Source organism: Lotus japonicus, chromosome 5 (assembly GCF_012489685.1).
Source record: "Lotus japonicus ecotype B-129 chromosome 5, LjGifu_v1.2".
NCBI lineage: Eukaryota > Viridiplantae > Streptophyta > Magnoliopsida > Fabales > Fabaceae > Lotus > Lotus japonicus.
Window position 1 is genome coordinate 35333109 of NC_080045.1, and position 71138 is coordinate 35404246.

The 71138-nt window shown below is 37.7% G+C and overlaps 6 protein-coding genes across 7 annotated transcripts; 4 read left to right on the forward strand and 2 right to left on the reverse strand.

Annotated features, from left to right (window-relative positions):
• The first annotated feature begins 13652 nt into the window (after nucleotides 1-13652).
• On the forward strand, nucleotides 13653-14252 carry LOC130718295 (uncharacterized). The gene is made up of 2 exons (XM_057568846.1): nucleotides 13653-13941; nucleotides 14062-14252. The coding sequence occupies exons 1-2, from the start codon at nucleotides 13830-13832 to the stop codon at nucleotides 14136-14138; spliced, it is 189 nt and encodes a 62-aa protein (XP_057424829.1). The 5' UTR covers nucleotides 13653-13829; the 3' UTR covers nucleotides 14139-14252.
• Nucleotides 14253-16230: 1978 nt separating this feature from the next.
• Nucleotides 16231-20049, forward strand: LOC130719479 (NAC transcription factor 32-like). Its single transcript, XM_057570105.1, has 4 exons — nucleotides 16231-16665; nucleotides 17395-17532; nucleotides 18655-18747; nucleotides 19768-20049. The coding sequence occupies exons 1-4, from the start codon at nucleotides 16231-16233 to the stop codon at nucleotides 20047-20049; spliced, it is 948 nt and encodes a 315-aa protein (XP_057426088.1).
• A 6501-nt stretch (nucleotides 20050-26550) lies between these two features.
• On the forward strand, nucleotides 26551-28687 carry LOC130719480 (NAC domain-containing protein 41-like). The gene is made up of 4 exons (XM_057570106.1): nucleotides 26551-26994; nucleotides 27137-27313; nucleotides 28114-28203; nucleotides 28475-28687. The coding sequence occupies exons 1-4, from the start codon at nucleotides 26551-26553 to the stop codon at nucleotides 28685-28687; spliced, it is 924 nt and encodes a 307-aa protein (XP_057426089.1).
• Nucleotides 28688-28983: 296 nt separating this feature from the next.
• LOC130720921 (uncharacterized) lies at nucleotides 28984-31492 on the reverse strand. Of its 2 annotated transcripts, none has more exons than XM_057571629.1 (4): nucleotides 31317-31492; nucleotides 30089-30619; nucleotides 29776-29841; nucleotides 28984-29613 (listed from the first exon to the last, which is right to left on the reverse strand). In XM_057571629.1, the coding sequence occupies exons 1-4, from the start codon at nucleotides 31467-31469 to the stop codon at nucleotides 29554-29556; spliced, it is 810 nt and encodes a 269-aa protein (XP_057427612.1). In that variant the 5' UTR covers nucleotides 31470-31492; the 3' UTR covers nucleotides 28984-29553. The 2 variants fall into 2 exon arrangements, 1 of the variants encoding a protein (XP_057427612.1); XR_009013290.1 differs by having other exon boundaries at nucleotides 29559-29613; nucleotides 30053-30619.
• Nucleotides 31493-32791: 1299 nt separating this feature from the next.
• On the forward strand, nucleotides 32792-38082 carry LOC130718648 (protein STRUBBELIG-RECEPTOR FAMILY 2). The gene is made up of 17 exons (XM_057569269.1): nucleotides 32792-32907; nucleotides 33030-33230; nucleotides 33443-33569; nucleotides 33689-33760; nucleotides 33840-33905; nucleotides 34015-34086; nucleotides 34199-34270; nucleotides 34780-34851; nucleotides 34977-35042; nucleotides 35110-35175; nucleotides 35274-35596; nucleotides 35912-36183; nucleotides 36265-36530; nucleotides 36622-36769; nucleotides 37090-37229; nucleotides 37331-37487; nucleotides 37630-38082. Exons 2-17 carry the CDS (start codon nucleotides 33134-33136, stop codon nucleotides 37792-37794), a joined length of 2181 nt encoding a protein of 726 aa, XP_057425252.1. The 5' UTR covers nucleotides 32792-32907; nucleotides 33030-33133; the 3' UTR covers nucleotides 37795-38082.
• Nucleotides 38083-38684: 602 nt separating this feature from the next.
• On the reverse strand, nucleotides 38685-43055 carry LOC130720149 (CDK5RAP3-like protein). The gene is made up of 10 exons (XM_057570763.1): nucleotides 42815-43055; nucleotides 42597-42731; nucleotides 42334-42428; nucleotides 41988-42082; nucleotides 41722-41857; nucleotides 41484-41633; nucleotides 40796-41344; nucleotides 40352-40560; nucleotides 39290-39422; nucleotides 38685-39034 (listed from the first exon to the last, which is right to left on the reverse strand). Exons 1-10 carry the CDS (start codon nucleotides 42873-42875, stop codon nucleotides 38903-38905), a joined length of 1695 nt encoding a protein of 564 aa, XP_057426746.1. The 5' UTR covers nucleotides 42876-43055; the 3' UTR covers nucleotides 38685-38902.
• Between the last annotated feature and the right edge of the window lie 28083 nt (nucleotides 43056-71138).

The following is a 71138-nucleotide window of genomic DNA, read 5'->3' on the forward strand; positions in this document are numbered from 1 at the left end:
TCATCCGAATCCTCAACATTCGGAGGTTTAACTACAATCATTAATGCCAACACCACTAAATCTCTGATTCGAACATGATTTTCACCTCCCAAGGTCAATCTTAACCCTTAAATCCTCACTTAACTTAGTGAAATTCACTTTGCTAACCCCAGCATGCAATATCGGACTCCATAACAAAGTTCCATTCACTCTTAGACTCTAAGAAATTTGTCCACATATAACAACCTCAAGTATTAATCTTAATACTAACTCTTTATTTCCGTAACTAGATCGTCCTCCCATCAATCCGATACTTAGTCTCTCGATCAAAACCTGACAAACCTTGAGTCCTACGCACTTAAGACAAGAATTCATAGACTTAAAACCTAAACTTTCACCACGTTTGGACCTCAAATGTCCTTTAATTCTTCAATACTTCTTAAATGAATATCCATTTCTTAAACTATAACTCCTCCCCAAAGGAAATCAATTACTTAACAAAAACTTTACTTCCCAACTCAACTAATCCTCGATCCAATCAAATTAATCTTACCAATCCATCTATCAAAGTCCATTGCCAGTTCTGATTCCGAATATCACCCCCTCAATATTAAGTTGATCAGGCCTAATACATCGAAGGTGAAGATTTAGAAAAACCCACTGGAACAGTCAATGAGTTCCTAACATCCAGCAGTCACAAAGATCTTGATATTAAATCCTCAATGATGCCGCTACGGAACTACACGCTCTCGACATCATACATATACTATCCATACGGAATCTCCCTGAGATTCATCCTTCAGCTTCTAGCTTCTTGTTAAACGCACCGGTGCAAAACTACTTTCTAGGCTTAACGTGTTATTCTAAAACCTCGTGTAACTTCTATAGTTTAAACACGAGCAACGGTCAAATAAAGTATTATTAGGCGTAATAACTATAAAGTCAAAGCTCGACAGTAAGGGCAAGTTAGGTGTGTTGCACGTTCTACGAGAGTAATGAAGCGTATTATACTAGAATGAGAAAGAATAGTTAGAAGGTTACCATCGTTTGTGCGCTCTCCTCTGACTAGTCGACCAGCTCCCTCGCCGCATGAGATATAGACTCCTCCCCGTGCAGCAGGATGTCTTCCTCTTACCGTAGGCACAGATGGCTCAACCCTGGTTACATTGCAATCCTTGGCTTGATGCCCCGGGCGATTGCAGTTGAAACATAGAGGTCTCCCGTCTGGACACTTGTTAGAGTGGTGCCCCACCTTCTTGCACCTGTAACACGTTACTTGCTTCCTCGCCCCTTTAGATATGGCAGGAAGTTTACCCTTCATCTTGTTGTCAGACGGTCACGCTTGGAACGTCCTACAGTTCACGGCCAAATGTCCACGTTGTTTGCACTTGAAGCATTGTGGTCCAGTCACTGAGCACTGAAAGGCGTAGTGTCCAAGCTTTCCACAACGGAAACATGACACAGCCTCCTGGCCAATAGTTGTGGTCGTCGACTTGCGTGATCCTGGAATAGGGTCCCTTCCCTCAGGATGCTGGTATGGCTTCCACCGTCGGTGCTCCTGAGAACCTGATCTCACTGGTCCTCCAGTTCCAGCTCGGTCCAATCCACTATGCTGGTACTTGGACGCCTGGATTAGCGGTTGAGGTTGCTCACGTGCCGCCTCCTCAGCGCGTCTGTAAGCGTCCTCAGCAGCCTGATTCATCATTGCCTCAATCATGGTAGCTATTGCCTTCGCCATACGGTCAGGGCTTACCATCCTATGTTTAGTCAAACAAACAATTAGTACTCATCATAAGATAGCATCTAACATACTATACAATATGATTAAGCAATAACTTCAATCAATTCTAAGCGACAAATCGCTTGCAGACAATCAATTTTTACTCTTTACAGAGTCACACAACCTAGCACAGAAGACCTATTCCCCAAAGACTCCCGAAAGACTCGACAAGCTCTGATACCACAAATGTAACACCCGATTTCGGTGGCGTCACTTTAGTAACCAAAGAAATAACTTAAGCGGAAAAACGTGAATTATTTTTTTTTTGATAATGTAAGTTAAGACAGAAAGAGATGAAACTCTAAAACGAAGATAACAGAACTAATATACAATATGATTACAGCCCCCACTGTAAGTTGTAAACCACGTCACGAGTAAACCTCCAGTGACGGAAAGTAAAAGAGAGTAACGCCCGTAGGCAAAAGTACAAACCAAGGTAAAAATACTGTGTCCGCAACACTAAACCTCAAAATCTGAGAACAAGTTGGCCCAGCGGCCTAAGAAAAGACCCCCTAAATCCAACCAGCTCTCTGTGATCTCCATAGGAAACCACACAAAAAGCTACCGGTAGGAAACTACCCTGTCCCCAAAACTGAAGCATGACGGTCAGAGCATCGACACTACTCCTACACTAATCCCATCTCGAGTAAGTCGCTCGGTGGCCAGCGGGGTCGACCACCCCTGAACCGTAGTCCTCCTGATCAAGCTTCTTCAACCTAGTTTCCCCTGAAGGGTGAACCATCGTGAACCGGTCCGCCATACTCAACTGACAATGGCGTAGTCCGCCCAAACACACACAGAAGACGCGAGGGTCAACTCCAAAGAATTATATAAATAATAAAACCAGATATATAGGGTAATAATTATTTAGCCTCTCAGGCTTATACGTTTAGGGATAACATCCTAGGGTTGCATATATCACAATGAATATAAAGATCATAATAACAATTAGCATGCCTCAAGTAGGATAAACAGGTACCAATCACACTCAGCAACTAAGTCAGCATGTATGTTGCATGAAATGCAATGCTGGGTAACAAAATGCATTCCGGAAGAAGGATGGACACCATCGAGTCAGCCCTAACACCGGCCAAAGTGGGACCATTCCGCTCGGGCGTCTCTTACACCACACAAAAGTAGTCAGATCAGCAGTGAACCCGTAGGTCTGCCATTCCGTCTGCTACTGAGGACCACCGTAGTGTCCTAAATATGGAAATCCGGGTCTTATGACCATTTTGGAATCCACCGAGGTCCGGTAATCCGCCGTGTATTAACCTCAAAATGAGTGCATGAATGCAAGTGGTTAGCCAAACAACGTCTCCGACCTCACTCGACACGTCGTCACGTGTTCTAGCTAACTTATTGTCTCTAAAAAGCCTACCCTAAGGCAAACGTCGATTCTGCGACAAAATGAATTAATCAAAAGAAGAAGAATGTACTTGGGAACTCATGGTTCCCGGCTAAACTTTAGATAGCCAATCAATAAACTGCTCATCGAGCGAAAAGGTACCGAAGTACTTGGAAACTTATAGTCTCCGGCTAAACTTTAGATAGCCAAACAATAACCTGCTCAACGAGCGAAAAGGTACCGAAGTACTTGGAAACTTATAGTCTCCGGCTAAACTTTAGATAGCCAAACAATAAACTGCTCATCGAGCGAAAGAGTATAAGCATACTCGGAAACTTGTAAGTTTCCTCAAGACTTGGACTCGACGACACTTCTCATATCTTCAAGACTAATATTCAGGCTCTAAGCTCTTATCTAAATGTTGTTATCATTTGTTCAAGGGGTTTAGAGATTGATTAATGTCTTATGAATTTTCTTTGAGAAAATAGATTTCGTTTAGTCTTATGATACTTCCTATGAGTTTCAGGGATCCCATAATCCCAATTAATTTCTGAGAAGGTCTCGATCCATTAAAATATAACAAGGTCCGAACTTCGTTCGTCCTTTCAAAACTCTCTCAAAATCTCATAAAAATTCGGCATGACTTGCCCGTAATCCTCACTTTCCAGAAACATAGGCACGAGTGGAATAACATCAATGAAACAGCTCAACCAATAGGCATAAACAGCATATTCCAACACATCCTAAGTTAACCATGTAGCACATAGCATGTGAATCATTTAGCACACAATATCATGGCATCAAGTACTCAACAAGTTCGGCCGAAGCCTCAGAAATCATTTCAGACATTTAGCAATTAGGTGCATAACACATAAATCAAGTCGAATTTCATCGACACCTAAAGCATTATCTAGTAATTCAGAGAGTAGCCCTCACCTGTAACTCCTCCAGCGTTTTCCTCACAACCTCCTTCACGTTCCTCGCCTTGATCTCCAGGAAACTCCTCAAAAGAACCTTAAGCCAAAATCACATAAATCAACACATTGAGTCAGGAACTCAGCAAGCAATAAGTCCTAGGGTTACACGGTACATTACAAACTCTGTGGTACGACAATCTAACGCGTTAAGACAAGTTTTCGAAAAAGTCGGATTTCCTCCCCCTTGGTATAGCTCTCGGCCACTTTCCTTAATTGGGAGGGTCGATTTTTCTTCGATCAAACTTGGTTCCTAGGTTAACATAAGCCGTAACTAAGACGGTTCTAAGCTCGGAAAAATTTTCGGATCGAAAACTGATATAGGGGTAGTTTGGTCATTATTTTTAGCTCAAAATTTCAAAATTGGATTTTTGAAAAACAGATTGGATGGAGACGTCCACAACGACGTTTATGACGACAAATCCTACTAGCACTAAGCCAAGTCGATAGATTAGAGCTTAAAGGTTGCGACTTTACCGAAAAATGGGTATTTAAGGTAGAAATTGATCCCGGCGGCATTTCGTCGACATTTGACAAAATCTAATCCGCAGAACACGCTCAGGAGCATGCAGGGAAGAAGTTTAGACACTGAAATCAGCGTATTTGAACAGTTTTACAAAAAGCTCCAAACTTTGAGCTCAGAAAAACATAGAAAAAGTCGACAGATCTGACGATCAGAAGCGAGATATAGTTTACCTACCTCAAGGTCTTCGATTAGCAACGATCGGTGAAGAAAACGGGCAAAGATTCGCGAAAATCCGGATCCTCTCTTTCTCTCTAGCTGCTCACGGTTTTGGGGGAGGGAAATGGGTATTTTTTTGCAAAAATCTAATTTTCAAGCTATTTATAGGTTTTGGAAAAAGCGGAAAAAAGATTTTTTTGCGATTCCGATTTTTCCTGCGCGTTCCTCTGCGCATTCTAAGATAGGTTATGGCGACAGAATTCCAGAACTCAAAACAGGATTCTTGGAATTAAACCAAAAGATTCCAAAATCGGCATAAGTCGGTGTAAGTCGGATTATCCCGAAAAACTACTTTTTGCAGTGATCGTCGGATGAGAAAACTTCCTTCTGAAGAAAGATTAGGAATGTTGAGAGAAATAGGAGAACGCGGGTGGAATCTTCATTTGCAGCTCCGAATAGAAAAAGTCTTCATCGTCTGTCGATCTTAGGTTTCTCGAACTATCAGGGATTCCGTTTCGGCAAACTTCCGAGAATTGGAATTTGACGTTCGTACTTTCCAGAATTTCGCATCGAAATGATTGTTTAAGGACGGAAAAGAGAAGTTCTAACATTTCTCTGAGGATTTTTGGAATTAGTTTCCATCGTGTCCTAAAGCGTAAATTAACTATTCACTAATACCTTTGACCTAGGATTAAGCGTATGTTAGTCGTGCTATAACTCTTTCGGTTTTTCGATAAATTCTTGGACTTTTCCTGAACCTTTTTCTTTCCCAAATTTATCTTAATCAAATAACTCTTTTATTTTATTCACTTATCTAAAACGTTAAAACTTGGGCCTTACATTGCAAGTGCTGGTGGGCACCAAGAAGAAGAATTGGAAGTCAGATCAGAGTACATAGAAAATGAACCAAGACCATTTTTATCTCATGTATCTATAATTTTTTTTTCTACCTATTTATTTAATACCCCACATTTATGAATTAAAAATATTGTGCATTAGATTGAGATTTATTTAGATTTTTTTAACTGCTTATGTTTTAAATGTGGAGTGTGTGTTCAGATAGCATGGGAATCTATGGTTGCCTTAAAGAGACCATATATAACATTGACTATGATTAAAATTGAAGGACTCTCAATTAAGGGTTTGAAACTATAATCTAGGGTGCCGGTGGAAGATCTATCGCCAATCATCATTGCACAATCCATTGGGGATATGTCAACTTTCAAGGGGAAGGAGCTTGATACTACCGCACCCATATCCTAGAAGGAGTTGTTGGTTTGCAGTCGTTGGATGTTGACATCACTGATGTTGTAGATGACAGCATGAGGTTGAGTTCTTTAGATTGATGGACGTAGATAATATCAATGAGCTTGACACCAAAATTCTTGCATCCCATCATGCATATTCTTTTAACTTTATACATAGGATTTTAAAGGGAGAAATGAGACGAGGCAAAGGTTTGGACAAAATCTATGAGCCTTTTGAACCCTAGAGCCTTTTGAGTCTATGAGCCTTATACAAGTCAAGAGGGTGATTGTCTTACCAAATTAAAAGAATTACACTATGAATCTGATGTAAGAAACAACAATGATAATGAATATGATGAGCGCATTATTGAAATATTTTTAAGTTCGAATTTAAGTATTTCATGCCAAATTGATGGATTATGGTTGGATCACATGACGTTATCTTTTTTCATTGTTGGTTGAAGTAGTTAAATAAATTTATAGTTAGTTATTTTATTAGTAAAGTAATTTAGAAGTTGTATGTAGCGGTCTCCTCTTTCTCTTCTCCACGATCAGTTGTACATAGCACTATATAGAGTACAATCAAAGAGGGGTCTTAAAATTTGTATATTATATGATGCAAGAAACATAAAGACTTCTACCTCGAATGTAGTGTATAAGGACGTTTTTTGTAATGTTTATTGTATGTTTTTTTATGCATTGGAAAATTAACGTTTGCTCTATTGAACGGACATGTATTTACTTATTATTTTTTACTAAGTAAATTATTCAGTTTGCGTATTGTAAATTTTTAATATTAAATAACATGACTAACATGTAAGATACATACTATCACATTTTTTGAACAACAAAAAAAAATATATAGTATCACAATTTTTTTTTATGCATCGAAGAATCATATTATCACAATTTAAATGAATTTATTCATATATATAAAAAAAATGAACAACCTAAAATTTCCGTGCAACGCACGGGTCATCACACTAGTAATATATATAAAGCTAATCCACCAAAGTGGGTCATATTGTGTTTTCAATGACATATGTATTTTTTTAATTGGCTCTTCCTTACTATTTTCCACATGTGCCTTTTTTATTGGTCCAAATTATGTACATAAATAAATTAATATCTATTTAATTATAAACTTCCTCTCCTAAAATCACTTTTATTAAATTCCTCCCATTTAGCAACTCAGAAATCAAACAAGAACATAACAGCTAACACCAACCCAACTTTGGCACAAACACCACAATTTGCCTACCCCACTTATGAGAAATGAATTGGAGCGACTAACACAACAGCAGGGAGCCAGGGAGCACCCAATTCTCTTAATGATATTAATAGTTAATACAAATACCCCCCACGTTATATCATTATCCAACGTGCCTATACACGCAATGAATTACCCCAGCCAAAAATCAGACTTGCCTCCATAACACACGAAAACGCAGAACAACAAAGATAATCAACAAACAACAAGGATTATAAACTTTTCCGACATAGCAGAGGTTGAGTTGTCCATTCATAAAGTAAACAAATAAACCCGCGGACCATATTTATTTTTATCATTCTATCAATGATTTTAAAGCTAATTTTAATTCCCTCAAATCTCTCAATCTTCTCAATATTTACCCCTCAATCATCTCAATTTCTCAGTTTTTTTTTTCCTTTCAAATTCTTCACAGAGCATGTATGATTTAATTTCATTCCCTTAATCTTCACGTCAATTTTACCCTTTATCATTTTTTCCTCTCCTTCATGATTTAAAATTGCATTGTGCAGAGAGGGTTGGACTTTTTTTCAAATTTTCCAATTATTAGAATATGAGACAATTCAGTGTCTTTCATTGACCAGTAACAAGGGTCTTGAATTATGCCCTTCATCTCCACTCATGAGTTCTTAGTATAATCTTTTTACTAAAAAAATACTACTATAAGGCCCTATGAGAGACAACAAATTTAAAGATGATTGAAAGAGAGACAAGAATTTTTTTGAGGTAGAGAGACAAGGAATTTGGTGTGTCGTTTAAAGGAAAATACATATTTATTTTTCATTCAAAAGATAGTCAGTCAAGCATTATTCTCATATTGTTATTATTTTTTTAAACTACAATCAAATAAAGATTTGGTTATATAACCGATACCATTTCAATTCATTGGTTTGAACCTGAAGGACCGGATGCTCCTTTATTAGTTATGTTTTTACTCTTTGATTCATGAATTTGCTTATGAGAACCATCCAAGAAAAGCACCAAGAAGTTATAATATCACATTATAACCTTCTTTTATTTGAACAGATAAGATTATGCATCATGCTTCTCTCAAACATTGAGTTTCTTAATTTAAGCTTAATTCTCAGCAGTCCAATCCTTCAACTGTGGTTTCTGAGTTTCATTATCATATGAAGTATTTTTATTAATTTGATGCAGATTATCAAAGAAAAAAAAACATATAAATGTTTGATAGCTTCAGATGGCATTGATATGAATTTTGAGGATATTTTTTGCTTAATTATTTTTTTTGGGTATCTTCCTCATTTTAACTCTAATAATGAAACTACCCTCATGAAGTCTAGAAAAAATTTTAGTATTGGTTAACTTTAATATTAAACCATGTTTTTTTTTATTTATATTGCTCGCTTAATTTTATTATGTATATATCAGTCTAATTTCCGCAGGTTATGTCATTTAATAAATATTAATCAATATTTTTTCTTTACAACCACCTAATACAGCTATGCCCTAGGGAGAGATAAGAATAGAATTGTGAGAAACAAATATATAACACGTGAATAGAAAAATAAGAAAGAGATAGAGACAAAAAGTAGGTGAAAAATAAATTAAAGAAAAGTGTGTATACATGTATTATAGTTAAACTTTATTCTTTTTTTTTTTTGTTAAATGAGAAAATAGTTAAACTTTATTCTAACTAAGTTTGTATATATTCAAAAATATCTTAGAATATCCTTAATATTATATGTACTTTAAAAAATGTTATTAATATTATCTATAATTTTTGAAATTATGAATTAAATTATGATTTATTAAAAAAATCAAATTATTCTATTCTATATTTTTAAAACTCATTGACTCAATCATATGGATATAGAAATCAAGAATTATACTCATTTGAATACTTTGTGCATGTGCTATGGTGAGATATTTTCTAGTAGTGATTCAAAATCAAGAATTTAGGCATATTCTTTGCACTAAAAATATATTTTAAAATATAATAAAATACTAAAAATAATTAAATATATTAAAATTTTAAAAACACTCATGCATTGCACTGACCATTTATAGGGGACGACATTGACAAAGTCATATCTACAGAGCTTACTGAGGTATCAAGCTCACATTAATGTGGAGTATTGTAACAAATCCAATGCTATAAAATATTTGTTCAAATATATTAACAAAGGCGCAGACCGAGGAATGCTTAAAATTTTAAATAAGGACAACGATGCCCAAGCGAAAGCGCCAGTGAACGAGGTAAAGAAATATTATGATTGTTGTTATCTTTCTCCATGTGAGGCATCTTGGAGAACATTTGACTTTACCACACACAAGCATTGGTCGTCGGTGAAAAAAATGAATTTTCATCTTCCAAATGAATAGTTAGTATACTATAATGATGATGAAGATGTTGGAGATGTTATTGAAAAGAGTGGTATAAAATCCATAATGCTTATGGTTTGGTATGTAGCTAATGAGAAATATCGGGACGAACGGAATCTAACATATGCTAAATTTCCCAGTAAATTTTTTTATCATAAAAAAATAGAACCTGGAAACCAAAAAAGAGAAGTTTTAAAATTGGCTGACTACAATATATCTCTCTAGGCATCGGAGAGTTATATTACATGAGAATCCTACTAACTATGCAAAAGGGTTGTACATCATATAGAAGTATCAGAAAAGTGAAGGGAATAACATATGATACTTTTAAGGAAGCATGCGATCAATTGGGGTTGCTAACAGATGATAAAGAATATATAGATGCATTTAAATAAGTCTCTGATTTAGCTTTCAGAGAACAAATGCGGGAACTCTTTGTAAGAATGTTAATGATGAATTCAATCTCAAAACCTAATGATGTTTGGCACGCATACTGATTTCTCTTATAAGAAGGCATACACCATAGAAGAGAAAAATTTCATAATCTAGGTACGTAGGTTGTCAAGTTATATTATTAGGATTTGAAATGTTGCTATAATAATATAATTATTACTTGGATTTAATTTCAATGAAATTCAAACGTTTAAAAATCACGTTGCTCGTGATAATTATGCAAAGTGTGTAAACAACATTAGTTATATTTGATACAGTTAAAAATCATTAGTTAATCTTCCTTCTCAACTGCAGGACTACGAATCGCAAATGTTGATTTGAAAAATTTATGTATCATTGAAATTGAGAAGTTTCTCCAAAGACATGGCAGGTCATTAATTGATTACCCATGTTTGCCATCTCCAGACTATGACGAAGTCCTACAATTTAATAATAGATTTATTGTCGATGAACTAAACTATGACAAAGATGCATTAGATGTACACTTACATGCTTGGCATGATAGCTGCATCAGAACATGAATATTTGAGCTCCGACTCTACCTTAGGATGTGATGAGGATTCTGAAATCCGAGGTGAGTGGTTTACCACAAAAGTTTTGAACGACACTAAAAGTTCAAGTATACCAAACCACAAACTATTTTTGAAAGTTGGTACTCCAATCATGCTTTTAAGAAATATAGATCAAGCAACAGGTTTATGCAATGGAACCAGGTTAATTGTTGATGAACTTGGTTAACGTGTTATTGGTGCCGGGAACAAATGCTAATGACAAAGTGCATATTTCAAGAATGGATTTGGTTTCTTCTAATTCCAAATTTCCAATTAATTTCAAAAGAAGATAGTTTCCAATTGCAGTATTCTTTGCGATGACCATAAACAAAAGTGAAGGACAAATCTAATCACAGGTTGCACTCTTTCTTCCATAACCGTCTTCACTCATGGTTAGTTATATGTAACTCTCTTTAGAGTACGCTCAACAAAGTTTCTTTGTATTATGGATGAGTCGCGAAAACAACATAGCAGTACTGTAAATGTAGTGTTTAAGGATGTTTTTGGAAATTTTGTATGTATACAACACAATATAATTTATTTATTTAATTTTTCTCTTCATATATTATTACACGGTTGAATTATGCACGATTGACTTATTTATAATTTAAAAATTACATATATAAAAAAATCATTTATATAATAAAAAATTCGAACATAAAATTATGTGCAGTGCACGGGTTATCACACTAGTTATATAAATGAAAACACACTAACGGCTAACAATAATTCTAGAGTAAAATACAATTTTACAGCAGCAAAAGAAAAAACTATAAAAAGCATAGTAGAATTAAAAAGAAAGTAAGGGAACAAAAGATAAAAGGAAAAAAGTCATTGTGCGTTTATACCCTTAGCCTAGTAAATTGATCATGGTGTCTAGATTTTTTGCCCAATATCTATAAACTTGGCTTTTCAAAAATAAAAATAAAGTTGTAGCACCAAGATTAGTGGAGGCACTACTATAGAAAAGGTTTTTCGCCACGGTTCCGCACGCCCTTTAGCCACGATTTAACCGTGGCGATAGCGAGCGTGGCAATTGCTCTATTGCCACGGTTCAAGGTTGAACCGTGTCAATTGGTTAGCCTATTGCCACAGGTCATCAAGTGTAACCGTGGCAATAGAGTACACATATGGCCACGGTTACGTACTTAACCGTGGCAATAGAGTCCACATATGGCCACGGTTACGTACTTAACCGTGGCAATAGGGTACACATATGGCCACGGCTACGCGCTCAACCGTGGCAATAGAGACCTTATTGCCACGGTCCAGTGCCTAACCGTGGCAATATGTAGACTCTATTGCCACGGTTATAACCGTGGCAATATGTGGTTCACCTGGTCTGGGAAATTAGAAATTGCAACATCCAGATTTTTTTTTTATTTGACCTGTTCTATGCATAAATTGCAGTACATTTTTTAAGAAATAAATTACATAAAATCTCATGTTCAGAATAACATTAACATATTCTAGAAGATAATTACTCAAATGTGCCAACAACAAAACATTACTAAAACCCATGTCACTTAACAAATTTGTCTAAAAATACTAATTGTTGTTGAGAACACACTCTCTCAAGAACTTAAACCAAATAAGCTACATCAGTTCAAAGCATGAATTAATAATGACAAAACATGCAGCTGGAACAACAACAAACAGCAATGAGGTTGACTCATCATCAGCCTCTTTTATTGATGAAAAAACAGCAGCTTGACCCCCGGCCACTACTTGAAATCACCAAAGCTTGGCAGTCCACACTAGGCAAAATTCTTTAACACATAAGTAGCCCACTCTTCTTTAATTTCATTTAGTTGATAATCAGAGAAGTACTGCAAAATAATGGTAAAAGTAAATAAATTTAGAGTCACACTAAAAAATAGGAAAAATCAAGAAAGTTAGTCAAAGTTCCATACCGCTTGTGGAATTGTAGATTTTTTGTGCGCGATTATCTCCTTTAGAAAGCTTAGTACATAGTACCCACAATCTATTTCATTAGTTTGAGCAGGGCACTACAAAAAACAAATATAAATTTATATAAGTGATTTGGTAGATCTAATTGATTTCTGTAATGTAAATATACATACCTTTATCGTATTCCATTTGGCTTTGGACCATGTAATCCTCTTGTCATTGCAATTAGCACGGTAGATCATCATTGCGCTAACAAATTGAATGAAAAACTCATGATTAAATATGTTGAATAGCATTTCTAACATAGCATGATAGATCTATATGTGCTTACTTATCAAACATCTCTTTCATGACTTTGCGTTGTTTCAAACTACCATGTATAGGATCCAAGTAAAATAAGGTCCCTGTAGTGGCATTGATCACAACCAACACCCAATGTCTCCTATAAGCAAGACATGTTAAATTACCAAATAAAAAATGAAGTAACTAAGCTTCATATAAATTAATCAAGTAACTATGAATTAATATTTACAAATTTCATCCAATATTTCTCACCCTATATTGATCGGTGCAAGATATAATTGGTTTGGGTGTGCATTTGCCATAATTGTATCCGAAACATATTGGCTTTGATGGTTGACCCCAAATGTACAGTAGGCTAGAAGGCTTGCAAATTTTATTCAGTGTTTTATTTATACTATCACAGCAGCCTTAAACTTTTATTCAGTCTTCAAGCATAATGAGTATTGAGTGAGAGAGGATCAAAAATCAAACATCCTAATTGAAGAAGAACAATGAGGATTGAGTGAGTGAGGAACTGAAATAAAAAAACCTACACACTATCTTGCAAAAAACAGGGCCAGCAAAGACTTACAAGATGTTCCTAAGTCTGCTGCTAAAAAAGAAAAGCCTACCCCTCTTAGACTACATGACAGCAGACATCACTAGAGAGTGCAGGGGGAAATACATGACACATTCTCAAAACAGCAGTTTTTAAGTAAATCAGCACACAAAATTCAGTCTTTAAGTAAAAGAAAAAACAGAAAAAGAGTGACATATATAGAGTGTGGGGGGAACGAAAGCCACACCTCTTATCTCTTTGAAGATGAGGTGAATCTATCATTTGGATTTCACTCTAGATATATGTGGATAACACAATGTGACACACCCATATAGCTATATTAGGATGGTAATATATCTACCTGATTCCCCTTTAAAGAGTATTATATGAGTGTTGTCTTGATTTGAATATAATAATCTATATATAAACCCTCATGCATGTAAAATAATGCAGGTTCAAAATCTCATAGAAAGATGCATGCTGTTTCACATGAGTCAAGACCAATGCATAAAGGCACTGGCAGAACATTCAGGGATTAAACCACTTGTAACAGTTACAGGTCCTAATCTTTTCATCACTCTGAGTTTCTTCTTTAAATATCTCACTAAGTCTATATGTTGCACTTTGGGTTTCTTCTGCAACATTACTGTGTGAACTTATTAAAATTCCTTTTCTGCAGTGTGGAAAGAGTTGCAAAAGGAGAATAAGGAGTTCTTCAGAGCATATTTACAAGTTATCACTCCAAGATGTCCCTAAGTCTGCTGCTAAAAAAGAAAAGCCTACCCCTCTAAGACTACATGACAGCAGACATCACTAGAGAGTGCAGGGGGAAATACATGACAGATTCTCAAAACAGCAGTTACAAGCAAAAAATGCAGGGGAATAAACACATAGATCCAGTCCTCAGATGTTGTTTCCATACTCCAATCTGAGCAATGAAACACAACAGCACAAGGCTAGGCAAGGCAAACCAGTTCAATCTGAAAAACATAAAAACATTGGAGGGTGAAACCCCAATTACGTGATTCAATTTTGTTTTCATTATTGCAATTTTGACAACTATTCATGACTAACTGACTGCAACTTCATAGATTGTACATGTAGAGATACCAATCACTGCTATAATTTTGATTGTTCTACAATCTTGCAAGGAACGACATAACAAGAGGGAGATGAGAAAGGTACCTGTGGATGGTACTTGCAGTGAGAACGGTGACGGAGAACGGAGACGGCGTGACGGCGAACAGCTAGTGTGAACGACGAAGCGAGAGGGAGATCATTGAGAACGAGAGGAAGAGGAAGAGAGGGAAATCGTGTTCTCGTACGTGTTCTTGAACTGAAGTGAGGCGGAGGAGAAAAGGGAAATCGTGTTCGCGGAGGAGAAGAGGGAAATCGTGAGGAGAAAGATGATTTCGTTAGTGCCGGTGCAGTGTAATCTTCAACATTGTTCTCAGGTGAGTCTTTGCCACTCTCATCGAGGGTTAGGGTTCTGCTGGGGTGGAGAGTGCGTGTGGGAGGGAAAAAAAATTGGAGTGGAGCCAGATTGTTAATTTGCTGGGGTTTCGAAAAAAACATATCCTATTGCCACGGTTCCTAAAAATAATAATAAAATATTTCCCCATTTTGCCACGGTTCCGTGTATAACCGTGGCAACTGACCTTTTGCCACGGTTCCGCCTATAACCGTGGCAATTGGGGCGTGGCGAAAAGTCATTTCTGTAGTAGTGAGGCTGTTGTGCGTCATTAATGTTTGAATGTCAATTTGAATTAGAGATTAACACGTGTGATAATTAACCAATTTAAGTCACTTTAGCATTCTACAATTAATTACAATATGTAGACGGAAAAACAAACCAAAACTTCATCATGGAGAGAGGAGTTAGCGTAGTAAATTGATCAAGGTGTCTAGATTTTTTGCCCAATACCTATAAACTTTTTTTTGAGAGCAAAGAAACTTATATTGATCATTGAAATCAATCATGAGAACAATCATCTCATGTAGATATAGATAAGTCAATACAAGAAGAGAATCCCTAACCAAGCCACAGAAGCTAATGGCCCTAGAAGCCCCGAGTGCTATTTTGGGATCAAAAGCGACTTATGAGAGAGCCTCGTTAAAACCTCCCTAGGAAAAACTCAGTGGGAAAAACCCTAAAGAGGAAAAAGAGTACTCAATCATGAGCGAAAATCCAAAAACTAAACTTAGCTTTTCAAAAATAAAAATAAAGCTGTAGCACGAAGATTAGTGGAGGCTGTTGTGCGTCATTAATGTTTGAATGTCAATTTGAATTAGAGATTAACACGTGTGATAATTGATCAATTTAAGCCACTTTAGCACTCTACAATTAATTACAGTATGAAGACGGAAAAGGAAAAAAAAAACCAAAACTTCATCATGGAGGGAGGAGTTAGCCTAGTAAAAATTGATCATGGTGTCTAGATTTTTTGCCCAATACCTATAAACTTAGCTTTTCAAAAATAAAAATAAAGTTGTAGCACGAAGATTAGTGGAGGCTGTTGTGCGTCATTAATGTTTGAATGTCAATTTGAATTAGAGATTAACACGTGTGATAATTAACCAATTTAAGTCACTATAGCACTCTACAATTAATTACAATATGAAGACGGAAAAAAAAACCAAATGAGCCTGATAGAAGTTCTTCTTTTCTAATATATATTGATTGATCTTATTATCTTGCAGAATTCTGGCAATTGGAAATTAATTAAGACACAAACACATAAAATCACGAAAAGATAGGATTATATCTAATTGATATCGATTATATCTCAAAATAGGAAACTATATAGAAGATTTGTAGTAGTCATATTCTACAAGAAAATTATACTGAATGACTGCTACTAGTAGTTCAGTTTCAAGAAAGGAGTTCAATCCCACAGATGATGAACTCCTTCAATTGTTCCTTTACAACAAGGTCCACGGTAAGCCTTTGCCTGACAATGCCAACATTCTTGAATATGACTTATACGGAGAAACGAACCCATGGGAGATTTGGGAAGAGTTTGGAGACTCCAACTCGTATGGTGGTAAGGACCTTTACTTCTTCACTAAACTGAAGAAGAAGCTCGGTGCTAGCGCGCGCTCAGTTCGCACCATAGGGTTGGGTTCATGGGAAAGTGAAGGTGCTGGTAAGATTGTAGTAGCTCATAACAAACTCCTTGGAATGAAGAAACGTTTTCGGTTTGAGAAGAGTGGCACTATTGAAGATGGTAAGTGGAACATGCATGAATACAGCCTTGACTCGTCTTTGCTCACCGATTCTTCAGTAAGTGCACTACGCTCCATTATGATTCAATAGTTAGTTGATAATGCCTTGTTTATATCATGTAATAATTTTCAGTAAATCACATAATAGCTATTGAGACAGTTTGTTCATAGCATAATATCTGAATTAACTAAGTTTGATTTATTGGCAAAAGAATTCTTTTTTTTTTTGAAAGGAGAAATAGATATATAAATATAGAAGCAAAGTCAAGAAGCTTGGGAACAAACTCTCCCAAGTGAGAAAAAGAAGAGCAAAAACATAACAACAAGAACAAATAGAAAGCCAAAGGAAAAGAAAAGCTAAGCAAAACAAAACAACTTAAGCTTTTAAATAGTTGATTCACAACAATATTTTGGGTTTAATATTAGTCTCTACAAAATGACCAGTCATTGATTTTGATCCTTTAAAAAATATTCTTCGAAATATATCCTCAGTTTATGAAATTAAATATGCACTGGTTCTCGAGAGGAGCAATATCTAAAGAAAAAGTTATTTCAATAATTTTCAGTTCTCAAAATTATATTTTTAATTCTTGAATGTTGGTTATAGTCCCTCCAAGGAACTCTACATTTGAAAGAAAAAAATTCCGACCAAAATCAATAAGTCACTATGGTGTAGGAATCAAAACATATTAAACCCTATAATATTCTCAATGTTGACCTTCTATTATAAACTAAATTATTGTTTGTACCAAAAAAATCTAAATTATTGTATCCTTGTCGCTTGTAGGCCGTAAATCATGTTCTATGTAGATTTAGAAAGAATTTTGGAAATAATACTCGTAAAAGAAGTACGAGCAAACAAAATATGACAGACACTACGAAAAGGAGGACATTGGCTCTAGAACTTGCAGCTACCACGGAATCTGTACGTACTGTGTTATATATTTTACAATTAAGAATTATTGATTAGGAGGATGGGTGATTCTTTAAGTGTTGATTTCAATGGTGGAACGTTCAATTTTCCTGAAAATTTTCATTTTTAGGAAACACAAAGATACTCGATCAATGTTTTTGATGTGAACTATATTTGGGATTTTAGAAATATTATTTTTATTTATAAATTTTATGATAATTAATAACTAGATATTTTTTTGAACATTAATAACTAGATATATATTTCAGAATATTTAGATTATTTATGACGTTGCTATATTTTAAATCATATTTTGAGAAGATGATGAATTTTTTTTGGAAATTCAGAAAATGATGAAATGTAATCTTTGATAAGAGGCTTTTTTTTGAAACATCTTTGATAAGAGGTTAACTTTAGGAAGTTTACATTTGATTAACATTAAGTATTTAACTATGGCCCGTCAAGAAAAAGTATTTAACTATTTTTTTTTACCGTAAAAAAGTATTTAACTATGATTTATCTGAATTTTTTTTTTTGAATTATCGTAAATTTCATATCAATATATCATAATATTATTTTTAATATTAAAAAATAATCATGTGTCTTCATAATATTTTAGTCCTTAAATGATAGCTCAAGTGGTAAGAGCTATGAGACATGTGGGTTGGGTGGGGAGGTCATGGGATCAATCTCATGCGGGTGCAATTTATCTTTTCGATGTACAAAAAAAAATGTTTTATATGAGAATTGTTATTCAGATCCCCCACCCCTATTTAGACCCCCAAAAATATGGGAAATGTCTAAAATACCCTTAATGAAAAAAAAAATTTGAAAAATACCCCTCCCTTCATCCTCACCTTCTTCCTAATGCTTTGTTGAACCCCCCCCCTCACCCCCCTCTCACCACATACTCTTTCTTCTTCCAAACCCACTCTCTACTTCCCACATTGTTGCCGGCCACCGCCTCCACCACCCACGCCACCGCTGCTGTCGTCCTCACCCAACACCATCACGAACGTCGCCACCGCCATCGTCGTTGTCAGATTATACTGTAAGAATTAACATGAAGTTTATTAATGTAACAATGACAGATGTAATATAATCTTAGTTTATGTTTCTGTTGTGTTGAAGTAGTTTATGTTTCTGTTGGAGTTCTTGTCTCTGTCAAGTTTCTGTAAAAACTCGCACTACGGAACTGCGTCCACCACGCACGCTCAGGGTGCGATGGTAACATATTTGAAAACAGCGACTCATATCACGCTCTTTGTAACTGCGCGACTAACGCACTTCACTAAGGGTGCATATGTGTCTCTCCTATGTATAGTCAGACACTGGACATCAACTCTGACCTTAATTAATCGCACCTTCAACATGCGCCTGCAACGCATATTGAAGGAGCGTCTACGTCGCTCAGTGGGCAGGTGCGAGGGAAACGCACTACAAGGGTGCGTTCGAAAGGGGTACTTTCGGGTTTCAAAAATTTCCTTCGGTCTAAATAGGGGTGGGGGGGGGGGTCCGAATAACAATGCCCTTATATTTTAATGATTCTAAATACAACATATATGTGCTCGTAGGATAGCTCAAGTGGTAAGAGTTAGGAACATATGAGTTGGGTAGAAGGAGGTCCAATGATCGATTCCGCAGCGTGCAATTTATCTTTTCGATGTAAAAAAATACAATATATATATATATATATATATTTCTCATTCATCTTAAGCATTGTTTTCTTACATTCCATTTTACAAGACATAAATAATTATGATAATAAAATTTTGCTTGGGAAATATATTTTCAAAGAACCAAAATGTCATCAAGAGAGTAGAGACAACATGGAGGTATATAATTATGCTATTAAAATTCAATTTATAGTGCAAAGAATCGTGCCTCCAATCACATATGTCCCTTTTTTATTTTAAAAATATTTTTAAATTAAAAATTAATTACTAATGGATTCTAATTAATTGTCGGTGCATGGTAATTAAATTATTTTTTACAATAAATTGACTTTAGAAAGTTTATATTGACTCAGACAAAGTTTTAGTTAAATCATCCTAGTCGTATGTAAACCAGTGATATTTAAAATAAAGTGAAAAAATGCGAAATTTATAGCTTATTTATCTTTAATATCATTGGTCCATATATGACTAGTTCAATTTAACCCAAACTTTACTTGCATCCATTAGACAATCTCGTATTTTATCATTCATCTTATTCTTAAGTCTCATTCACTTATATTCTATTTTGCAGGACAAAAAGAATAATGATAATAAAATTTCCTTGGGTGAAGATATTTCCCAAGTACCAAAAATCTATACAGAAAGTAGAGACAAGACCGAGGTGGTTAAAACTATCACTGCAGATGGAGATTTCACCATGTCTTGGCCAGAGTTATTTGCAATGCAGTTGAGATTGGGATGCTCGATCGAAGAGGAAGAAATCAACATGCTTCCTAATACATTCTGCAAGGACTTGTTATTGGAAAATATTGATATTAACTTCATCGATACCAGTAATAATGGAGACAAATAGGTGAGTATTGGATCATATAGGAGGAATACAAAATAAAAGCCTAATGTTTGCTTAAATTAAGTAAATGTCAAAAGAAAGGAGACTTTCTTATAAAATTCATGGGTAATCTAGGAAACTTAATATTTTATTTTTATAGTAACTACTTTCTTTAATCCTCGAAAATTAAGTGAATGTGATTAATAAATTGGGAGAGAGGTAGAGAGTAATCATTTTAGCGAGCAAGCAATCTAATTACGAATTAGTGTGCATGTTAAAATAATTTATTTACTTATGCAATCAATATCAATATCAATCAATCAATATCAATATCAATATCAATATCAATATCATCAATATATATTAGAAAAGAAGAACTCCCATCAGGCTGATTTAGTAACGTGTCATTCCCACGTTAATTCTTAGTGACGTGTCATTCTCACGTTAATTCTCATAAAAAAAATTCCACGTGTCATTCTCAGGTTAGTTCTCATAAAAAAACACATTATTAAATTTTAGATTTGATTAGGATTTAGGTTGTTTATTTCATGATTTTATATTAATTTATCTTATTATTTAATTTTAGAGTATTAATTAATTTTTATTGTATTTTTATTGAACTTTCGGATTTTTAATTAATTCAGGATTTTATGAGTTTTTATTGTGATTTGCCAGATTTTGATAGTTTTTATCTATCTTTATTTATTACCTTTTTAAATTTTAGATTTGATTATGATTTAGGTTGTTTATTTCTTGATTTTATCTTAATTTATCTTATTATTTTATCTTATTTTAACTTATAAATTTAAACTTGATATCCAATTAACTAAAAAAGATTCCAAGCATTACATATAATACATATTTCGTATTTTCTATGTTTTTGTTGTATATTATAAAAAAGACATCACATATAATACATATTTCGTATTTTATATGTTTTTGTTGTATATTAAAAAAAGTTCAATATCTATTTGATTTTGAAAATAAAAACATGATTTTAAAATACTGAAATTTCTATATCTTTTTCGAAATTTCTATTATGTATTTTTTTGAATTTTTTTATATTGTTATAAAAATTATAGGGAATATTAATTTTAAAATTTTAATTATTTTTGAATTAAAATTTGAATTACTTAAAATATATACAAAATAAAAAAAATTGAAAAGTTAAAAATTAAAAATACTGATGTTGTAAATTAAAAAAAAATCAATATATATTTGATTTAGAAAATAAAAAAAATGATTTTGAAAAAATCAAAATAAAACTAATAATGATGGTTTAAATAACAAATCAATATTTATTTAATTTGTAATTATTTATTTGCGTATCATACCCATTTCTAAACCAATCTAATACGGTATTTATTAATTTTTAATGAATTATAATCTCAGCACTACGTATTTTATTTTTATATTGTAGATCATGAGAATATATATTATTATTTGAAATTCAGGATGATTTGAATATATTGTACTTGTAGATACTACAAAAAAAATTATAGTATCTATTTAAATAGTGATAATATCTATTTAAATAGAGATATGTTTAGATAGATTTAGTTTTTTTTTATCTCTTTGTTAGATTAATAATAAACTAAATCTTAACAGATATTTAACAGAGTCCTTCTAGATTTTTAAATTTTAGATTTGATTAGGATTCAGGTTTTTTATTTCTTGATTTTATCTTAATTTATTTTTGATTTATTTTTAGAGTATTAATTAATTTTTATTGAATTTTTGGATTTTTAATTAATTCAGGATTTTATGAGTTTTTATTTTGATTTGCTAGATTTTTGTAGTTTTTATCTATCTTTATTTATTACGTTTCTAAATTTTAGATTTATTTGTGAAAGATGCATGGAAGGATTACACGGGTGGCCATTAAATGACATGAATGGTCAGTATAAATTCATGAGTAAGCATTTACAGTTATGGAATATGCTGATTTACAATTTCTGGTCGACAAGATTTTCATTACATACACTCTGTTTATTGAAGCATGAGCCAATATTCTATTTTATCCGTCTATAGCCATTCAGAATAGGACTAACTTCCTATCAATATTTGTTTTTCATAACATCACTTTGACTATTGAATACGGGCAAACTTTGTGACACATTATATTAATATCATATGATAGACATAAATAGGCAATCAAATGGGTGGGAACCCATTAAAGATGCCTTTTTAGAGATGATTTAGTCTATCTACCATGAAATATCTTTAAGTTTTTCTAAAAGCATATCAGTACAGTTTAGAACCTGTGGATGATACTAAACATTTTTATAAAGCTCATCATGTACCAACCTCTATTTTTCCTTGGAGTGATTGGCACTATATTTGACTCTCTCACTTTGGATACTCATTCGATTTGATTTCAAACATAAAAAAGATGGGAGCTCTTCCCCTTGATTTTCTAACGATGATAGCAATGTCTTGCATGCTTCCACTTGCTGGATTTGAGCTACTCTTCAAGAGGTAATTTTAGCTCTTCCCCTGACTTTCTAATGGACTTACATTTTTTATTTGAGTTCTTACAAGATTTCTTTCCCATGATTATTATGATTAGTCCAGTGATTTATTGTGTTGCAGTATCTGACTGTGTCGTGATAAGGGTTATGGTAGTCTAAACCTAGATTTGTTGTTTTACCCCCTTCACTATAACGTTTGCACCCTTCGCTGCAATAAATGAGATTGTTAACCGGAAATAGACTAAACAAGTCAAAGTTGTAAACAATCTCATTGTTAACCGGAAATAGATTTGTTTTAAAAGTTAACTAATGAATTTTCTGTACTAAACAAGCTGAAAAAGACTGTTACTAATTTTTGCTTAATATTCTATATTTTTTTACTCAGTTTCTAATATTTTTTACTTGAATTTCAAATGAGGACTCCCAACAAGGGAATAAATCTTGAGATTTAAACAAATGATCTCTAAGGAAATGATTTTCATGGATTTTATTGTTATATGCAGGTTTTGTGTACTACCAAATGAGATACATCTCTATTAATGATTGTAAGTGAATTTTCTTGGAAGATTGAGATTCTTCAAGTGGGGAAGGTGCAGTGACATGTGAAGCTTAATCTCCAATAGACTGTTAGCACATAACCTTAAAGATTAATTATTTTTTGTTACTTATTAATTGTATAGCATTTACTACTCATTGTATAGGCTGGTGAGTGTGTTGTTTTTGTACTCACACTGATGGATTTGATAAGATAACGGTGCCAAAAAATAAGGGTCATGGACATACACACATATTTATTGGTTATAAAAAATGAACTTTGGTGATGTAGGTCATACTCTACTAATAAAAAAACCCGCCAAGATTGGGATTTGGAGATCTAAGTCAATTCAATTGATATGTTTTTGTTTAATATGTTGTCAATTCCTTATATCTATGATTTGTGCTATTGTCTTCATATTCACGAAGAATGTGAAACGAGTTCCTGTTGATTTGGATCAGACTTATAAGAGAAATCTTTATATCCACTTTGCTTAGGATTTCTAACTCTTCTATTTCATCCGTTGTTTAATATATTTTTAATAATCAATGTATCAATTGATGTATCAAATACGATAGACATATTCCTCGTGCAACGCGCGGGTAAAAAACACTAGTATATTAAAAAAGAAGAACTTTCATCAGACTGATTTAATGACATGTCACTCTCACGTTAATTCTTAGTAACGTGTCATTCTCATAAAAAAAATTCCACGTGTCATTCTTAGGTTAATTCTCATAAAAAATACATTTTTAAATTTTAGATTTGATTAGGATTTAGGTTGTTTATTACTTGATTTTATCTTAATTTATTTTTGATTTATTTTTAGAGTATTAATTAATTTTTATGGTATTTTTATTGAATTTTCTATTGAGGTTAGGCTTTTAAAACTGGTGCTATCCTTTCTTATATGCTAAACGCCTAAACCAATGTTCTAACAATAAATTGATTTCCTTGCCTTCCCTGAAAACATTTGACATGAATTTATCTGTAGGTATAGAATGACAATGAGGTGCATACCTCTTTCTGACTACACTCTCTGATGCTCAGCTAGCTGACGATGAAACATGATTGATGACTCAAGATCTTATCTTGCTCTCATTTCAAGTAAGCCATGAAACATGTGAGACCAGTACTCATGGAGGTTTTTCTCAGTCCATTATATGTATATATTCACCAGATAAGAGATAGAGATTGTGTGTTACGTTTAGTGTTGCACAACTGTGATGCATATATAGTTTTACTGACTTAGTTCATCAATTCTACATCTATCTATCATCATTACATATATTAAAAGTTACTTTTCGAAGGCAATATTAGATTTTATAATTAATCATTGTTCTACTATGGTTCAATTAATCAAACTTTAGTGTGATTGGAAGTCTTGCTTGCATGAGTGTGTAATTATCACATTATGATTTAGTATCAGCATCTGTTTTTGATTTGGTTATTATACTTTCAACAACAGTGCTGCATAAAGCAAAGAGTTTTTTTAGCCGTTCAACAAATATAATGGGTCTAAAATTGCTAGAGGGGTTTTCTTCCATTCATCTTCTTTAGTAGCATGTGATTAGTTTCCCCTTGCAAATAGATCTGATTGGTTATGAAAACCACTGGAAGGCCATAGCCAAAAAGTGGCTTCAATTCATTCTTTCTTTGGCTTTCATATCTATCTGCAAATTTGATTGCTATCTTTGCACTATCATAGCTAGATTGATGTTGCACATATTGTTATTATGTTTGGTGGTCTTTAGTCTATCCTACTCTAACATGTCTATTATCTCATTTCATGAATTCTTGAATTTCTGTGACTTAGAATGCAGAGACGGCAGGAAGCTGCTGATTTGGAAGCAAGTTTCATTTGAATTAGCATGAGTTCATATTAATTCATGTTAAAGTTGGTCAACAAACAGGAATAACACCTAGGATTGCTGCTGATTTGGAAGCAAGTTTCATTTGATTTTTTAATTAGAAATAAATATTTTAACGATTTAAATTCAGAATGTGATACCTTCTTACTTCATGAAGTGCTTTTTCATATGATGCGGGTGAAAGGCACAGAGCCAAAGAACAGACTCTGGTTGGAGTGAAAACAAAATTTGCATATGATGTTAAGTACTGTGTAGAATTTGTGAGTGTTTGTGGATGATTTAAATGAAGATTTTTCTTTCTTATGAGATTGGACTTTTTAATCCTTATCCACACCATTCGAAATTTCCATTATTAATACTATTATTTTCGACACTTATGTCACTGACAAATAATAATTAGGTTCTGATGTAATGTATATTCTTCATAATGGAGAATTAAGTAGTTGTTTTTAAGAGTCTTTTATGTATAATTTAGATGCAAACAGTATGCACTCAGCTATCACTTGAGCACTAGAGCAAGTAAAGGGAGCATACTACGACTGCTTTACTATTCTGAATTTTTCTATTTGTGACAAAGTGTTACTTCTTTGAGGCTTGGCAAGGTTGGTATTTCAATGTCCATTTGGGTAACGGTTCATGAGTTTAGTTTTTTCTGTTGGGGGCTAAATGTATTATAAAGAGCTTAAAAGCTTTTATATATAGGAGGAATGTTTTACATGAAAATACTTCTACACAAAAATAAATGTTAATAAGATTTCAACGGATTTTTTTTTTTTTGCTTACAAGAAAAACATAATATAATATAGTTTGATGTTAAATTTTTACTACATAATCGTATAGTCCATTTTAATTTTTTTGTACAAATTATTATAGGAGTTAAATATATTTTAACAAGAAAGTACCTTCATTGTTAAATCTAATAAAAAAATAAATTTTATATAACTTATGTATTTTTTTCGTAACTTTTAAAATAATTTTAGGTGAAAATTTAGTAAAAGTTTTGTGAAAGTTTGAAGATTGTGTGATATTCGTTGTGGTTTTGTTTTGTGTTGTGTTCACATTTTTTTAGTCTCTTAATTTTAAAAGGTAAAAAAATTGGAAATTTTTAGTATATCAATTTTAATATGAATATACATATCTAAATAATAAGAACAAAATTCACCGTGCAACGCACGGGTAAGAAACACTAGTAAGAAATAGTTTTATTTTCAAACTAGTGTTTTAATTTTTTTATTAAACGAACACATTAGGTTCAATTGAAAAAATTATGAATTACTTCTCAAGATATTGGACTTATCACAGTCCTTCTCAGTATCCTCCCGAATTCCCTTTGAAATAGTAATGATACGGTAAATTGCGAAAACCATCAGTAATTTTTATAAAATCTTTTTATTTTCTTGAGTTCAAGAATTGACCGTTGGATTTAGTTATTCACAACAATTCGATTACAGAAAATCAAAAAAAGATAGGATATATATATATGTAATCTTTTTTTACCAGAAGATAGAATATATATAATCGATATCAAAGATTGTGAAAATGTTTAGAAGATTTACAACGGCCTTAAAAAAACACAACAGTTTTCCCAATATAAATTTTACTTTGTTCCGGATTATGTCTCAAAATTTCAAAAGAAAATTTTTACTCAATGGCTCCTGCTAGTTTACTTTCAAGAAATGAGTTCAAGCCCACAGATGATGAACTCCTCCAATTGTTCCTCTACAACAAGGTTCTCGGTAAACCCTTGCCTGAAAACGCCACCATTCTTGAATGTGACTTGTACGGTGAGCAAAACCCATGGGAGATTTGGGAACAATTCGGAGACTCCAACTCATACGGTGGAAAGGACCTTTACTTCTTCACCACGCTAAAGAAGAAGACCGGTGCTCGCGCACGCTCGGTTCGCACCATTGGGTTGGGTACATGGGAATGTGAAGATGTTGGCAAGATCATACTGGCTCCTAATGACCGCCACAGCAAACCCCTCGGCATGAAGAAACGTTTTCGGTTTGAGAAGAGTGGCACTGAAGAAGATGGAAGATGGATCATGCATGAGTACAGTCTTGACTCGTCTTTGCTCCCTGATTCTTCAGTAAGTACCATGCCCTATGCTCCATTATACTGTGTTCTTGCATGATTAGTAAAATCTGATCACCTATTAGCTTAGGCTTTTGAATGTTTTAAATTAATTTTGACACTAACTTATTGTATCCATGTTGATTGCTTAATTGCAGGCCAATAATCAGGTTCTATGTAGATTTAGAAAGAATTTGGCACGTAATATTAAACCTAAGAAGAGTCGGAAGGGAAGTACAAGCCAACAAGAGACTGAAGAGAGGAAGACGAGGGTTAATGACAAGAAAAGGAAGATCATGGTTCTTGAACATGGAGCTACCCCAGAATCTGAATCTGTAAGTTCCATGTTAATTTTTTTTTACAAATTATGTTGCTTTATTAATTACGACTGAGTGATTCTGAAAGGATTGATTTTCAATTATGGAGTTTTCATGAATTTTTTTCATGTTTAAAATTTAGTTACTGTGAATTGTATTTAGGATTGGCTATGTTATTATTATAATTATTTATTTTAGGATTTCATATTTTATTTTTTTATATTATTCCTCTACTGGTCTATCCAAAATCCCAAATCCTTATTTACCTTTCCCTGTATTCAGTTTGGTCTAAAAAGTCCTAATTATACTGATTTGTTTTTCTTGCAAGTAATTTGTGATGATCAACACATGTCAGAGCTTACAGTAAAACTGTCAATAATTACTATTTAACAGAAGTTTTAAAATGACTTTGTCTTTATAGTGTTTTAGATTTCAATGATTCTTAATACTCCCTCCGTTCCTAATCTTTTGTTGTTTTAACTTTTGACCTAAATTCCAAAACTTTTGTTGTTTTACAAATCCAATGCATTTTTTCTCAATTTATTCCATATATACCCTCATTTAATACTATACCTCTCACCTACCACCTCTTATTTTCACCAATCAAAATCATAACAAATTTCTTAACCAATAACTATAATTCTCTCTCTTCACTATAAGAGAACATTAAATAGGGGTGCTTATGTCAACAAATATATCAATGATTGCACTCTTAAACAATGTGCATAACCTTAAACAACAAAAGATCAGGAACGGAGGGAGTACAATCTATAGATATTGATTATACTAAACACTGGTCTCTACACTATATTTTGCAGAACATTATTAATAACAATAATGAAGTTTCATTGGAGAAAGATAGTTGCGAAGAACTAAGAGCCCATCCAGAGAATGGAGACAATATAAAGGTATAGTATTATTTATGATATTGATTGAAATGTTGCAATTTTGTCAGAGGTTGACTTTAGGGAGAAAAATATGATTAAATTTAAGTATTTAATTAGGATTTGTCTTGAATTTTAATTAATTTAGATTTTAGAGTTATAATGAATTTCATTTACATATGTTATTAAATTAGATATTTTATAATTAAATAAAAAAAAAATTGTGCTCATTCATAGTGTTTTAACCAATGTATGTATATTGATCATTCATTCTCTCTTGCCTTATATTTTGTAGGACATTATTATTAATGATAATAAAGTTTGGTTGGAGAAGGATATTTGCCAAGTACCAAAAAGTCATCTTGAGAATGGAGGCAAGAATGAGGTGGTTGAAAATACCGAAGGAAATGAGTCTGAATTAGAGGAAGAAGATGAAGATGGAGATCCCACAATGACTTGGCCTGAATTGTTTGCACTGCAGTTGAGAACGGGACGCTGGGACCCATAGGAAGAAATCCTCATGCTTCCCAATACATTCTACAATGAATTGTTATTTTGAAAATTTTGATGTTAAGTTCATAGAGACTGTTAATAACAACAATGAATAGTCTTTGCATTAGATTAATAGTATAGTTGATTCAATTTAAAGAAGCTTCTCATTCATTACCAAATCCTCTGTAATTTTATTTTCGTTCTATTTGATTGTTGAGGGGTACATACTTCATTTTACCACATCTAATGACAACGAATGCATCAAGTTGAGAACTGAATTGCTGGTCACAAACATTTTACATGTCCACGATCTAAAACTTGAAAAATGACGAGAAATTACTACGAAAATTTCTAATATGAACTGAAAACTTTCCAAACACCATCATCTACCCACACAGATCCTTCAAGAGGATGATAGTAAAACAATATCTTACACTTTTTACAAAACATAATTGAAAGTCAGACCCCATGTAATCTATTGAATCTCACGTGAATTTCAATAACGAAAAAATGGGGTTGAAATGAGTGGTAGAATGCCTTGCTACAATTTTTTACCTTGCAATAGGTAAGGCACTATGTCCCTCAGCTTGAAGATCAAGCAACAGCCAAGTAGAATTGTAAGGATAGTTCAGTCAAGACAGAGAAAAACTACGAGAATGACTTGAGGCACAATCACCCACCTGATGTGAGATTATGAGCCCGTCTGGATTATTGGAGCTTATCTACGAGAAAAAAAATACACTAGATAAGCTCCAATAAGAGCTCTATGTTTTGCATTTAAACGAGTTCTATATTACTCCATTGCAATATGCATTTTCAGCTAACCGGACGTGCTTGAGAAAAAGAAGATATCCACTGTAATCCACATCAGAGTCTTTCAATTTAGTGGTCATCTTCATCAGTTCCGGGGCAGTTGGACAAAAGGGCATCCCTTGATTCATACTGAAGAAATAAGGAGAGAAAAAATACACAATCCAAAAATGAAGTTAGAGGATTCTTAATTGGTATTGGATAAGCAATTCCATCCTTTAAAACCATCTGAAAACAGTTTTGAGTTACAACTAAACACCGAAACACATATAGATCAATCTTGGGTTTACTTACTTTGCATCCACAAAAGAGGCAATAGTCAAACTCATCCCTCAGTTTCATCAAAACATCGTGCAAGCCCTGCATCCATTACAAAGTCATCATCAATGTCACAACTCACAACCAATACAAACATTGATTAAGTAATTTCAATAAGACTATGCTTGTGAAAAAAAAAAATAGATGAACTGCAATCATTCCTGAATAAGTAAACATGAAAAAACTATAAATAATGAACACATAAAGCACCTAAAAACTTGATTTTATTTTAGCATGCAACTTAAATGAATACCAGAATTTTGAGGGAAAAATATATGACGTTTCACACCTCTTCTGTTATTTCTTCCTCTTCTTCTTCTTCACCCTCTGCATCATCCTCATTCTTTGGTGGCTCCTCAACTTCCCTATTCTCCAATTGGTCAAGGGCAGCCTTTGCCTTGTTGAAATTAACTATAATTCTCCTACTCTGCCATCTTGACTTCAGCCTTGTCCCAAATTCTTCCATTAAGTCCTGCTCGTTCCTCCTTTTTTTTTCATACATGATTTCTTCCTTTTTTCTCTTCTCCTTGTGGGGATCTTCTAACCCTATACCTGCTCGTGACCGTCGAATTTCAATCCCCACTGGTTCAGCCCTGCCCGAGCCTTGCTTGCCGAGGGCAGAACCTGGAGTATAACCCATCTGTTTGAGCATTTTAAACCCAATGTTTGATTGTGGTATTGGAGCTTCCACTTTCGCTATTGTTTGTTCATCCTCCACTTGTTGCTTTCGTTCTCTTTCAAGCTTTCTACGTTCTTGCCAATTAAGAGTTTTCAACTTGCTCTTTGAAGAGTTGACTAAAGGATCATTCTTGTTAGGAACCTGCATAAAGGGAGTTACCAGCTTATCACTTTCTAATTGTATTGTTCCTGTAAATTGTTATGTTAAAGGCTAAAGCCATGTACGCATCTCATAATGTTCCCATTCATTTTCTTAATACAAGAGTTTAAAAAAACAGGATAAATCTTTGAAAAGGTAAAGGTAAACAAAATAACTCTTATTTGAAGTTCATTTACTAATTGAAACTTGTCTGAGGTTGAAGAACCCAGTAACCATGCTTCACTTTTGGACTAAATACTCAAATTCCTCCTTCCAAAGTTTAAAAATAGACATTAGTTTAGTCACTCAAAGCATCTTTGGACATCAATTTGATCCCTAATTTTATGTTTATTGATATCCTGTGCAGTGTGCATCTTTTGAGGACTAATTCTAAGTACTCACTCACTCTTATTTTTTTTTTTTCAGAGAATAGAGCTGATATGCTTGGTCTATGCAGAATTGCAAGCAAAACAGACTAATTTGCAGATAAAAAAAGAGACTAAAATCTAATATACACATGCATCATAGGTTTCTGCAAATAAAAATCAAATTAAATTATCTCCCTTGAACATCAAGCACTATGTTTTTCATCAAAACTTAAACCTAAGCTCAAATTTGCAGACTGAATTGCGAGGTCATGAATCTCTTGATCTCTTAAACAGAAGAAACTAATTGCAAGACGGGAAATGAAGAGAGTTACCATTTGGGATGAAGATTTCGGAGGGTGAAGAGCTTCGGAAGGAAGAAAGAGAGAGAGATCAGCCATGTAGTCATCATCTTGTTCTTCGTTTCCCTGTGCTCCGTCGTTGCTCTGCCCGTTCGTCGCTGATTCAGCCATGGTGAGCAATGGCATTGCCACTATGGGCTTGGAAAGACACACAGGCGGGTGATGAACGTGTGCAACTCACGATGGGTCTCAACCAGCCCACGTAGTTCCTTCACTTGGGCCCAACAAAAAAGTCCAAGACCAGATTTTTGTTTTGAATAGATATATATTGATAGAAAAAATATATTAAAACTTGACAAATGAATATATGTTGAAAAGATGTTATCCATGAATTTTGGTCAATATTAGGAATAGGAATTGTTAGGAATCTACAAAAAAATTCCTGTAATGGACAAGATAACTATTTGTAAAAAAAATCATATGAATTAAGAGGTATGAACAATAATCATATATGAATTTTCAATTTGAAAAATAAGTACAAAATTATTTTTGAAACAATAATCTTACTAGTGTTACTCCATTTGTTGTTAATTATAGATAAATTTTTTACTAAAAAAAATTATAAATAAATTTTAGTAGGAGTGCACAATAATCGTGTCGACCCAAACCCAATCCAAATACTAATTTTTTGGTTGGTTTGGGTTTGCGGGTAAGATCGAGAGTATTTTTCTCTAATCCAATATGTATGGTTCGGTTCTCGAGGTTCAAACAAACTAAATCCAAACCAACCTGATAACCAACCAATAAATTAATATTTTTAGCCTTGAGACCTTGACTCTCTAGCACTAATTAACCTTGACATAAACCTAAATTTGACTTTCAAAAAGGTAAATAATTGTGGTAGTTTGGGCGGTAAATAATTTTTTTTGCAAGATTAGTTACGACCAAGTCAGAGACCAAAGCCATCAGTAATTCAAAAACTTGAAATTGACATCGGCCAATAACTTGGCGGGGCATAGGAAGATTTGATTAGGAAGGGTGGAATGGTTATACATTTGTTTCTATCGATCCAAGCCATCATTGTTTAAGCAAGATTTAAAATTAGCAACAATTTTGTACGTTAGTAAATTTGAATCCACAACCACAGTTTTAGGCGGGATTTCACATTACGAACAGTTTCATCCGCTAAAATAACAACATAGACAATCTTTGTTTAGGCTTAGACGGTCAAAGATTACGCAAAAATGCTTAAACAGGCAAATTAATTTCAAAAAAATAAATAAAATGAAGATATAAATAATAAAGCCATTTTAAATAATTATGAAATTTATTTTAAATGTAAATGACTTTTTTGTTTTGAAATATTTTGACTTTTTGTTAATTGTTATACTACTCACTACTCAGAGTAACCGGGAATGCTGTGCACGTGACTTCTACACCTGTCCATTGCCCGCCAAAATGAACTAACCCTAACGAACTCAGTTGCGTGGACCCCACATTACCAGAATCTCTTTCTCTCTCTCTCTCCTCTGCAACTCTGCAGTGTTCAAAGTTCCAACAGTTGAAGAAAGAACACCATTCTCACTCACAGAGTCACAGCGAGCATGCGAAAACGAAGAATCAGGTACATTTCACTCGTTCATTCCTCGATCATGCACACACAGCTTCACAATTTTTCAATCTTGAATTTCATTTTGTCTTCATCTTCTTTTCACTGATCTTTTCAATTCACATTCAATTCGTTAGGTTTCAATTCTTCTTCGCATTTGCAATCGGAGAACGCTGAGGAAATTAGGGTTCAGAAAATCAGAATTCAAAGCAAGTTTTGGAAAGGAAAATTGAAAAAAGACATGGTTTCTAACTACGCTTATGCCAGTTTCATCTTCGTTGTTGTCTTCTTGGCAACTTCGATTTCTCGGATTTCTGCAGTTACTGATTCCCCAGACGGTAATTCGAAAAACTCTGTAATCTTTTCTTAAATATGATGATATGAGTAGTTGAAAATTGATTATATAGGTTCGTATCTGTGTTTATCGGTTGTTGAAGTGTGTGAATGTGATAGATATACTTGGGAATTTCTTTGAATCAATTCAGTCGAAAAGTGTTTGATTTTTGAAACTACGAATCAATTTCTTGTAATTTTTTGTTTTTATGAGCAGTGACTGCTCTCCAGGACCTATACAGAACCTTGAACTACCCACTGGAGCTTCTTGGATGGAATGGTAGTGATCCTTGTGTGGAGTCTTGGACAGGAGTAGCATGTTCTGGGTCATCAGTTATACACCTGTAATGAAACTAATAACTCTCTAGTGTAGAGTAGACCAATCAATATTCATATTCAGATCATTGTGATTTAGGCCACTAATTAATGAACCTGTTAATTACCTGCTTTTGTCTTTATGCAGCAAAATTCAAGGATTGAACCTCACTGGGTATCTTGGAGGCTTGCTTCACAATCTACAAAGCTTGAAGCATTTGTATGTAATTGTGTATATAGTTCAAGTTGTTGTGTTTCAATGTCAACATATGTAATTTACTTGTTTCTGGTTTATTTAGGGATGTCAGTTCTAACAACATAGTTGGTGAGATACCATATGGTTTGCCCCCCAATGCCACACATATGTAAGCCTATTGTTCTGCTCATTTTGTTCCTTTATCAGTCAATTCTATTTGTGCCTGTGACCCAGCGTCTTCAGCAGTGAGTTTTTCTGATGAATCTTCTTTATTGCAGAAACATGGCTTGCAACTATTTGAGCCAAAATATCCCTCATTCTTTACCAACCATGAAGAAACTGAGACATCTGTGAGTCATTTCCTTACTGATTTTTGTCCACTGGTTGCTTGTTTTGTGAGATATAGTGCTTCAGTTTTACAAATGACTATGAGGTGTGAAATAATCACTTTTTCTCTTGCAGGAATTTGAGCCACAATTTCTTATATGGACCCATTGGCAATGTGTTCACTGGCTTAGATAATCTCAGGGAAATGTATGTCTTCTGCAGAATCTTTTGCACCTGCATGCATTTGAATCTGAATAAAAGAAATAGGTTATTCAATGAGTAAGAAATTTTAGGCACTTAAAACACAAGCCATTCCCATTGATATATTTTTCTGTGCATTACCAATCTTGAATTTTCTGTATCATTAAGGGAAAAAGATTGATCCAATTCAAACCTTGTGAATTTTCATAATCGATAAAGGAAAAAGTAGTATGGATAAATGGTAAAAACTACGAGAGATATAAATAAGCCAAAAGCCTGATTGCTTTTGTTGGAATATATGTGATAATTGAAACTTTAGAAGCACCAGAGAAATGCTGCTGCTATAAAAATTATAAAATTGCTTTAAGATTAGCTGAAGTTAAGCACTGAGACTAAACTATACTATGAAAATTGGAGTTATGAGAAAGCCAGGTTCAGAGAGAAAAATGTAGTTGTTTCGATTACATTGTTCAAATTTTAAGGTGAACTAACAAAGGGTGATTTCCTTTCATCAGGGACCTTTCATACAATAAATTCACTGGAGATCTACCAAGTTCATTTGGTTCCTTGTCAAGTCTTGGTAGATTGTAAGCTTCTAACTTCTTACACCCTCGCCCTGTTTCCTAGATTTGTATTTCATTTTTTGCTCAGACAAGACTTGTCCTTAACAGGGTCATTTTGGTTTGATCAATAGTGTGGTACTTATTTGCAGGTTCCTGCAGAATAACAGATTTTCTGGATCAGTCACCTACCTGGCTGAGCTTCCACTCATAGATTTGTAGGTTATCTCTAAAAGTTTTTCAAATATACAGTATTAGTATTTGCTAATTTGTCTTTTGTATCAGGAACATTCAAGAAAATCTGTTTAGCGGCATTATTCCACAGCATTTTCAGACCATACCAAACTTATGGTTAGTGATAAGTATTACCAGTTTTTTTATCACCTGCACTTTCTTTCTTGGATATATTATAATGAACACATCTATAATTCGCACTCTACCTGAATTAGGATTGGAGGGAATAAGTTCTATCCATTGGCCGACTCTCCTCCCTGGGCATTTCCAATGGACAGTGTACCAACTGAGCATAATACTAGTCTCCCACCCACAACTCAAGCAAATGCCATCGAGAACTTTGTTCCTCTCAAAGTAAGAAAACACAAGAAGAACCGTATGGGTCCTGGAGGAATAGCTTTTATGGTAGGTGGAGGAACATTATTGGTAACTGGATTCGCCCTCTTCATCGCAATCCGTTTGAATCAATTACAGAAACTGAGGAACTTTGAAAGCAACCATAGCTCATCGCCGCCTCATCCTGTCAGTGCAGCCAAAGGTAATTCATTCCATATGCAGATTTAATGTTAAAACTACTGAATATGCACTCAGATATTTCTTCTTTACAACTCAGCTAAGACTTCAGGGGTACTTAGTAGGAATGAAAATTGAATAGGTATTAGGTGAGTGAGATAAATTAGCTATGCGCCTAAGCATGTATACTCCTAAGGTTCATTTTCACATAATTGTCTCACCTACCTGTCCTTTCTTTCACTCAATTTATACAGTCTGTTGCATTTACAAGTTCTGTCATGTGTAAACTCATTTCCATTTTAATTGATGTTTTTTTCCTCTCCATTTTTAATGGAAATAGAAGTCTCTTCTACTGCATTAAATGAGAGCCTGGAAATCCCACCTTTCAATGCTGCATCCCTTTTGCATCCAAGGCGCTTACCTTCCCAGAACCATAAAAGAATGGGGGAGGCTTCAAGAAGAAGTTTATCCGAAAGAGACAGAATCACCGGAAGGACAAAGATTTACACCGTAGCTGAGGTTCAGTTGGTTACAAACAGCTTCAGTGAAGACAACCTTTTGGGAGAGGGATCTCTTGGCCCCGTTTACAGAGCTGAATTTCCACATAACAAGGTTTACTTTTCTAAAGATTTCAAACATTGTAAATCATCAAATTTCAACATTGTTGCTAACATTTCGTGCTCTTTTTGAAAGATGTTTGCTGTGAAGAATGTCCACATGGCGGGCTTGTCTCTCAGTGAAGAGGAAAAGTTCTTAGATGTCGTTTGTGTTGCTTCCCGGCTGAAGCACCCAAACATAGTTTCACTGAAAGGTTACTGCTTGGAGCACGGACAGCATCTTCTTGTTTACGATTATGTCAGAAATTTAACTCTGGATGATGCTCTACACAGTGCAGCATACAAACCTTTATCTGGGGGTCTCCGACTGCGAATTGCTTTAGGTGTTGCTCAAGCTCTGAAGTAAGTTACATAATTAGTACTTACACGTTACTACTTTAGTTTTTTATTTCCTATTTCAACTCCTAAATGTGACATATGAAATTTTTTACAGCTATTTGCACTCCTCTTTCTCCCCTCCTGTCGCCCATGGCAACTTGAAGGCTGCCAATATTCTACTGGACGAAAATCTGAAGCCTCGTGTTTGTGACTCTGGCTTGGCTATTTTGAAACCACTGACAAGCACTAAAGTTAAAATTCGGGTAATTGTTTTTGCAAGAACGAGCTTCATTTTCAAATGTATGTTTACTGTCTTGCAGCTGAAGCTATAAATTAAGCCACAGCAAAAAGATTGCCCTCTTTGTTTGATAAATGTTGTATTTACTCAATCTTCACAGTTAGTTTTAGCTTTCGTGTGATTTATTGTTAATAAAAGGGAAGCTCTATGATAATTTTTAAGTGATTGCACTTTCTAGGTATAGGTGAAAGCTGCTTAAATTTTAGTAGAGTTGCAAAATGAACCCTATTTAATGTACCTATACCATGGATGTGGGCCACTGATTATGATGTTTGTTCAAAACAGGCTTCTGAGATTGCTATTACAGACACAGGCTACACTTCACCTGATCATGGCCAACGGGGAATTTGCAGCACTAAGAGTGATGTCTTTGCCTTCGGGGTGTTGCTTCTGGAATTGTTAACTAGAAGAAAACCTTTCGATAGGTATGTTTTCAATTTCATCTATCTTCCCCCACCCTCAAAGAAAAAAATACGTAGCATCCAAGATTTGTGAATGATGGTTTCTGTTTTTCTTTGCAACACAGTTCTAGGCCAAAGGAAGAGCAAAATCTAGCAAAATGGGCTTCATCAAGGCTTCATGATAGCAACAGCTTGGAGCATATGGTGGATCCGGCAATTAAAAGGACATTCTCATCCAAAGCTCTTTCTCGTTTTGTTGATATCATCTCCCTTTGCATTCAGGTATGACCATATTGGCTCTTATATATCAAGTAACACTAGTTAGAAAAATAAATTCAATTGATTGTGTGACACCATGTTAGTTCTACAAATTATGCTCACTCCTATTCTTTGGGTTGCAATGAAACGTGTATTTTTGACACAGCCTGTAAAGGAATTCCGACCTCCAATGTCTGAAATCGTGGACTCTCTTGTATCATTTTCACAAAAGCTCGACATGTCAAAGAGTGGTGAAGCAGATGGTGTTGAATTTGATACTACCACCTTCCCCTTTATGCCATCACCCACATTGAGCTATGTGTCTGCCTGAAATGTACTAACTCGGTAATATAGAAGCTATATAGTCTGTGCAAACTGGTTGACATTAACATGCTAGAAATTAAAGTCTATTTTAGTTTTTTCCTGTAAGCCCGTCTCTAATGAAGAACAAAAAATGTTACTTTCTAATGTAAATTTTACGAGTGCTGGAGGAGTATACTGACTAGATATATCAATGGCATTAATATGATTGCATCCATCTCCTGACATTTCTTGTAAGTTTTTGTTTTTGTTTTTTCAATTTCTGTAAGTTTCAATATGAAATTCAAGACACTTTTCTGGCCTGCATACTTTTCTGGCTTGGCTCGTTGTAATCTGATTAGTGCTGAATGCAAAAGTAATTATGCACTTCAGTTAGGTGCTTTCATTATCTCATTCTTTCTTGACCATTTCTATCTCATTCTCATTCTTTCTTGACCATTTCTATCTCATTCTCATTCTTTCTTGACCCGGCATCAATGGTTGATAAATTACTAAAATCATAATTTCTTTCTTACAATGCGCACAAATCTTCATTTTCCCAATATCTTAGTTTCTTCGTAGATTATTTTTTTTTCTAAATTATAAAGGTGTTTTGCTAATTTGTTGAAATATAATATCCTTCTTGGTTAAAAGAGGAAAGCTAAAAGAAAAGCACAAACATATAATTATAAGGAAATTATATTTCAACAGATAATCTCCTGTGCTTAAATATATTTTAAATATAATACTCGTTATTTATTAAAAAAAAAAACATGTACCTATCCAGATCCGTACCCCATACCGCCACGTACTCCGTACCCGTATGAGTGCCAACATAAATTCAGCCGAACTCAACTAGTAGAAAAAGGCTTGTTATTATTGTTGCTGACATGAAAATTATTTGTCTCTAATAGGTAGAACTGAGTCCAAAAGCTACTCCATTCATAAAATGTCGCTAAGATTATCATCATGGATCCTTTGCGTTTTAAAAGTTTCATCTTACAAAAACAATGACCAAGTAACGTAAAAAGTAAGAAAAAAAAATGAAAGATATGGCCATGTCCCATAAAACTCCCTTTTTTCTTAGGATTCATTGTCCACCTATAGGCCTAAAATATATTAGAAGAAGCTTCTCTTATTCAAGCTCCAAGACCACTAGTCAAAAGTGCGTTGATCTCTCCAATTATATTAACTGGCCTTCCATCAAACATGGATGAAAGTGTATCCTCACACAATTTTTTCAGCTTCTTTGTTTTTGCCAGAGCTGCATCCTGCAATTCACTCAACACTTAGTCTATCTCTTGTACAAAAATAGTGGCCACTGGCCAGTGCAAGGGGGTATGTGGGGGAATAGTATGCAAAGTTCAGTTGTGAATAGATGCATATGGAGCAGAGCATAAGGGCAACGGAAAGAAAGAGGGTTATATGTGAACAAGTCTTGAATTCGACAATTCATGCATGAATTTACTTGAACGTTATGAATACTCTTCCCTAAAGAGGAGTAAGCACACAACAGTAGAACTCACTTGTTTTGGCCATGATGAAGATAGAGAATTGTGCAGTTCCATTCGTTTCGTAGCCAAGTCCTTCAACCCCTCTTTCAACTTGACTTCATGATGCTTCTTTTCCTCCAATGAATTGACAAGTCTGTCCAGAAATCTGAAATTTGGGTCCAAAACCACAATAAGTATACACAGATCAGATACAATAGGAATAGTACTTAGAAGGAAGAGACAAATTAAGCATTACATGATAATTGCTGTTAGTATGTATACAAGAGAGAGAGTATTTTTTTTGTTGGGGGTGAGGGGCAGATAGGATCAAATTCAGCACAGCACTTTATTTTACTGTATATATGTTATTTCATTATAAGTGAAGGTTCATTATTAGATTGCATAAAGTATGAATGTTCAATTTCTATGAAATTTGCTATAAAAGATCATCAAAACAATTGGATTGGTTAATTTCGCATTTTAGAAATAGTTATTAAGTGGTGTAAGTGTAAAAGTTTGACATCTGATGTCAATTGATCCTATATTCCCAAACATTTCACATTTCAAAAGATGTAGACCCAAGAGGAGCACACGCAACTTTAGCCTCTCATGTAACACAGCAATACAGGAAAAATAGAAACCTATATACACAACACAAGTTGAAATTCTCAAGAAATCAGCATCTTTGTATAAATCAATTGCCTAAGCCTTCAACTCTTCTGTCATGCAGGCTAAACATACCAATCTTCTAAATTAACATATCTTGACCAAGTATGGCACAAACTGAAATCATTTTCTAGTTTGTGTTTGAAACAAAAATAAAAATCAGTTGTCCTTCAGGATCCAAACTATCATCTTATTGACAAGGTTCAAACAAAAATTAGATAATTCAGGATGTAAACTTTATCTTTGCATATTAAAAAGAACTTTTTAAGGTCACCTTCATTAAGTCATCAGAAAACTGAGAAAATATGACAGCTGGATTTAACTCAGTGAACATGCTTCTCATAAGCATGAAATCCTAGGTATAAAATACCAAGTAGTACCTTTCAGAGTTGAGAATGATAATCCTAGGTGTTAAATACCAAGTAGTACCTTTTGGAGTTGAGAATCATAATCAGATCCCTTGTCGTTCTATTTGTAAGCAATGAAATTGCCAAGGAAACATCATTTTGCATTGTTTCTATAGCATCAGCAGCATACTGCTGTAGTACAAAAGGAGAAACTGCCTGAACTTGATTTTGAAGCGACAAAGTTTCCTCATTCTTCAACTCAGCCAACCGTTGATTTAAAAAGGATCTCAACTGTTGGTATAAAAAAACAGTATGAAATTAAGATTTAATATGGATGTAAGGAGAAAAAGATCAAACTCACAAGTTCATACAGTGTAGGTAACTACTTAGTACTTGCATAGCAAAGAATGCAAACAAAATTCGCTAGATTTATATTCATTCCTGCCTAAGGTGAATATTTTGAAACTATATGAATAAAACCAAGAACCTAATAAAATAAAGACAAGTAAGCATAGATATTATATACCTCATATAGGTCATCAAGAATCTTATTTCTGTACTCTGTATCTAAAAGCTGGCTCCTTTTTTCCTTGTTTTCTGTCAACTGAGATAAGGCATCCGGAAGAGAAGTCTGATTGCCCAGCTCTACATTTGACGAGCAAACATCATCAATAACATCAACTTGAGGAGTCTCAACACTAATATCCCAAGATATATCTGCATGCGAGCCGAGTTCTTGGTTTGATATTGTTGGATCAGATTCGACATCCTTGGGTGGTGAAGAAGCCTGTATGGCATCAGAGGCATTAATGATTTCATAAGGACCCAAGCCATTACCAGTATCCTCTATTTCTTCCACAGTTCCAATGTCCCAATCAATTTGTGAACCCTCCACTGAAATATCCCAGTCAATATCAGGAGCAGCAGTTTCGACATAGCTTATTGCAGGATTTAATTCATCATTGTTTGAGTGAACACTAACATCATTAATCATCTCAGAACCAATAGCAACATTCAAAGATGGGGGATTTTCACACATATTCCTCAGGTTTTGTAGTACAGCTCCGGAAGACCTCTGCAGTCATAGTTTAATCCTAATTAATGTATGTATCAAACCATATCAACCTTAAGTCCATACATCTATTGACATGATTCACGTGTTGCAGAAGCACTGCATCAGGTATCAATAAGAAGTATAAAATGAACACACTTACATCCTTTTCGGTGTGAGCGTCTCTGACAAAATTGGAATAATATTCAATCGCCTGTGACATGTTGTCACTATTCACAACCTCCAAAATACTGCTAAATGTGCTTGGAAGTGATTTTGCAGTCTCCAAAAGTTCCAGTCTAACATTTTTCCCCTGCCAAACAATATAATCAATCAAAATCTCATTGTAAAAAACAAGTAAACTGATTTCGCCAAAGCTCAAACAACCCACAAATGCAAACCTGTAAGCCAAGCTCCTGACAAGCTTCAGCATACTTGGCCGCTGAGAGTGCAGCACTTCTTTTTATATCAGCCTCCTTGCGATCTAATTCCAACAACTGCTGTTGAATCTTCTGCACCTGCTTCTTCTGGTAAGGTCTTCATAACAGAAACAAACAGCATAGTAGTTAAAAAACCAAAACTTTCACAAGAAACAGAAGAAAGCTAATGCTCACACACAACTCTCTTCATAAAATGTAATGGAAATGAAAAAGATCACAATGCTTACATTTCATAGTTCACATTTTGAATCATAATCTGCGCAGCCTCGCCAAGGAAAACATGATCCTTCTCATAAGACCGCACAATTGCTTCCCATGCACCCTACCCAAATGATGATGATGATGATGATGATGATGATTATAAAAAATACAATTTAATATAAGATGACTAGTAGACACTAGAGACATAAAAATCAAGGTGGGAATAAGCGAGAGAATAAAAACGATGAATATTTCTGTAACCAACCGTTTATACAGAAATTATGGATCATTATTCTTACCAACAAGCATTTTCCATAGTACTAGTAATGATTATGTTTACAGTGTCTAAAACTCAATTTCGATGTATCTTACCGCAGCACCGGACAAGCGACCAAATATGTTCCTGCTTTCTGGAGTAGACTTCAAGAGAATATCATATATCTCCTTGGCCTCCACATAACCAATCCCTGAAAACAAATACCAATTCAGTAGCTGCAAATGCCCGCTTCTAATCCCTATCTTATTATCATGTAAGCCCACCCACCAAAATTTCTTATATCAAAACCATCATTTTCATAATACATTTCTTCCTAGAATACAAATTAAAACACATGAACTGAAAAAAAAGGGGTAACCTTCAGGGTCTAGGGTTTGGAAAAAGGGATCAGAATCCTTGGGGAGAGACGAGAATTCCTTGGAAATTCGAGCCTTGATCGCCACCACGCGCTTCCGCCAATCCCCGGGCACTCTCTTGCGATCGACCAACCATTCTTCAAAGGTGACAAATTCAAAATCAGAAATCAGCAAAAGAGAAATGAATTGGTAAAATCGAGAAGAGGAAGAATTTTGGTACCTCCGAGACGAGAGAAGGTGATGTCGATGGGGAGATTGCGAACGTCATCGGGAGCGTGCATTGCGAGTGAGGATCGCGAGTCACGACTCACTGTTGTTGAGATTCTGAAAGGAGATTTCGATTTCGCAACCACTCTACCAGCAATCGAACACAAGACAAGTCACAGCTTTAGCTTCACTTGAGTTCCAAAGTGGGATTTCTTCTTTTTTTGTTACGTTTTTTTTTTTCCTTCCAAGTTCGGAAATGCAGGAATGCAGGATCATCAAGTGTTAAAGTTTACTCTAGCGTAAATAGTCAAATTAGTTTATGAGTTTCTAAACGAATTTAATTTTAGTCCCTTTTAAGAAAAAATAATATTTATTGACAATCAAAAAGTCTCAAAGAGACTAAAATCAAATTTGCTTACAAACTCAGGGACTAATTTGAGCATTAACCTTTAGTAAATAAGGTTAATTTGTTTTTTGAAGTCCAAATATATTAATTATAGTAAAGAAGAAATAGGCTAAGCTCGAGAATAGGGCGGTAACAATAACAAAAACAAAAATCATCAATCATCCGCAGAAATATACAAACGCTTAAACAGAAGAGAAAAACCAACGGAAGCAACACCAGAGACTTAAACCAGAACCAAAGACAACACCAAGAGTAGAGAATCATCACTCTGGGCAGCCACCACTCCTCAATTTTCTATGCTAGACCGCAGATAGCTGCCTCGTCCCCACCGTCAAAAGTACAACCCACAAGCTTGCCAACCACCTGGAGTGCTCCTAGAATCCAGCAGAGCAAGACGAGACGAGGCAGGATCGCACTCGAGGAGGGACCTTCACCATCAACCGCAACTGAACCTGGACCGGGCGAGCCCTAGGGTGCCTACGCCCAAGGGTTACCTACCAAGTGACGGTCGCCCAACCTGGGCATTGGGCCTCCTTCAGCCCTTGGATTTGGCGTTGGATTTAAAGGGGTTGAGGCGCTTGCAGCCGAGCCTGGCTTTCAGAGATACCCAGCCGCGTGACTGCAAGGACTTTTCGTCCATGTCATAGAAGTAGAAAAAGTGGGTGGGCAATGGATCGCATTGAATGGCGTCGCGGAGGATCTCAAAGCACTTCATGAACGCCCATGCGTTGGGGTGCAGTTTGAAGGGAGCAGCGCAGATGTCGCTCAGAATGGAGCAGTAAAAAGAGGAGAAGGGAAGCTTTATCCCCAACTCAGTGAATAAGTACTCGTAGATGTAAAAGAAGTGGAAGCTACGATGGTCGCCGTTCGGACGGTGTTGCCAGGGACGATCATCATCCGTGCAACCACCATAGATAAGGATGTTGTCCAGGGGAATCTCGTGACAGAAGCCCCCAATTTCTGAGGAAAGATTTGAAACGAAATCGTGGTTCCCGTAATCAGAGGGCTCGTTGATGGCTTCTTTGGAGGGGATCGTTTGTTAGACCAAGAATTGGTTCTGTTGTACATCTCTAGGTTTTGATGATAACAAGTATATATTTTGTGTATGAACACAAACAGGTTCTGATTCAGATTGAAAGTGGAATTCATCAGAAGTCAAAGACCAAAGTGTTGACCAATAAACCGCTTCTGCACTCACTAAGTTCTGATGAACGGTAGTGTATTGCTTCAGATGTTCTGAAGATAAAAGCTCTGATGAGGTTTCTGAAGAATCAAGTGCTAAAGACTCTGAAGACTAGAAGTTCTGAGTGAACGGTCAAAGACTCTGAAGACTTGAAGATTCTGAAGACCCAAAGAAAGCTGGCTCTAGAGACCAAGTGCTTCTACTCTGAAGACCAGAATGGTCCAAATGCTGAAGACTTGAAGTTCTAAAGATCTAAGCATCCTCGTGACTCTGATTAGAAGCTTCACAAGTTCAAATTTGAAGCGCCTCTGAAGATCAGAAGTCAAATGCAAAAGGCAAGGGTCACTATCAAATAGTACAATCGCACTGTACTATCCTGGTCGCCACCTAATGAGGATCAACCACTGTACGATCTGGAAATTCCAGAAGTACCCTCAATCGGATAGAATTTCACAACGGAAATATCACTCAAGGCTTGGAGTGTATAAAGTCTGAAAAAAGGAAGAAAATGCTAAGAAACTCATTGCAATCAAATTACTATCGGCGAATACCTTAGCAATCATTTCCTTCATTGTTCTAAATCTATTTACACCTTGCTTGTTTATGAAGAACTCTTTGTAAACCCAAACTTTGATCATATTGTTTGTATTCCTTAAGGGACCAGTTAGGTCAGGATCCTTGAGAAGACTAAGACTTGTGTGTCTGAGTGGTTGCTAGTTCTTAGGTGTGTTAGTCACTTAGCCAGTTGTGCTAGTACAGTTGTAACAACCTTTGATTAGTGGATTACCTTCATTCAACGAAGGAAGAAATCACATTAACGGGTGGACTAGACGTAGCTTGAGGATTTGTTCAAGTGAACCAGGATAAAATCACTGTGTGCTTTTCTCTTTATCCTTTGCACCTTCTATCTTTGCTACCAAGTGTTTTATAAGAAACTTCAAAGGAAACGTTTTTATTGCAAAACCCTATTCAAACCCCCCTTTCTAGTGTTTTTCATACCTTCACCGTTTTGGCAGAAAGAGGAAAAGTTGCGAAGGTTCTGAGCTGGAAGGCCATAACCTCTGATGCCTCGAGGGGAATCCCGCCAGGGAGAGAGGGTTCAATTGGTACCCCGGGCGTCGGCACGCGCCGTGAGGGAGAAGCTAGGGTGGCGCGACGAGAAGAGTTTCTGGTTTGGCGCTTGGATGCCATGAAGGAAAGAAAAAAGGGGGTGGCCGGGGGGGTTTGAAAGCAAGACGCGGTAATCGGAGAAGGCAACTCACCAGGGAAAGAGGTGAACAAGGGATATCCAAAAGGATGGAAAGCGACGGAGCCGGAGTGGTGACTGGCCAGAGGTTTTTAGGAGGATATTAAGGATGAGAAAAGTAGAGGATTCGAAAGTGGTAAATGGTGGAGAATGAGGGTCTTTATAGGAAGGGGGTGATTGTTGGCATAGGACGTGTGTAGGTCTTGAATGGTCGCTGAGTCGCATGTGGATGATGGGGAGTCGTGCCTCATGATGACGAAAAGGGATGATTGCCTTGAAGGAAGCAAGCGTTGCAATCTTGGGGGAAGTTATAACGTATGATTGGTTCGGATTTCGTGACTTTAAGAGGTGAGGTGACGTTTCGAGAGGGGCAGTTGAGATCTTGGAGATAAGCTGACTTTTCCACTTCTCTAACGTGTGCATGTGCTTGGCGACCAAACTCACCACAATCGCCCCTCAAACGTGGCGACCAAACTCACCACGACCGCCGCTCGTGGACTCGTGGGCTGGTGGACTTGCAAAAATTTGATTGCTTTTTAAATGCCATGTTGGCGCGACCTATTTACTTTACGTAGTAGCGTTTGTAATTTATTGTTTATGACCTTTAAGACACACTTAGCCCTCATGCTTCGTGCTCGGTGTCTTGTGGACAGGTGGACCGGGCTAGCCCCTAGCGTGCCTACACCCAGGGATTACCCACCAAGTGGCGGTCGCCCAGACTGGGAATTGGGCCTCCCAAAACGAGGCCCAACCGGCCCAACAGAGGCAGTTACGCTCATTTAGGCCCATATACCCAACTATAAATAGGGAGCGGTAATCATTTGTAAGGGACTCTTGACTCATTTGCTAAATAACACATGAAATTCAGTTATACTTTCTCTCTCTAAGTTCAATCTCTCTACTCTAGGGGCTATACCCTCTCTTAAAGTTCATGGCAAGAACAGAACTCACACAGTGCACATGACAGGGCTTACGACTTCTCTTGACCATTTTTGGACGCCCTCTCCTACGAGAAAGAGAAACATCAGGAACAAAGGCATCCTAGGATGGCGCAACCAAACCAACTGTCACATCAAAGAGCTGATGTGGAGCGACCCCACCATCTTCAAACAGGATCTGACACTTGTTGGACTATCTGCAAGTGCACAGATATCTCCGGGTTTTAATATTGAATCCACAGGGACCGTGAGTGAGAATTATGGTTTAAGCTTGAAGCTTGTGAGTTTTGAAAGCAAGTAAAATTCAGATTTTGATTTGATTGTATGTAACAAAGAGATGAAAATATCAATTGATAAAGATGCTTTGGGTGAACATTCATCCAATCCTCTCTAATCAACCTACCCTATGCAAATGGAACCTTGAATCAATCCCTTGTTGTTCTAGCCTAGTTACTCACTCATTGATTCCTCACATGAGCAATTCTCCCATACTAAAAAGCTAAGCCCAATTCCTTGTGTACTTAGTCATTTATATGAGTTTTTAAATCATGCAATTCAGGCCAACAAAACACAACCCTCACTCTATTCCTAGAAGCAAGCTTAGAAGGATCAATTTCAACCCAAGTCCTTAAACCACAACAATCTTCCGATACGATTATAGTTTAGCCTTTAGCAAGAGTGCACCCAAGCTAATCATGCAATATAGAATTGAAATACAAAGTGGATTCAAGAACAATAGCATATGGATAGGAATTAACAACTAGAGATTCATGAAATCACTTAAAACCCAAAGCATAAAAAGAACTAGCCACTCATGGCTAGGAAATCCATACAAGAAATGTAAAGAAAACCTGGAAAATACAAGGTGGAAGCTTTCCTCAAGCCCCAAAAGCACTTCCTAAGCTTCAATACTTTGTAAAATTCTAAGAAAAAGTCATAAGTTCTGAACAAAATGGCCTAAGGCCTTATTTATAGGCAAAATGGTCGAGCAGGGGCGCTCAAGCGCCCCAAGCGCTGCCCTAGGACGCTTGAGCGCCCATAAGGCAGAAGCTGAAATTCCCCATCTGGAAGGCTGGCGCTCAGGCGCCAGGCATGGGCGCTTGGGCGCCAGACACTCATTTCTGGTGACTTTTTGGCTTTTTTAACCCCCCCCCCCTTTGAATGATTCCATCAATTCTTCAAGCATTTGGTGTTCCCTCTTCATGAGTTACCTGCTGAAGCACTTAAGGACCAAGACAAGGAGAAATATCAAGAAATTCAAAGGGTTTTTAATCACCTTAGTCCTCACAAAACCATGGCAAAACTAATGCAAGTCCTAAACTCTATAAAAATGCAAGAAAGACCCTTATAAAACTACAAAATTACTAAAACCAAACCAAAACTTAAATAAAGATAAAAATGCATGAGAATGCATGAAACAATGCAGGAGACAAAGAAAAAGACTCAAAACTCTCAAGGAAATGACCCTAAAACACTACTAAAATAGGGTCATCAACACTCAGGCCTAGAGAGAGAGAAATCGATCACATCATCAGCAAGACTAGGATGAACCGAGTCAAGCACGTGGGCTCCCACACCAACCGTCTCAGCTGAATGAAGAAGAGAACAAAGAGGTAGTAAATCGAACAAAAAACGGCTAAGAAAAGCATCCATCAATGAGACATCACGGGAAGATCTCAGAAAAGACAAAGAGAACCAACTGTCTAAAAACAGATCCATAACAACCTTCCATTCTCTAAAGACGAGGCTACGCAAGAGGTTTACCAAAACAACACCCACTAAGTTATCATTAAAGACAATTCCTCTAATACCCAGCTGATTAATACTTGGAGAAACACTGACAAGGCTTGCGAAGGACCAACTTCCAACATGCTAACAGCCTTAGAAGAAGTAAAAACTAGAAAAAGGTGACTCATTAAATACCTCTGTCATAGAAGAAGCAACATGCACCTCCTCTTCTTATACTACTCTAGAAGGACATCAAATTTCAGGGTAAAGAAAAGAATTCCTCCCTCCAACAACAAAGTTCAAGTCATCTTGCAGAACTAATCCAAATGCCTCAGAGACAAGGACATCGTCAAGGATTCTCAACCCCAACTCGCCACAATCGCCAACAGCGGAAAATCCCTCCAAATTTGTCAACCACGGAACTGGAACTCCATCCCTATTAGAAGCAAGGGGTTCTACCACATCCATAACGTTTGAGAATCCTTCTTTAACCCCAAAACAACATCCCTCCAAGAAGAAGCGCCAAGATCACAAACTGAATTCCCAGAGACATGACGATGAGCAGAGACTTTAGCGACAATATCCAACACATCCTTAATGGGAGGCTTAGTCAAAGACACAAAGAGAGAAGCTTTACCCAACCGAAACTGTAAGACCCACATTTTTAGAATTAGAATAATTAATTAATTTCCGACTCATGCCTAGGTTACAGTGTAAACGTGAGAGGAAACCTAAATGAGTGTTCACTAATTTTAATGAATTAATGAAGGAGAAAGTTCAGGATATGACTAAGAATAGTACTATAGTCGCGGTAGGTTATAGCACGAGCCTTATTCACGTCCAACTTAGGTCGAAAGCGTTAGTAAAGGGCTAATCCGCTCTTAAAGCACTGTAGAAACGAATTTCAAAGATCTTTAGAGGAATATAAGAACTTTTCTTATTCCTTTCCATGACAAGTGTTCCGACACGAAACCTCGGAATGTACGAACGACTGATTCCAATTTTCAGAAGTTTGCCGAAACTGAATCCCTGATAGCTCAAGAACCTTTAAATAAACTGTAGATGAAGACATTTTCTATTCGAAGCCTCAAATGAAGATTTCACACATGTGTACCGATCTCTTTCAATGTTTCTAATCTTTTTCAGAAGGAAGTTTTCTCATCTGACATCAATTGCAAAAAGTAGTTCTGCGGCATTTTGAAGCAGACTGCGTTCAAGTCATTTTCTCATTTAAAATGAATGTGAAACAAGTATCGGCCTTTTATGGAAGGATACTTAGCTTAATTGCATAATATGACAACATCATATTTGTTCTAATTATCTAACAATTATTCTTTATCTTAATTTCTACTCATTTCTTTGTTCATGGATCATTTTAATTTGCTAAAAGTGATCATAATTCATATTTTACTATTTCATAAAGTTCCTCATAATTTTTAGTATAATTATATATCAATTATATATTTTTCTCTTAACTCTGTGAGCTAAATTCTTCAGTGTCTAAATCAATTCATACCCGTTTACAAAATATCTTTCCTAAATATCTAAACCACTCATCCTCATCCTCCCTCACTCTGTCGACATCCCTCTCACTCTTTTCTTTTTCTTTTTATTCTCAACTTGCTGCAACTCATTCTCACCACTCACATCTTCATTAATTCTTTTCTTCTTCTTATATATATGCATTCTTTCCTTACTGAAGCAGCACACCTTTCCATTCTCTCTACTTCCTCCAATGTGAATTACATCACCAGACCATGTTCTTGTTCTTTCTTTCTTCCTTCTTGTTTTCTTTTTCTTCCTCTTGCCGCAGCAACCCACAACACGCACACCATGCCTTCTCATTCTTCCCATCACCAAGTCTCTTTTCTTCTCCCTTTCCTCACATCCAAACATGGCAGCACCACCATTAAAGCCACCAACACCATGCTATAATTCAGCTTTTTCACTACACTACCACCCATCACTATTCTTCTTCCTCTAGCTACCAAGAGCCATGGCACCATGCTGTTTTCTTCTTCTTTCTTCTTGGCTGGACAACCAACACCACCACGGTCCCTCCTCTTCTCCCTAACGCACCACAATCAACCACCATCACCTTCCCTTCCTCTTCCTTTCTTCCACGCGAGTCACCACCTCTTCTGGTTCAAGGTCACAAGCAACAACCACCAACCGAGAGCACCATGGTGAGCTCCATGAACAAGAACAGAGGAAGCAAGACGTGAAAACAGAGCAACGCGCCGACATCGCAAACTTCAACCTTCGATTCCGGTGTACTCGGACCTCCGTTCACAGCGAGGTTAGTACCGTTGGAACCCTTGCGACGTCCACAACAAAACCCATGTTCCGGATTGTCGTTCCGTCGCCGTCGCCACCGCCGCTGCCGCCTTCGGAGCCGCTTTCCGATCAACTCGGGTGACTGATGAAAAACAGAGTGCACCACGACGATCCTTGCCGCGAGGAGAACAATAGCCCTCAATCAATTTCAATTTTGGACAACTTTTGTCGGCGAGCTCCGCCGACCTACAATTTGACTTTCTGAGCAAACCGTCGACTTTTTGGGGAAACGGACAGCGCCTTTGAGTTCCTGGCCTTGTAAGGATGAAGAAACACTATCCCTTTGGTGTCTCTAGCGAAAGTTCCTCTGTCAACCACACGAACCACAACTTTCTCCGGCGACTCTTCGTCGACAAGCTTTCAGAACTTGGATTTTGGTACGAATAACGGGAGCGCTTGGCGACAAAGCCAAAGGACAAAAGGAAGCAAGCTTACACGGGAAAACAAAGATGTGCTCGAATCGGAGCTGCACCTCAGTATGGAAATTGGCTAAGGTGAGGGCAACTTACCTTGCTAGCTAATGTTTTAGGCGTCGATCAATTCGACTTAATTTATTGTTTATGCACTTGATTGTTGATTGACTAGGAAATGTTTTCTGGAGGCTTCGGCTGAGTGAACTAATTGAGACGTGTGTCTCCGTTTTCTGAGGCTTCGGCTGACATTGTCGATTGGGATTTACTTATCGTTTTGATTGTTGTTGATTGATTCAAATGTTATGTGTTATATGGTTAATCATAGGATGTGTTGATATATGTGTTTATGATTTGACTGTTGTTATGTTTGAATATTGAAATGAGCTATATGTCATTATTTCTGTTGAGTTTACGATGTCTTGCATATGCTCTATTGAATTGTACTGACTTGATGTAACACCCTGATTTCGGTGGCGTCACTTTAGTAACCAAAAAGAAAACTTAAAGCGGTAAAACGTGAATATATTTTTTTTTTCGATAATAGAACCAAAGACTGAAAGAAATAAACTCCCAACAAAAGATAACAGAACTAATATATAATATAAATACAGCCCCCGCTCTAAGTAGCAAACCACGTCACGAGTAAAACTCCAGTGACGGGAAGTAACAGAAGGTAACGCCCATAGGCAAAAGGTACAATCCAAAAGAAAGGTCAAGTGTCTGCAACACTATCCCTCAAAAATGAGAATAAGGCAGCCCAAACGGCCTAAAACAAGACCCCTTAGTCCAACCAACTCTCTGTGATTTCCGTAGAGAAACCACACAAAAAGCTATAGGTGGGAATCCTGTCCCCAAAGAAACAAATGACAGTCAGAGCTAAGACTCTACTCCTACACTAATCCTATCTCGAGGAGCTCACACTAACACTCAATCCTACATGTTAGCATGATCGTCGTCTGAATCAGAATCCAGAACGACCAAGTCTACATACACTACCCGTCCTCCTCTCGCAACCGCGATGCGCTCCGGTGCTGGACTCACGGGCTTAGGGCCCGATCCATGATCATCTATAACATCAACGGTGGGTGAACTGGACTCTGCTGAATGCACTCCCACAGGCTCCTCCTCTGAGGGGTCCTCATCATCCGAAGACGACGGTGGCGGTGGTGCTCCTCCTAATCCTGGTCCGCAGTGCACCCCAGGTGGCAAGTTGAAACTGACAGTGCATCTCCGCAGCACTCCTGACGTCAAGTGTCCTACCCTATCTACATGGTCCTCCATGATCCGCCCCGAGTACGTCGCACGATGGCTAGCGGGGTCAACCACCCACGAACCGGGGTCGTCCTGGTCTATCATCTCATACCTAATCCCCCCCGAAGGGTGGACCATTGTGAACCAGTCCGCTATGGACATCTGACAAAAGGCGTTGTCCGCCAAAACACACACAGAAGACGCGAGGGTCAACTCCAAAGAATTATATAAATAATAAATCCAATAGGTAAAGACAAGGAGTAGCCACTTAGGCTTATAAGTTAGAGATAGCATCCTAGGGTTGTATATTTCACAATGAATATAAAAGACGATAATAACAATTAGCATGCATCAAATAGGATTAACAATTATCAATCACACTCAGCAACTAAGTCAGTATGTATGTTGCATGAAATGCAATGCTGGTTAACAAATGCATTCCGGAACGGATGAGCATCAACGAGTCAATCCTAGCACCAGCAACGGTGGGACCATTTCCGCTCGCGTGTCTCTTACACCACACAAAGTGTAGTTAGATCAGCAGTGAACCCAAAGGTCTGCCATTTCCATCTGTTACTAAGAATCACCGCAGTGTTCTTATATGGAAATCCGGGTCTTATGACCATTTTGGAATCCACCGAGGTCCGGTATCACGCCGTGTATTAACCTCAAAATTTGTGCATGAATGCAAAGTGATTAGCCAAACAACGTCTCCGACCTCACTCGACACGTCGCCACGTGTTCTAGCTAAATTAATGTCTCTAAAAGCTTACCCTAAGGTAAAGTCGATTCTGCGACAAAATACAATTAATCATAAAATGAGTGCAAACACTCACGATAACTCTTCGAGTCATCAATGCTCTCACGAAGTCTCACGCTTCAGTGGAGTCTTACACCATCACGAAGTCTCACGCTCCAGTGAAGTTTTATGCTTTCACGGGGTCTCACGCCCTAGTGAATTTACACACTTGCACGAAGTCTTACGCTTCAATGAAGTTTCATGCTGTTCACGAGGTCTCACGCCTCAGTGAAGATCCATGCTTTTCACAAGGTCTCACGCCTCAGTGAAGATTCACGCTTTCACAAGGTCTCACGCCTCAGTGAAGCTTCTCGGCTCATCCCTTGGATGGCTAAACAAACTGCTCAAAGAGCGAAGGAGTATCAACATACTCAGAAACTTATTAGTTTTCTCAACTCTTGGACTCGACGACACTTCTCATTTTCAAAACTTAATGTTCAAGCCCTAAACTTTCGTCTGAGTCTTTTATCATTATATTAAGGGTTTTGAGGTTGTTTAATACATTATGGAGGTTCATTATGAAATTGTTTAAGTTTCGTCTCTAATCCTATTAGTTTCCAAGATCCTATAATTCCAATGATTCCCTGGAGAAGGTCTCAAAACAAAAGGTCCATCATCACCCAAGTAATGGCCCGAGAAGTTCTCTGGTAAGCTGGTCGGGCACAATGCCTCATAAAAAGCCCTTCTTGCCTTAGACAGAACAACCCAAGTTCTTACGTGAATTCAAATGGGGTTTTTCCAATATCATTTTCAAACTCAATTTTCCTCTAAGAAGGTCTCGATCCATAAAACAATAATAGGGTACGAACCTCGGTCCGTCCCCTCAAACTTTCTCAAAATCTCATAAAAATAAAATCGGCATGACCTGCCCGCTATCCTCACTCTCCAGTACCACAGGTATATGTGCAATAGCATAGTTAAGTTAGCACAATCCAACAATCATAAATCATGTATCAACACATCCTAATTTAAACATGTAGCACTTATCATATATAGCAGATATCACACATCCTAGATGAACCATGTAGCACATAGCATATGATTCAAAACTCAAAAAAAACAGTCAGTAGATGAATAATCTACATTGTCAGCCGAAGCCTCAGAAAACGTTTCCCAATCAAACACAAATAAGTGCAAAAACAGTAAATCAAGTCGAATACGTCGACACCTAAAGCATTAGCTAATAGTTCAGTGAGAAGCCCTCTCCTGTAGATTCTCCAGGGTTCTCTTCAAATGCTCCTTCACAATCAGCTCCTTGTTCTTCGGGAAATTCCTCAAAATAATCTTTAGAGTAAAAACCACAGAATTCCCTCAGAATCTATCAGAAACCAGCAATCAATGCTCTCTAAGGTTACACGAAGTAGCACATACTCCGAGGTACGATAATCTAGCGCGAAAGGACAAGTTTTCAAAAAAGAATTTTCTTCCTCCTCCTAGGGTAGTCTCGGCCACACATGGTAATTGTGTGTGTCGATTTTTCTTCGATCAAACTTGGTTCCTATGCTATCATTAACCGTAACTAAGGGTATTCTAAACTCGGAAAAATTATCGGATCAAAAACTGTCGCAGGGGTATTTTGGTCAATATTTTTAGCTCAGAATTTCAAAACTGAAATTTCGAAAAACAAATATGATGGGGACGTCACCAACGACGTTTATGACAACTAATCCTACTAGCACTAAGCTAAGGCGATAGTTTTCAGCCCAAAGGACGAAGCTTTACCCCAAAATGGGTATTTTCACCAAAATTGAAACTCGACTGTAGTTTTTCGAGAATCGGCGAGGTATTATTAGCTAAACATACTCAGGAGAACGTAGGGAAGATGTTTAGAATCAAAAATGGAATTATCAGGATAGTTTTGCAAAAACCTCAAAACTATGAGCACAGAAAGACATAGAGAAAAGCTATGGAAAAGACGATCAGAGGTAAGGATTAGCGACTATACCTCGGTACCTTGAAGTAGCAACTGTTGGATCAACGATCAAGCAAGAAATGAACAAAATCTTCTCTTCTCCTCCTCCTTGCAAACTCGCGGCCTCCTTGGGAAGAAATGGGTAAGTTTTGTGATATTTTCTCATTTCTTGGCTATATATAGAGGTTGGCAAAACGCGGGAAAATGAAAGTTTTGCGAATCTGATTTTTCCGTCTTCATTCTCCGTGAATTCTAAGATATGTTTTGGAGAAAGAATTCCAAAACTAAAATGAGGTCTGCTTGTATTTTTGGCGACTAATGCAAAGTCGGTGTAAAACTAATTTACCCGATAAGTTACTTTTTGCATCGGATGTCGGAATAGAAAACTTCCTTCTGAAGAAAAATTGAGATCATCAAGAGAAATGGGTGTACGCGTGTAGAATCTTCATTTGAAGATCTGAATAGAAAAAGTCTTCATTGTCGGTTGATTCTAGGGTTTTTGAACTATCAGGGTTTTAGTTTCGGCAAACTTCCGATGATTGGAATCGGACGTTCGTAGATCCTAGAGTTTCGCCTCGAAACGCTTGTTATATATGGAAAAAGAGAAGTTCTAACATTTCTCTGAAGATTTTTGGAATTAGCTTCCATCGTGCCTTTAAGTGTAAGCGTATATCGATCGTGCTATACCTTTTATCGACTTCGAATTAGCTTCCATCGTGCCTAGGTTTAAGCGTATATCGATCGTGCTATACCTTTTATCGACTTCGATACAATCCTTAAACTTTTCCTGAACTTTCTCCTTCATAAATATATTCCATTCGATGAACTCTTGTTCAGGTTTTCCTTCACGATACATCAAGCCTAATCGTAAATGGAAATCTCTTCCACTTATTCTAAGCTTAAAAACTTGGGTCTTACACTTGAGATAGTTCATGATTATATGATTTCGGAGTGTGGGAAAACGTGATGTTATGTATTGCTAATGACGTGGTTTGGGAAATGTTAGGTAGGCTCTAACCTGAGGTCTAAGCCATTGCCATTTTAGGATCGAGACCTTCTCGGAAATTATTTGAGTTTATTGGGATCTTTCGACTTATAGAGTTTTGAAACAAACGAAACCAGATCTTGATTTGTAAATGAAATTCATAATACACTAATCAAAGATAGAACAATTTTAAATAATGATGATAACCTCTTGGAAAAGACTTAGGATGTGAAAATGGTTTGGAAAACGGGAAGGGTCGACAATCTAAGTGTGAGGAAAACCTTGAGTGCGATAACACCTTTTGCTCCTTGCTCCTTGGAAAGCGAAGCCAGAGATGATTGGAAAGTCCCCAAGTGCGAGTGCACCATCTTTGCTCATTGAGCAGCCTTTCGGCCATCGAGCTGATGAGCTTGAGTAAATTGAAAAGTCACTGAGTGCGAGCAGCATTCCCCTTGTTCGTTGAACAACTCATTTGGCCATCGAGCTGGTGAGACAAAGTAACTTGAAAAGTCAGTGAGTCCGAGATGCATTCTTTTGCTCGTTGAGCAGTTTGGTTGGCCATCGAGACGGTGAGCCAAAGTGACTAGGAAAGTTACCAAGTGTGACTAGCACTTCCTTGTTTACCTTAGGGTATTGTAGAGACAATGTACTCTAGCGAGACACGCGTACCTTGGTGAGGACGTTTCGTTGTTTGGCTAACCATATTGCATTCATGCATACATTTCTTGGAAAGTGTGCTGCTTTCCGAAGGACGATCTCAGATCGAACTTCATCGGAGCGAGATGCTTCATTGAAGCGAGATGCTTCACAGGAGCGTGCTGCTTCACAGGAGCGAGATGCTTCATAAAAGCGAGATGCTTTAGCGGAGCGAGATGCTTGGCTCGTCCCATCCATCGAGATGGTGACATTTTATCCGAATCATCTTTTGAGCATGACATTGCATTGGCACGCCATGCACCTAACTATATTTGTTGATGTGTTGAAGATCCAATTGTCATTTGTGATTGGATGTTGATAAACATCGTTATATATCTTAATGATTTGATGTTGATAAATATGTTATGTATATACCTTAGGGTAGGCAACGTAGAACTTATATATATATATATATATATATATATATATATATATATATAAATTAAGAGATATGAGGCTATTAAAACCGCAAGATTCATTAATTGCAGTTTTAGAATCAAATCTTCATGATGGTCCTGTCTTCTTTAACTACTATCCAAACTATATATATATATATATATACCCCCTTATTCTTCACCTGTTGCTTGTATTATTTATTATATTTTGTGAGTTGACCCTCGCGCCTTGGCTTTGTGTGTATGTTTGTGTTTGGGCGGTCGGCCTGCTGCCAGACGTCCAACAGCTGATTCGAGATGGTTCGTCGTTCGGGGAGGACCCGGAGCAAAATGACTACTACTGAGCATTCAACGTGGACCTAGACTTCATGCATGATCTGATGAGGGTCGATGATAGTGGTGTAGGATATGGGTGGTTAGAGTTACAGATTTTGGTTGTTGTTGTGATAGCTCTGATTCGTTATTTGTATTTTGGGGCAGGGTAGGTCCCCGACTATTAGCTTTTTGCGTGGTTCTCTTCCATGAGGATCACAGGGAGTTTGTCGGACGTAGGAGGTCTTTTGGAGGCCGTTTTGGGCTGACTTACTTTCTTGGAGGACTGTATTTATAAAACTTATGACTCTGACTATGGGTCGCACGTATTTGCCGATGGGCACTACTTTCAGTTATGTGGTGATACTTTCCGTTACTTGAGGACACTCGTGACGATGTTTTTAGTTACAGCGAGGGCTGTACTTAGATTGTATATTAGTCGTTGTTAATCGCGATTGAGTTGAGTCTTTATTTCGACAAGTCGTTTCATTTAAACAAAACGAAAAAAAATACCTGCTTTTCCACTTTATTTTATTTTTGAGCTACTAAAGTGACACCCGAAAATCGGGGTGTTACAGTAACCCATCCACCCGTTTAATCGTCAAAATAATGGTGAATTGAATTTGATCCTTTTAAAAAAACTTCATAGCTTTTAATCCTTAACATTAATGAAATGCGTGAAATTAGTCGATCCTTTCATCCGCTAATACAAAAAATAAATAAATTGTGGCGGTTAAAAATCGTCACTAATACACCAAAATTGTCATGAAAGTACGACATAGACTAACTTCACATATTTCAATAATGTTAGGACTAAAAGCTATGAATTTTTTTGGAATGATAAGATTTAATTCACCTTTATTTTCCATATATTTTGGTCGGATTAGTCTCATATACCTTGGAAAGATGTTGTTCTTCCTTACAAAGAAAAAATGTTTCTTTCTTACAAAGAAAATGTAGTATGTATCAAAAAAAAAATGTTGTTACTCAAGGATTGTTTCACCTGATCATATTGTAACTGCTATAGGTTGGGAGGTTAAATTGAAAGAGAGAAAGCTTGATGAATTGTTAGTACAAATATATTTTTTTAACATGCATTTGGTTAATTTAATTACACCACGTCAGAAAATATATTTCCAATTTAACTAATAAAATAAGTCGTGCCTTGCACATGTGTTGAAATATAATTATTAGAAATAATATTATCCTTTTTATAAACATATTTATTATATACAATGACGTATATAAATAGAAATATTTTTAAATGAAATGTTTTTTAAGCACTTCTATTCATTTACGCATACAGAAAATATTACTGTGTGAATGATTTTTTTTGTTTTAAGTGTATGAAAATTAAATTCAACATTTATCATAAGTTCAATATTATATTTTCTACATGGTAAACAATTTTGTAGCATAGAAGATGATTTGAGGAAAATGTTGGAGGTTGACCTGTCCAGAGGTAATAAGTTGAAATATTTATTAATGTTGGAGGACGTTAAAAGATGAGTTTTTTGTTGGTTTTATTTACTCCTTATACAGTTTTAAAATTTATGGATCCATTTGATGTGTTGTATCATATAAACTTGATAGCATAAAGGCGATATTATTTTTTGAGAGCAAAAAGAGATATTATTTATTAATAATACGAAAGGTTACAACACAAAGATGGGAACAACAGCCAAGCTAACCAAAAGACAGACGCAACCCAACCATAAAATAAAACGCCAACAACCTAACACATAGAAGGGAAATTCTTTTTAATAACTTCGGCCAACCCTCGAATGGCATCTTCATCACTATAAAGGAAACGACATGCCTGCAAACTGCGCCAAACACCAGGCCTTCTTTGCTCGCGTGAAATAAGGGCCCGAAGGGGAAGTAGGACTGGGCGGCGTCGGCGCAATATCGATAATCACACTCTCAGCTTTACCAGGACGACCCCTAGGTCGATGAGAACTCCCCAAGCCGATCTTCACCCCTTTAAATTTCTTAGGCCGACCACGAGGACGCGGCCTCGGAGGGGACAAATCCAGCGTAGGATCATCAACAAAGACAGCATCACCAGCCTCTGGGGCAACCTCCTCCCTCACAGAAATAGAATAAGCTTACGAACAATCTAAAGCGCCTCTTGCAGGATCTAAGCCATTCACAGAACACTCACCAACCTCAAAGCTGGAATGCGTTGGGCGAAAAGAGCCAAACCCAACAAAACTCAGAGAACCAACATCAAACGCATAGGAGATCGGATCATCAACACCTTCCCTAGCACCTTCCCTCGCAGCCAACAGGTCGTCAGCCACACAAACAGAGGTGGAGTTCGCCTGAAAAGCCGCATAGCAAATTCCATAGAGCTGCAACAAATAGTCATTAATCCACGGCAAAAAATTGCTCCTACATCCAAGTGGGGCAACTAATGACAATATAAAATTCAAAAACCCCATCTTAAAATGAAACAAGCAATTGCTGATTTCAAGCCTAGGAGATACCACCAAATTAATTGCAAAATTATCATGATTGGCCCAACATTGGAAACCCTGAAGCCGTGCCCACCCTGCCTCTTAGTACTCCACCATCTGCGACTCTCCATCATCATACACGCATACAGCAACGACAACCGAAGGCACCACCGCATGCGCCCACCATGCCTCTTCAATCTCCACCAACTGCGGCTCTCCATTATCAGAAGCGCTGGTGGCAACGGCAACCAAGGGCATAATCGCATCACGGCTAGAACAGGGAAACAACTCTGGAAACAACATGTCGTCGCTCATACGCACCACACCACCGCCAACCTCATAACGTCCTGCAGAAACCGACTCAGGAAAAAGAACGTCATTGGAAATCGGCTGCATACATGGGCCACAACCACCCATCCCAACGAACGGCACCTTAGAATCCAGAAGCTAACGCTTAGCAGGCCTCTCTTTCGACACCTCATTCACCACATCACGCTAGGAACGGCGAGAAGAAGAAGGGACACTCAGAAGAGGCTGCCGCCCCTGAGCGTATGGACTGGGCGAGACCCTAGGGTCCCTCGCCTAGGAGACCCGATCTTGGGCGTGGGACGCGTCATGACCTTGGGCCTCCCTTCCCGAGGCCCAACTGGCCCATTTGGACAGACTAAGGGTGTCAAAGCCCAACTCCACCTCTATAAATAGGAGGGGAATACCAATTGTAAGGGACTCTTAGCTCATTTAAGAAATAAAAGCATTGAAATTCAGTTACACGTTATCTCTCTAAGCGGTTAGAGTTTCTCTCTCTAAACATTCTCATCACCTTCCTGACACTTTGGGTACTACCTTCCCTCTCTATGTTCTAGCACAGAACATTTGGCGCCGTCTGTGGGGAACGGTAGATTTCGATTCCCGGACTACGTGGATCGTGATTCGGTTGAGTGAAGCTCGTTTCTCTGTGTGATTTCTCTCCAGTTTTTCTTGATGGATCGTGATTTGGATCCCGCACGATTCGCAATTTGATTTGGAGAAGTTCAAGTTTCTGTGAAAATTGGTGCGATTCAGAGGCTTGTCGTTGAATTCTCGGTTTGTCAACAGAGCCTGATGGAGCCATCTCGCGGACGACGTGGCATAGAACCAGAGCGAAGTTACATTTCTTCCCCGCGCACCGCGAGGTTGGATAGACATCGCCGCGCAGAAGCACGTCGAGCGTTAAGTGGCGACTTGAAGATGCAAAATGAGAGTTTACAAGAGTAGTTGAGGTACTATCACCTCCGGCAGTGGAATCAAGAGGAGGAGGAAGCCGCGGCTACAGCCGGAACCAAGCCTTTCTCGGCGGCAGTACGAGAGGTGACTGTACCGGACGACATGACGAACCTCGTGTTGGAGGCGTACGACAGACAAACCAGTCCAAAGGATCATCTGTCTCGTTTTAAGGCGAAGATGGCGAAGTACGAGGTTTCCGATGCTGTGAAATGCAGGATGCTTCCATCAACGTTTCGAGGCGCGGCGAAGGAATGGTTCACGAATCTGCCTCTAGGATCCATAGCTAAATTCCGCGATTTCTCATCAAAATTCCTTGACCATTTCTCTCCGAGGACGATCTAGGATCTGTTTGATATTTGGCAGGAGGAACGTGAAACCTTGGAACAATATGTGAAACGATACAATGCCATATCCGCGAGGTTCGAGGAATTGCAGCCACGCGTGTGCGTGTGCGCTTTCAAAAGCGGTCTGTCCCGGGGAGAATTTTATTGTGAGCTGAGTAGGGAGCTGGCATGCTCAATGACGGAAGTTCGCGCCCGAGCACAGTATGACATCTTAAAAGCGGAAAGTGAAGCACACAAGAGGAAGGGCGAGTGAGCAGCAAAGGTATCGCTGGCAAGGAAAAAGGTACAAGACAAGGAAGCGAGTCGCGAGCACGGGTTCGGAGAAGCTGGCCGATTCATAAAGAAGAATAAAGGGAAACTACTCCGCCCGAGAATGGGGGATAGAAACACTGGTGCTCGCGCCGAGAAGCGAAGGCAAGCCAGCGAATGAGGTCGCAGGGATGCTCAAACAAGGATCTAGCAAAGTTACTTCTCGACGCAGAAATTGAGGACATGAACAGAGTCGGCGAGCGTAGAAAGAACCCCAGAAGCGAGGCGAGGAATCCGTTGAGGTGGTGTGAGTACCACAACCTAGAGGGCCATAACACCACCGACTGTTTCATGCTGAAGGGTTAAATCAGGTGGCTGATCGGGGAGAGACGGCCGCAAGCGGCGAAGGGAAAGAAATTTGAAGAAGTTGACGGCGGCGAGGGCGGAGAAATGGTTGAAGCAACGAACACAATCGCTGGAGGTTTTGAGGTTAGCGGCGACGTATCGACAGCGGGCCAGGGAACAGTCGGGGCGACAGCATCGGTACAGGTGTATCCAGGTTCATTTGGGTGCCCACATCGAGACATCGTGATGTCGACCGCGGATTTTGAGGGAATCAAGGCCCACACGGACGATCAGTTAGTAGTGATGGTGAAAATAAAAGGTTTCAATGTACAGAGGGTGCTTTTAGACCAGGGCAGCTCGGCCGATATAATCTATGAGGACACGTTCAGACAGATGGGGCTGACGGACAAGGATTTAAAGCCATACACAGGAAGTTTAGTAGGTTTCTCCGGGAAGCAAGTTCAGGTACGTGGCTACGTAGGGTTAAATAGTTTTCGGAGTGGGTGAGGACGCCGAGCTCTTAAGGATAAAATATTTGGTCCTGCGAGTTGCGGCAGCTTATAACGTCATCATAGGGCGAGGTACCTTAAATCGCCTCCATGTAGTGATATCTACGGTCCACCTTGCGGTAAAGTATCCCCTACTTTGCGGAAGGATTGGGAAACTGGCAGTAGACCAAAAGGGAGCGAGGAAGTGCCATAGCCATTGCCTCAACAGTATGGCAAAAAAGGAGCTAGCGACGGGCAGAGGTGCCACGAGATTGGGACATCTGAAGGCGGCGAAGGTGAACAAGAACGTTTGGGAGCACAGAGCCAGAGCGACAGCAACGAAAGAAAGGGGAGGAATCAGGGCGAAGAATCCTATAGGATAGGGGAAGGCAAGCTCTACGCTCAAAAAGGTAATGAGTGGTATGACGAGAACTAGGACATGAACGCTACCAGTAGAGGAATATTGGCAATCGAGCTTAGACTCACCAAGGAACAAGAACAACGCTTGAGTGAACTAGTAGAAGATAACGTTGACCTCTTCAATTGGGGGAAAAGAGGAACCGTTTACGGGGAGCCGCCTGCATTTTTCTGGCCTCCTCGGAAAGCAGGTGATAGCAGTTCCGTAAGTGTACGGATTGATCGAAGTAATACAAAAGATTGTCGAACCACAGGGATAGTTGTTCATCAATTGCTTCTAAGAGTTTTGTGTTCAGAATGTGAAAAAGAAAGCAATATAAGTTTGAGGGTTTGTGGTGTTTAACACACTTGTGATGAAGAGCAAGAATTATAATTTAGATAAAGAAGTACCCTGGGCAAAGCTCCACTTAGTCCAATTATGGTTCTCAAATCAAGTTCTTATATGAAGTTCAGAATCCTTATCCATGATGTTATAGCCTCTACCTCTACTTGTTAATTCCTTAATCAAGTAAATCATTCAATTTCATTTGCCAAACCTAATGCCTTAGTGCCTAGTCAATTCAATTGAAGAATGAAGTTTATAAGTTCAGGCCAACACAATAAGTTTCTACCCTTATTCCTAAGTGATAGAAAACAAATCAATCTAATCCCAAGTCCCTTAATCCTCACCAACTTCCGTTGTGAAAGAAGAAAGCAAAACACTTGTGTGCACTCAAGAGAATATTGATTCAGAGAAAAGATACATGGAAAAGAAACTTTATTCATATAAGAAAATAAGAAGTTTAAACCATAATCAGAGCTAAGGTTCACTTCACCCAAAGTACAAAGAGAAACTAGCCAAGCATGGCTAGGGAATTCATAATGCAAACTAAAGGAATAAAAACCTGAAAGAAGAGGGTCAAGAAGCCTCCCACAAGCTTCAAGAACCTAAACCTCTAAGTTTTGTTCAAAAAGTTACAAGATACCTAAAAGAAATAACAAAATCCCTATTTATAGAGTTTCCAGCGGTAATTCACGCATGTGCGTGGCCTCCTCCACGCACATGCGTGGGCAAAACGCTCAAAATCGCACAATTCGCAGCATCAGATTTTGCCACCACGCATGTGCGTGGATCGGACGGCGCACATGCGTGGGCATCTGGTTTTCCAACAGGAGCTCCACGCATGTGCGTGGTATACATGGCGCACATGCGTGGCTCATCTGATTTTTCTTCAATTTTGTAACTCCCACTTCTCCTATCATCATGGCTCTTAACTTAGCTTTCAACCATCATCATTAGCCATCAAAAACCTATCAAACCTGAAAAGAATCTCAAGAAACCATCAAAACAACAATGTAACTCATTGGAACATGTCATTAATCATGATAATTCACCATCCTTTCATCCAATTCAGCAAATAAGACCCCCAATGTGCAATCAACACTCATGAATTCAAATGACTTCAGCTCAAAACTGACCATAGGAATTATTCTCTAACTAAACTAATAAAAAGACTAAATAAATTGATTCAAAACACCTAAACTAATGCAGATGCAATTATGAAATATAAAGGGACTCAACCTGACTCAAAACTCATTGAAGGACTCAAAAAGAAGAATAAAGAAACAAAAAGGACTTGATGTCTGGGAATCGCTCCGGAAAGTCCAGCGCTGACCGTAGCCCCTGCAGGCGATGTGTGCGGATGAGCTTCCCGCCGCCACCCGTTGGCGGTGTGCGCGAATAAGCTCTTTATCCAAAGAACCTCCCCGAAATATGGGCGAGTCGAGTCTTCCCGAAATGCGGGAAGCATTTTTAACTAGGCCAAAAGTCTCGGGTAAACTCATATGGTCATTGGGCCTCGAGCAACTGTAAGTCCCCACCTAATAAGGCTGGAGGGGCTGCACCTGCTCTTACGGGAAATATTGGTGCGAACAAAAGCCTCGGTAAAATACCGAGCGAAAGTCCTAGTTACACGTAGCACACTCTCGAAAAATTACTCACGCAAAACTGGGAGGCTAGCACTGAAAACACGTGCTAAACGGCGAAGATAAGTAGCTGGTCGTCCTCCTCGCCCGCTTAACTATCCTTCGCTCATTTAATTATTCATTTATTCCTTCATTTATCTGTTTATATTGGGGCGATTTACTAACTCGATTATTTGTTTGCTCGTATGTTCATAATAGTGCACGTCAAAACAATTCGAGAACAAAACTTTTATTCAAATACTTGACTTAATACATTTAAAAGGGGGGGGTCTCTCCTCATTCTCCTACATTCTTTGCGTTTCTCTGCTCTCTCAAGCTCCAACCGGTATTGCCTGTACTCTAAGTTGCAGAGTTTTCGGCTCAGCTCCTGTTTCTCAGGACCTTCTTCCACCGTCTCCAGAGCTGTTGTCACCGTTTCTTTTTCCTCCAGCAGATCCAGCTCCCACGGTAGAGCTCTTGAATCTCCTCCACGAAGCAGAGGAAATCTCTGAGGATAGTGTCCATCTCTAGACTCAGATCCATCCCCAACAGTTTGTTGGTCAGGTCATAGACGTTAGGATCCTCAGACGGATGCCTAATGTTGATGAAGAGATCTTCATCAAAGGCTTTCTTCCTAAGCTCTTCCAGACAAGCAATATAAGAAGCCATTTCCTTGATGTTTTGGAAAGCATACGAAATGTAAATATTGTTGCGTTTTGGTTCTTATTTATAAGCCCGATTCAGTCTCCGGAAGTTATTGCTGGAGCAGTTTCTCGAGGAGTTTTTCTTAGAAAAAGTGCGACTTGCAATAAAGGCTCGAACGTTCGTGGCTAGTGGTCAACGGTAAACCGTTGGAACGTGGAAAAGAAGCACTTGGGCAGACGTTTGGAAATTCCCCAAGAGGAACGTTCCGCATGGTTCATTCCCTGGTGGGAGGCGTACAATTGAAACTCATAGCAAAAGCAGTAAAAACTCGGGGTTCTCATTAAAAAGAAGGAAATTCAGTTTAAAAAAGAGGAGACCCTTGGTACAAAGATGGCAAAGATAATCTAAGGACTCCTAACATTTGGAGTTGGCGAGACCCTTGGTACAAAGATGGCAAAGATAATCTAAGGACTCCTAACATTTGGAGTTGGCTCTACGTGTTCTTTTGTCAAGAAGCGCTCGGCGACGAAGCCTGGAGGATCGTCGGGCCCGACCAATCCTGTGGGAGTAACCCTCTTGAAGGCTCCCATCTGGCTGAGGTCAATCAGAGGATGGAGATGTTCGACTTGGGCTTTGGCGAGGAAGAAGCCTCGGCCGCGTTTAGAAACGGCAGCAACAACAGCCTCTGACCTCAATCTTTCTTGTAAGGCCTTCGCGTTAAGAAGGGCTTGAGTCTTCGCTTAGGATAGAAGATCATCTTTCTTCGCCAGGTCAGATCGAACATTTTCAAGGTCGGCCTCCGTCAAAGCTATTTGGTCTGCTTTCGCGCTCGATTCTAGCTGCGCCTCCTGCCGCAGCTTTGTAAGAGTTTTCTCCAATTCAGAAATCCTCCTATCGCGGAACTCTAAACTAACTTCAGCACGAGCGGACTGCTCGGCTAGTTCTTTGGAAAAGGGGTTTTCCTTGGCGATCAATTGAGCGCCGAGCACTTCGCCATCCTCAGCAAGTTGAGAATTGAGAGCGCGGAGGCGCGCCACTTCGGATCGTAATTCGTCAGCATCCTGGGCGGAGCGCCTATAGTAGTGGAACGCGTGGAGCACTCCCGCCACAGCCGCTTCAGAGACATTATCCAAACCACACTGCTTAACAACTTCATCCATTCGTGCAATTTGGGCTGATGTCAAAGTTAAAGAATACGGGAATCCCCGACTCACAGACCCTGAGGAGAGGGTGGAAGTATGAACAGGTGGAGGAGGGGTGTTGGCGGAAGACGTCAGGTTTGGACCAAGCAGCGATGAGATAACTGTTGGACGGGAAAGTGAGCCGTCGACAAGACCGTGTTGGGATGGAATGGTCCCTGAAGGCTCGCCGGAATTCAACCTTTTTGGGGAAGGGCGAGGATCCTCCTCGCCAAGGGGCCGTTTTCCGCCCGCCTGGATTCTCAACAGAGACGCCTTGTCGCCTTTCAAATTTATTCGAGGGGGAAACGTGACGTTATTTTTCTTCTCAAAGGCCGCCAGAAGCTCCTCATCGGCACGGTGAGTTTGCCCTAAAAATAAAAAAAGAAGGAAAAGGTAAGCTGATAGAAAGTGGAAAGGACGAGGGGGGTAGAAGTGGAAGATTTACCAATCACGCGAGAGCAATCTGAAATGGCGAGACGGGCCAGAAAGTCGATGACAGCCTTGTGTTCAGGAGTGAGGGAGTCCTCGGACGGGTCAATTATCTGGCGCGCGCCCTGAGTCCAGTAGAAAGGAAATCGAGCGGTGCCATCTCTATATGTGAAAATCTCAGGATATTCGTGGGACACCACAACCCTAAAGAATTTTCGGGCTAAATCGAAGGTGATGCTAGGCCAGATAGGGTTGAAGCCCTGGCGACCAGGCCTAGCTTCCAGGGAAACCCAGCTGCGTTGCGGGGAGGGCTGGACAGATACGCGATAGAAATAAAAGAAGGTCGAGGGTTCAGGTTCCTTGTGAATCGCGTTGCAAAGAATTTCGAAACATCGGAGGAAGGCCCAACTGTTGGGATGAAGTTGACTGGGAACCACATTGATATTGTGAAGAACGGAGCAGATAAAAGGGGAAAAAGGAGATTTAATCTTCAAATTCGTGAACATATACCCATACACGTAAAAGAAGTGAAGAGCACCCACGAAGTCGTCTTTGGGACGAAGCCAAGGGCGTTCAAGGGGCGAGCAGGCACTGACATACAGAAGCTTGTCAAGAGGTTTCTCATGACAAAATCTGCCGGATTCTGTGGAGATCTCCCAAATAGACGATTCTTTTTCCAAACTTGACCGTTGGTTAGGCATTGTCTCGGCAGGCAAAGCCCTCGCGGCGGGAGTACTTAAAGTTTTCCAAGTCCTCGTTCGGAAGGCAATGACGTCTTTTTCTTCAAGAGGAACGCCTCCTGGAGGGGGCGGGAGAACAGGAGGAACGCACCGGAGAGGGGTGGCAGCGACGACATTACGTTTGGAACTTTTGGTCTGGCGCTTTGGAGTCATTGAAGAGGGACTGCAAGGAATAAAGGTAATTCTAACATTGGACAAGTTCGCGTAAGGGTGAAGAAGCAAAGGTCCGTAATCATAAAAGGAACGAAAAGGGTTAGTAAGATAATGTTGTTATAAGCGGGGAGTGACGTGTTGAGGGGAACGTGTAGGAAGAAGTTTTGAACGGTTACCGAGAGATGTGGAGGAAAAATAGAGGTTGTGCCCCATGACGTCAGGAAATAACATGATTTCAGTTGCGAAATTCTGGGAGTGAGAAAGATGCATTAAATGAAAAGCTGCAACGGTTGCTGCCGATTGGTTAAAATTCAAATTGCCAAAGTTGTGACATGACTGGAAGGGACATGTCAAAGGTAGCGGTTGAGATTTTGTGGATTCACTGACCCTAGTGTCACAATTCAAGGCACGAGCATAACTATGCTGAGGCGGGCGGACTATAAGCCGCCGCCCTAAGCCTGCTTGTGGACTGGGGTCGCCCGGAAAAGAGGGCGCAGCTGAAGGTCCAAAGTGTCGATTGCAAAAGGCTTTATTTATCAGGCCATGTTGGCCATCGTTTTTTACTTCTAGATTTGAAGTTTTTAAGTTTTAGTCGGCATCCGTAGGGCTCTCGCCTTGTTTCTTGCTTAAAGACACACTTAGCTCTCATGCTTCGAGCTCAGTGTCTTGTGGACTTATGGATTGGGCAAGACCCCAGGGTCCCTCGCCCAGGAGACCCGATCTTGGGCGTGGGACGCGTCATGACCTTAGGCCTCCCTTCCCGAGGCCCAACTGGCCCATTTGGACAGACTAAGGGCGCCAAAGCCCAACTCCACCTGTATAAATAGGAGGGGAATACCAATTGTAAGGGACTCTTAGCTCATTTAAGAAATAAAAGCATTGAAATTCAGTTACACTTTCTCTCTCTAAGTGGTTAGAGTTTCTCTCTCTAAGCATTCTCATCACCTTCCTCACACTTTGGGTACTACCTTCCCTCTCTATGTTCTAGCATGGAACAGCGTGAGAAACCTTCTCACGACGCTAAGGGAGCCACTGGACCAGAGCACCTGCGCCGAGAGCACCCCTTCATCTTACCAGCGGCTATTTCTGGTTTCACTGTTAGAAAAGCACCACCCAGATTAACTCCATCCAGGAATTCCATAGCCCTAACAGTGTCCTCTTTTTTTGCATACCGAACAAAACCGAACCAAAATTTTCTCCCGCTTCTCCTCTTACGCTGAAGAAAAACATTTGTCAGCCTTCCATATTGCAGAAAAAGGTCCCTCACTTGCAAGTAATCCACCGAATCTGCAATCCCATCAATGAATAAAGGGTAACACGGGCGGGCGGAGCGCGAGCTAACACCGGCCACCTTCGCAGAACCGCCACCCAGCAACCCACCCATCTTCGTCATCATCTTCATCAGCACTTGAACCGTCTTCAAAGGAAACAGATTTGGCCCTCTGGGAAGCGTAGGAGACAGAAGCCCTAGCAGAGCACTTGAACTGTTTCATTGTGTTGTAGTTATAGTTTCATATGTATAAAGGTGGATATTATAAGATGTGATAGAGTAAGACTTCTATTAAATGGAATAGACCTTGAGAGAATCCTTCTCAAGTAGGCAAAAATTTTACAAATTTTCCTACACGCTCTCTAAAAATACCCAAACGGTTTCCTCCCTAAAGCAATCATGTTTTCCGAAGTAATTATCTAAGGATCTTGACTCACTATAAATATGTATCATCCCTACAAATTATCTTCTACCTAATGAAATCAATCACATTTAGATAATTAAGTAGCTTGCAAGCGCGACTTTATATGTTATTCACTCAACCCACCGCAAGAGAAAAGTCACTTTCAATTACAAGGTTTTTAAAATTAAATTTTTGAAATAATAATAAAGAATTTAATATTGCAAGAACTTTAGCTTCAAAGTAAGTATATAGTTGCATTTCAAAAAAAAAAAGTTAGTATATAGTTTATTATTTTCCGAATATAATTGTTTTAATTTTCTACTCTTTCCTCCCAAAGTAGGCTAAAATTTTAAAGGAGATTAAGTAGAACTAATAAACTGATTTAAATACATCTAAAATTTCAAATATTTAGATATATACACACAAACACAAATACACACATAATTTTTTAAAAAAACTTTATTTTCGATAGTCATGGCTCCCCAGTCTCTTCTGACAATCACCATTGATTCTTATATAGTAGAGCTAACTACACATAAAATATTTTATAATCGAGCAAATACAAAATAGGTTTTGTTGGAATAACTTCATAGGATGTCACCCCATCCTGAAAATAGTCCAGAAATGTTTATTTTTACATATATAAAAAAAGCATAAAAGAGCTAGGCAGAATTAAACATAGTCTCAAGTACTTCCACTACATAAACATATGTTCCATGGATTGTATTAGTCATCCTAATTTTCTTCATCATCAAAACTAATGCCCTTTCTTCTACATATCGGGCATAAATTATTAATCAAAAGCCATGTTTTGATACAATTGATGTGATATTTATGCATACAATCCAACACCCCAAGTTCTTCAGCGTCGGCATAATCCTCCTAATGATGAATATCAATTTGTTAAAAAATCAAGAATGTTCAATAATTATATATGAGAAAGTAACAATTCCCAAAATAAAGAGAATGTAATGGAATATAAACAATAAGTGGATAAAAAAACATTTACTTTCTTGATATATGTCTTAAGTGGTTAAAAATATAATATAAATGATAAAATAAAAACAAAAGCTTGATCCCACTATGTGAGGTCTGCTATAATATAAATTATAGAAATATTTTTTTCATGAATCTAAGTGTAATAAGCTTCACCTGACAAATGCAACATGTTTCTTTGGTTTCTGGGGTCTCCACACCGATGAGCTTAAAATTTTCACGTTTTATGTGCTTCAATATTTTCGATTCCTTAGCCAACAATAGTTCCTCATCCTCAGTTTGCTCTTCTATGGTAATTTGGTCTAGCATCTTCAAATCATTATGTCAACAATAACATTCACATTAAATAGGTGGTTATTCTTAACTAGGAGCACCATGGTAGTTTTTTTTATTATCATGAAATTAAGTTC

Excerpts from the sequence above, each read along its gene's own strand:
- LOC130718648 (XM_057569269.1), top strand. The coding sequence starts at position 33,134 with ATGGTTTCTAACTACGCTTATGCCAGTTTCATCTTCGTTGTTGTCTTC. Across the intron at positions 33,761-33,839 it reads CTACAAAGCTTGAAGCATTT|GGATGTCAGTTCTAACAACA; the intron begins GTATGTAATTGT and ends TGGTTTATTTAG. Across the intron at positions 34,087-34,198 it reads ATGAAGAAACTGAGACATCT|GAATTTGAGCCACAATTTCT; the intron begins GTGAGTCATTTC and ends TTTCTCTTGCAG.
- LOC130718295 (XM_057568846.1), top strand. The coding sequence starts at position 13,830 with ATGCAGGTTCAAAATCTCATAGAAAGATGCATGCTGTTTCACATGAGT. Across the intron at positions 13,942-14,061 it reads ACCACTTGTAACAGTTACAG|TGTGGAAAGAGTTGCAAAAG; the intron begins GTCCTAATCTTT and ends CCTTTTCTGCAG.
- LOC130720149 (XM_057570763.1), bottom strand. The coding sequence starts at position 42,875 with ATGCACGCTCCCGATGACGTTCGCAATCTCCCCATCGACATCACCTTC. Across the intron at positions 42,083-42,333 it reads GTCGCTTGTCCGGTGCTGCG|GGTGCATGGGAAGCAATTGT; the intron begins GTAAGATACATC and ends TCATTTGGGTAG. Across the intron at positions 41,858-41,987 it reads CAAAATGTGAACTATGAAAT|ACCTTACCAGAAGAAGCAGG; the intron begins GTAAGCATTGTG and ends TCTGTTATGAAG.
- LOC130719480 (XM_057570106.1), top strand. The coding sequence starts at position 26,551 with ATGGCTCCTGCTAGTTTACTTTCAAGAAATGAGTTCAAGCCCACAGAT. Across the intron at positions 27,314-28,113 it reads CTACCCCAGAATCTGAATCT|AACATTATTAATAACAATAA; the intron begins GTAAGTTCCATG and ends TATATTTTGCAG. Across the intron at positions 28,204-28,474 it reads AGAATGGAGACAATATAAAG|GACATTATTATTAATGATAA; the intron begins GTATAGTATTAT and ends TATATTTTGTAG.
- LOC130720921 (XM_057571629.1), bottom strand. The coding sequence starts at position 31,469 with ATGCCATTGCTCACCATGGCTGAATCAGCGACGAACGGGCAGAGCAAC. Across the intron at positions 30,620-31,316 it reads CGAAATCTTCATCCCAAATG|GTTCCTAACAAGAATGATCC; the intron begins GTAACTCTCTTC and ends CCCTTTATGCAG. Across the intron at positions 29,614-29,775 it reads GCCTCTTTTGTGGATGCAAA|TATGAATCAAGGGATGCCCT; the intron begins GTAAGTAAACCC and ends TTATTTCTTCAG.
- LOC130719479 (XM_057570105.1), top strand. The coding sequence starts at position 16,231 with ATGACTGCTACTAGTAGTTCAGTTTCAAGAAAGGAGTTCAATCCCACA. Across the intron at positions 16,666-17,394 it reads CTTTGCTCACCGATTCTTCA|GCCGTAAATCATGTTCTATG; the intron begins GTAAGTGCACTA and ends TGTCGCTTGTAG. Across the intron at positions 18,748-19,767 it reads CGCACGCTCAGGGTGCGATG|GACAAAAAGAATAATGATAA; the intron begins GTAACATATTTG and ends TCTATTTTGCAG.